The sequence below is a fragment of the Mixophyes fleayi genome, chromosome 1, assembly GCF_038048845.1.
Source record: "Mixophyes fleayi isolate aMixFle1 chromosome 1, aMixFle1.hap1, whole genome shotgun sequence".
NCBI classification, from domain to species: domain Eukaryota; kingdom Metazoa; phylum Chordata; class Amphibia; order Anura; family Limnodynastidae; genus Mixophyes; species Mixophyes fleayi.
In genome coordinates this window covers 263,576,777-263,648,865 of record NC_134402.1, presented here as the reverse complement: position 1 = coordinate 263,648,865, position 72,089 = coordinate 263,576,777, and positions in this window count along the sequence as shown.

The following is a 72,089-nucleotide window of genomic DNA, read 5'->3' as shown; positions in this document are numbered from 1 at the left end:
ACCGATCTAAAAACCTCAGTCTCCAATATATTTGCTCTATAAAAAGCCATAAACCCTCATCCGTTAGGTGAACCCCATCTATCTTGAATAGTTGCACCCGCTCTATTGTTATTAAAGTGTGATCAATAACAACTCCCCCCAAGCAATCTGGTGACATGACCGATGGACCTATTGACCTTCTTAAGGACCAGGAGAGTCTGGTGATTAGGTACGACCAGCACAACTTTGCTGCTGACCACCGGAAACCCATATAAAAGTAAAAGCCCATAAAAACCCAGGAGGTTGGTAGCTAATCAGGCCTTGATTTGGGGGAAAAATTAGGAAAAAATCCCTTCATGCTCTTGCTAAAAGCAACAAACCATGAAGCCCTGGGTTACAGAGGGATGGGGGGCAGGCATTACCCCTAGCATCTCGGCCTAATGTAGGCTTTATATGCATCTGACTTCCATGGCCCTAGGGATTTAATTGGTGTGACGGAAGAGCCTTTCTCAACTGCAGCAGTAGCCACACCAAGCTGAAAGGAATGGCTGGTGTGGAGGGCCGGCTCTAGATCCACGAACTCCAAATAAATGCATAGACCAGAATTTTAGTGATGGGGGACCAATCGGCATTAACCAACCGGATTTCACATGTCTAGGAGGCATCAGACTTCCATCACCCTCAGTGCTGTAACGCCATGACGGAAGACCCGTCTAAAACTGCAGTAGTAGCTGGTCCAATCCTAAATGATTGGGTGTTATTATGGGCTAAAAATTTTATGGACCTTCTAAAAATTGCATTACATTAACATATTCTTTAGGGGTGAAGCATTCTTGTTTATCAATGACATCCCTCTGCGGTTTGCCCTCTAGGCACCATACATAGGCGGCCTGAGATGTGGTTGGTTCTGCCAGCCGAGGACCGGGATCCAATGTCGTCACGGACCTATGAACTTTCAATACTGTGTGCCTCCAAGCAAGCTGTGTGCAGCAAGACATCCATACTGTGCAGTGTGTTTAGACTGTGCTACGAGTTCCTGTAGCCATTGGACTTCCATCTTACTAGATGCTTTATCATTGCAATAGAAGACCCTATAAAAGCCGCAGTGGTAGCTGCCCCAGAACTAATCGAAGTAGTGCCCGATTTCTAAGCCAATACAATCAATGCTTTAAAATTGTTTCAAAATTAATTAAAGTCAGGGGACAAAATGCTTTTCCGATAGTGAAATAGCCGACTCTGTTTTGCGCAACTAAAATAGTCTGAAGGCTAGCAGAGCCACATGGGATAAATACTGACTTGCCATCACACAGGCACACCACATTTCCGAGCTGGCTGCAATAAATTGTGACTCCACCAAAGGCCGACAGTTGACATTGACATCAGTTTAAAAATGTGACTGTGAAATTTCTGCTTTTGTAGCGGCAATGCAGGGACCTGGCGCACTATAATCTAATGTAAGGGTTAAGTTAATGGTTAGGGTTAGGAATAGGGTTAGGGTTAAGGTTAGGGGTAAGGTTAGGGGTAATGTTAACGTTAGGATCAAGCGCCGGGTCCGTGCATTGCCACTTTAAAGCTGGAAATATCACAGTTGAGTCTTGAACTGACATCAATTTCAACTGTCTGCCTTTGGTATAGTCGGAATTTATTACAGCCGGCTCGGAAATGTGATGTGTCTGTGTGTTAGTAAGTCAGTATTTATCACACGTCGCTCTGCTTGCCTTCAGACTTTTTATGTCAAGTAAAACAGAGTCGGCTATTTTACTATCGGAAAATCCTACCTTCCTGTGTTCATGGGGTCCCTTTGCTTCCTTAAATCTCATTGAATGGCGTTGTTCATTGGTTACTTCTCCTTGCGGTCTGCTGTGAAGATCCAGTGTGCAGCCTTCAAATCTGCCTTACCCCGTAACATCTGTGGTACTAAAATGGGAAACATGTTAGAACCCAGCAATAAGTGAGAGGGGGGGGGGCAATAGAGGGAGGGGTTGGCAGGGGTGCTTGGAAACTGCGGGGCTGGGGTGCCCCTGAATGCATGCAATGGAAATGGTGGGGAATGGATGGAGGGGAAAGGTGGCTAGATATATATGGAAGTGGAGATATATATGGAAGTGAAGCTGGGCAGGGAGGATGGAGACTGGGGGAAAAATGGAGAAGGGAGGGAGGGATAAGCACAAAAGAGAAAAAGGAGGAAAGGAGAGAGGGGGGAAGCAAGAAACTGATAAAAAGGTAGGCTAAGGGAACAGGAGAGGAGAAAGGTAAGAATGAGAAAACATGAATAAAATGGGGGTAACAATTAGATACTAAGCAACTGATGCTGTGCCTGTCTTGTGTTACAGGTCCCTCATATTCGGTGAAGCAATCAGCATCCACTGGGAGAATATATAGAGAAACCTAAGACCCTCCCTGTGGCAATTATTGGCTGGGGAATGCAGGAAACTTGCACAAACACATGAGTTTATGTGCATTTGGCTTATGGCCTCTCTTCACATATCTTCTGCATCTGTGAAACAGAAAAAAATGACTGGTTTCATATGAACTAGAATTGCCACTAAAAACAGAAAAATGGAAATAGTTTCAAATTGTTTCATTGTCGTTTTTACCAGTTTAGAATTTGGGCTTACTGTGAAACAGCAGGGCTGCAAGTATAGACTATTTTGGCATGTGTTCTTGAAAAGAGAAACATTAAACAGTCCCTGGAAGCTGAGACATCTGCTGACATCATGGTTGTGCTAGTTGGCTGAGGTGATTGAGAGCTGAATTAGCTGTGGTTGTGTTTTTTAAGTATAGTCATTTAAAATAATGATATTTTGCCATTCTTTCATGATAGCTGTGAACATTGTGGCTCATGCTGCTTTGTATGCATATACATCCAAAAGGTAAGCTTTAAAAAGCCACTCATAAAAATAGTATATTTACATATACATGCTGAGTCATATGCATCTCAAGATGCATCCAGATTTACACCAGATACACCAAGCAAGTTTTAAGCACAAGACAAGTTAATATTTGTTTTAATAATGAAAAACACATTAGCTATAAGGTTTGATTTAAATGAATAAAAAACCTATAATGCAGCAGAAATAATCTTCCTTATTAAGTATGAAAGTAGCAAATACTAAATGATAAAATACACCTAAAGAATCATATAATATTTGCACTATATGCTTTGTAGGCAAATGCACAATCTAGTGCTGGCGACTGTCATCATCATCAGCCCTCAAGCATCTGCATGGTTACTGCGTCTCCATGCAGGTATGGCTCTTTGTACAATTATGTGAACATGACCTTACTATATTCATGCCCCTTCCCTTATTGCGTGTCTCCAAGCTTATGGAGCAACAGGTACAAATCTGCATACAAACGTAAACCGCAAAAGTGCAATCCCACTACAAAAATGCTCTTTTGTGACGTTACTTGCCTACTTTTACACAAATGTACCTAGTGTTATGGGAAGATGAATACATTTGCCAGGTAAGACAGCAACGTCTTGAAGCTGGGTATACCCTCCTTTGTGTGAATGCCTCTGTCTACCCATATGTGTCCCTCTGACCCCACCTTTCTATGTGTGCCCAGTGTTCTCCTCAGAAAATTTTGCCAGCTGGGTGGCATTAAGTAGTAGGCGGGTGGGGGGCAATGTAATACTTTGAGATAATATTGAAAAAGTCTGTAGGTTATTGCCCACACCTGCCAAGACTGGTGGTCAGTGGTCAAACACACACTGCTAACTGTAGTGCTCCCATAATGCCTGTAAAAAAAAGGAGAAACAATGGTTTATTCTATTATAATAGGACTCTGTTGTACACAAAGAGTCGGGTGGCAAGAAAAAACACTCGGAAAATAGGTACTGGGGAGAACACTGGTGCCTATGCCCCCTTTGTTTCTGTGCCTCTGTGCCCACTTTGTGTGTGCATCTCTGTCTCCCAATTTGTGTGTATGCATCTCTGTCACAGCCGTAACTAATATATAGTCTGGGTGAAGAAGGCATTGTGACGCCCACCCCAAAACCTTAATTTTAACCAAATTCATCTAGAATTTTAATTCCAAGCGCCCCTCCCCCCTCTTCATGTTTACGCCGTGGGTGGCCGCCCCTCTAGAACAGACCTAGTTATGGCCCTGATCTCTGTCCCTTCGTTTGTGTGTCTATTTCCCTCTATGTCTCCCCATGTGTGATTCATTCTGCCCACGCAATTGTTTGTGTGTTTCTGACTCCACATTATGGGTGCCTGTCCCTTTCTTTCTCCCCACATCCCACCCGTTCTCCCTCTATCTAAAGTGATGTGTACAAATAGACTCACAACCGTTTCCAATGCAAAATAATTAAATCTAAACACAATTTTCTGGTTTTAATAACGTTTGTGGAGGTCTCAATATTAAACTTTTCTTACACTATTGAGTTCACGCGCTAATGGGGTTTTGAGACACTGCTGGTCAGGGATTCCTCATTGAAGATTGTGCAAGTAGTAAGGGAACAATTTAATAAAGGGCAAAATTCCCTTTAATAAATAAATAGGGCTTTTCTCGCTTCAGAGGGTTACCTCCGGTGACAAAAGGAATGTTTTTGCATGGAGAAGCCTATTTTACAAGTATCACAGAGGTACTTGTACCACCACAATACCTATCCTGTTATCGCAAGCATTAGCCCCACTTAACACAGATGTTACTAGGGCTAACAGTGTGTTGACCCCCAACTACTATGTGTTGGTCCTGCCTTCAGTTGTTTTGGTCCCATGTACATGTGGTTACATTCAGAATTGCTTCCAGGGCCACAGTAAAACAAGCTAAATGTTTGTGCAACCAGAGAACAAGAATAGACTAGAGCAAGTGAAAGTCATGTACCACATTAATAGACAGTGTTTATTGCCCAAAAAAATATCTAAAATAGTATCTTAATGATCAAGTAAGACATTGTGGGAAATGTAAATATGTAACATCAGAGACCTAAAGGTGTACACATATGTCATGATAGATATGAATATTGTCATGAAATTCCGATACGGTGGCCCCTCTGTTCCTTCTGCTGTGTGTCCTGACTGTTGCCATGACAGCCAATACATCACTTAGGCCTCCTCGTCCCGGCTGTAGCCAGGGCCACAACCTGGACACTTTTCTCCTCACCGCCGCATCCCGACACAGCTGTCAGTTGGGTGCAGGTGCAACAGGTCCCCTAAGTATAAATAGCCTCCTGTGTTCAATTAGTAAGGCTGCTGGAGTGGAAAAGCTGATTGGCTATTGGCTTAATTTAAGTTATAGCTTCAGAACCTCTGATTGCTGACCTGCTTGTGTTTGTCCTGAGACTCTCAACTCCTATTTGATTGCCTTCTATTGTGACCCTTGACTGTTTACCGGATGCTGCTATTTCACTTGTGACCCTGACGTCTGCCTGACTACAGGATTCTGCTTGAATGCCTGTCGCCTTGACCTCTGCCAGCTTACTGGATTCTGCTTGTCCACGTTTGCCTTGTTCCACCCCGGATACAGTCTGGTCTCCAGGTATCCTCCTACCACCCGCACTGTGTTCGCCAAATATAGGCTCCTACTACTTAGAGTTAAAGACCTGGGAGCATCTGAGTACCTGTGAGCTATACTCGCTCTACAGAAAAGTTGGCTGCTAAAGATGAAGACCTCTACTACCTGTTCTAGGAGTTTATGTTTGGGACGCTGGTCTAACACATATGGCTTGTGGTCCAAAGCAACAAAGATGGGGGGAAATTAGGGCCAGTATGTATGTGCATTTGGTTAACAAGCTAATTCTTATGTAAATCATCACAGAGGACTGTATGATTTTCGAAGTATTTCATTGCTTAATTTATTTCTGCATGTATAAAGTGAAGGCATTGCTTTATTTCAAAACATATGTGTTCAGTTTCTGATGTTTATTGCATTCTTTGCTACATTTTTAAGTCAAAATTTACAGCATTTGAAACAACACTTAAGGGAAAAAATAAGTTGTTAGCTTGCCAGGATTACAGATGCAGCTGAGAGGTCAGAATCGACATATGACCATGCTATTGACGAGAAAGGAATAGGACAAGTTCACGCAGGCAAGAATGACAATAGATAATAGAGGCAGCGGAAAAGGAATGACAGATTTTGAAAATGTAGAATTACAGCAGGATAGAGAATATGATTTATTTGATTAGTGCTCAGACTTCCAGGCACAAAAACTAAGAAAGTGAGTTTTGAAATTAGGGCAGGGTTGATGCTTTTGAATGGTGAAAAACATTGTAGAGTGAAAGGCGCTACAGAAGTTCATGTGATATATGAACTGTTGCCAGATGAAACATATAAGTTAATTTCTATTAAACTGTTGAGGCCTTTGAGATCTAGAGGTAAATTTACCAAGCTGCGGGTTTGAAAAAGTGGAGATGTTGCCTATAGCAACCAATCAGATTCTAGTTATTTATTTAGTACATTCTACAAAATGACTGCTAGAATCTGATCTACCAAATAAGTGAAAGGGTTGAAATGGGGCGGGGAGGAAATATAAATATTTGGAGAGAGGTTACATTTTATTTTCAATAATAAATCCCCATGGCCCATCACACATTATTATCCTCAGTACCAACCAGACTTACATTTCCAGTTACAACTATCCTGTATTGCAAGATTGGATATGGTACCCTCTGGAATGTTAGTGGAAACCAGCTAATCCTGTAAATGACTAGGAATATGGAAGTCACTTCACCCCAACTGCATAATACTCCCAAAGATAATAAGTAAAAAACTGAAGTGTGGAAAGTTTTTTGTGCTGCAACTTTGAGTGAGGACATGCGAGTGGCAACATGAGGAGAGGTTTCTGGGAGAAAAGCAAGAAGTCTAGATAAGCTGCATGTGTGTAATGTAGGTTATGCTTGATAAAGAACAGCAATTGACTTGATCAATGTCCCACATAAGCTGTCGCTTCAGGGCGGTATCCTTGTGCACAAATTTCACTATTTTTTTTTGTAATAGTGTGTAAAGTGTAATAATTTAAAATTGAAATTTAGGTAACCTTCAAATGTTACAGACATTCAAATCGGAACATAACTTTCACATAAGATGCAAAAAAGCACGGAACTTGAGCAGAGTTACGACCATATTCAAATCAAGCTTATGCGCAATATAAAGTCTGTGAGGACCATGCATCCTGATGGGTTCTTTGAAAACCACCTAGGCGAATTGTTGCATCCAAAAGTGTAGTTTATTCAGCAGATGGCAAAATAGGTGAGTTGATGTACAGATACCAGGCAGAAGACTTCCTTACAAGCACATTGTATACACGTGATGGAAGCAGAGCTCCTAGTCACCACAAAGATCACACGTACAGACCAAAAACACAGGTTATATAACCCTCATTATTCCCACGGCGATTGAGCTGAAAGGGGGTGTATTAGGGCTGTAATTACCTTGTGACAGGGCTAACCCTGCAGTGTGATTTCCCCCTGCTGGCTGGGGACCGATGGTTCCCTGGAGAGAGGGTGCTTAGGAGTCTGGGCCAGGGTACTATTATGCAATATCCTTGTTGGCCAGATGGCAAGTGGATGATATGAGGTTTGTTCACACGTATTGTTGAGCCTGTCGAAGTCAGCAAATTGGATGAAGTCATATCAATTAAAGTCTAGCAAACTTGGTTGTCTTTGTCTGAAAAGATGCGTACGATACGCTACGGCGTACAAGGGCACGCTACGGCGTGAAAGGGCGTGCGCATCCACTACACGTGGCGGCAACAGTAATCGGTCTTTTACCATACATTCCCACAGACACGCATACTTATAAAATAGTACACATTAATGGTAGTTGTAACACATAGTCAGTTATGTCGAAATATAGTAGTATTTATATGTTATATCAGAGTTACATGCATATTAGTGAAATACACGGAATGGGTTGAAGGAATAACATCATGAGTGGTATCATAATGAACCTCGTTACATATCCTACTGTTTGGTTCACTCTGCGAGGGAATCGCAGATTGCATACACAAGTTATGAATGATAGGGAATTATGAACTACTTAAGACTAAGGAATCTTGGCGGGAAGAGCAGAGCATACCCCCTGCAGAGATGACCGCCTCCTTTGGATTCCTTTGTATGAACTGGCCAATGATGACGACCCCTTGGACCTTCCTGAGACCTGGACCAATAGATGCAAGCTATTCCATCTTCATTGTATTACTGTATTTGATTGTGTATATAAGCAGCAGCTTGTGATCCAGCATGCAGACATCTTGTCCCCAGACTTGAATGACTGCATTGGATCCAGAGCGCCTGCGATAAGTAACGGCTGTATTTACTATTACTTCGCTTGAGCATATTTATTCTACTATTTGCGAATAAATCTTTGTGCTTTGGAAACACAAATCGAGGTTCGACAATCGTTATTGGTTAGCGACAATACGCACATAACAATTTGGGGGCTCGTGAGCTTTGGAGGGTTCATTGCCGATGATACGCAAGACCAACGGATTTCGGTTCCTCAACAAAGGGTGGAGACGCGTCATAAACGGGTAAGAACGCATGGTGTTCAAAACCTGAATTTTACTCTGTGTTGCAAAACTGAATGTCCGTTTTGCATTATCTAGGGCACGCTATCTAGAACCTAGGGACAAAAGAGAAAACTGTTTCTTTTTACTGTCATTGTGCGTTTTAACTGTATTGCATTGCATAGCGTATGTGTACTTCCTGCTGTGCGTACGCAAACTTCCGGTAAACTTGCCACGTGGTTAAACAATCGTTTTGATAGTTATTGTACATGCATAGTATAATTACTTGTGAAAGCCTCTGAGACATTATTACTATTGTTGGGAACTTTTGATTTTCTGCGCAGAAAAGGTGTATAGTGTGTGATGTTGTAACGTAGATACACTGTTTTATTGTGGATTGTGCTCAGTTGCTGTCTGACGAGGCGGATTGCTCAACTGAAGGACGGTATACAGGGCAGGTATACCGAATGCGAAAACGTGTTTTTCGCAAAGCGCTACCAATAGATTGCAAGGTTTGCTAATAATTAGTATTGGTAGGCAGTGCGATCCGATCTCACCGTTAGTGCAAATTGGTGAAGCAGCTAGGAGGAATTATACTGGAAAGAAAGGTTGATTGTATCGACTTTGCGCTCCCAGCGATAATAAACTCAGCAGATTTTTGTGGTTAAGCCAGGGTATCGAGGAGCTGATAGCCCTTGGGGCCCACAGTGATATTTCTGTATTAGGGATCCTCGCCTGGTGCGAGAAAAGCGAGTGAACGTGGCTAAAGGAAATACGTTCACCGAGCATTATAGATCTCTAGCGGTGAGTATAGCAACAGAGTTGAAATTATTAGGTGGAAAGAACAGAGCATTGCGGTGTGTCTGTGTTTCACATTTGGCCGGAAGGAACAGAGCATTGCGGTGTGTCTGTGTTCCGGGTAGAAGGTATATTGTTCAACATGGGTGCTAAGCATACGCTAGAGATGGTCAGTGTACTGCCTAAGGAAGGCCCTATTGGTTCAGCGAGGTTTCTCATGTGTAAGAAATATGGTGCATATGCAACTGTGTATTGTGACACGTGGGTCGGGATGACCAAAGCTTGTGATATGCCTTTCCCAACAATAGGGAGTTTTAATGCAGAGGTACTAAATACTGTAAAAGATAAAGTATGGTTGATCAAGTCAACGAAAAAGAGAAATAGACATAATGATTGTTTAAAATTGTGGCAAATGGAAGGTAACACGTGGCAGAGCAGCGAATGCAAACCGGAAGTAGGCGTGACGAAAAGCGCACGCGAGGCGGATGTAACCATTGAGAAGCGTGGCGAACTCAGTGCAAGCGCGCCCCTGCCACCTTATGTGGCGGGAGGGGTAAGTACAGCCGTTGTTAAAACTGAAAATAGAAAAATTACTAAGTTGTACCCTGTTTTAAGCCAGTTTCAATCAAGTGTATCTGAAAATGAAGATGAACCCACTGTGATTTCAGCCATTGCCCATGCTGTTAGTGTACTAGAAGCTCAGCGCAAGTATGAGAAAATGGCTGAGATAGGTGAGAGTAGCGTGATCACTAGGAGTGAAAGCGTCCTAAATCTAGGATCAGTAAATCCTGTAGTGTCCCCTGAAGTCAGTGTACCAGAGGGTGTGTTCCCGGTCCGCACAATATCGGTTCCCAATGGGAAACCGGATAAGGATGGTGTAGTTCCTTTAAGAAATGTTACAATGCATTGTCCCTGGACTAGATCAGAATAACGTTCCGTTATGACTGAATTCCCAGACCCTAGAAAGGAGTTAGCTAAATGTCAGAAATTTGTTAAAGACTTAGGGAATGCTCACGAACCAACCAGTAAGGATTGGCGGGTAGTGTTGAGGGCGTGTCTTCCTCCCAATACTAACATACAAAAATTTATTGAAGATTGTTTGTTGGAGGAAGATGACACCTTGACTGATGAGATTAACCAACGGAATATAGAACAAATTGTCAAACACTTAGCCATCTGTTTTCCAGTAGTAGTAAATTGGAGTAAGATTTTCACCATTAAACAAAAGAATAGTGAAACTGCCTCAGATTACTTTTCTAGAGCTATAACAGCGATTGCACGATTTACTGGGATATCCAACATAAGTGAGGATCCACATCACAGAGAGGTAGCTGTAGGAGTACTGATGGACGGCCTTAGAGAAAATTTAAAGACGAGAGTACAAACCACATTACCTAATTGGAGAGGCGTCACGGTAGACTCTCTTAGGGAGTCTGCTGTGGAGCATGACAAGAATCTTTTTAGAAAAAGGGAAGAGAAAAGTGATAAGTTAATGACGGTAAGTATACAGGCTCTAGAAGGGGTGCATACACGACCACCAGCATACAACCCATATAACAGGAAACCTGAAGTGATCAGGTGTTTCAACTGTAACGAGGAAGGACATTACAGGAGAGATTGTAATAAGGAAAGACTCAATACACATAGGGGTGGGTCACATAGATATCCTCCAAGGAAGGATTCACATAGACTAGAAGACTCACATCTACCCGCGCATATTACGGCAGCAAATGCTACGCGTGAAATCAATAGTCAGCGCTAGGGGTCAGGTCATACCTGTAGTCTACAGCCAGTGAGGTTAACTGAGAGTCAGAGTGAAGAACCAACAATGATAGTTGACATAGCTGGTAGGAAACAAACTTTTCTTGTAGATACAGGGGCGGCCCGATCTGTGATAACCTCTCCTTTCAATCTACAGGTGACCAGTAAAACCATTCCAGCTATGGGGGTGACGGGAAAAGTGTTACATTATCCTCTAACTAAACCCGCTGAAGTTACTATCGGCCCTCTGCATACTAAGCATTCGTTTCTCTTAGCTGCAGCGGCTCCTACTAACTTGCTAGGGAGAGACTTGTTATGTAAAATGGGATGTGTCATATACTGTACTTCAGATGGTGTGTTCCTAGATATACCCGAGAAGGTTGCACATGAGGTACAGGACATATTGGACACCCCTCAAAGGTTAATGTTACACTCTCCTGTTATAGAACAAAGTCCATCTCAAGTAAAGGGGATGTTGCTGGAAATACCAGGTTCCCTATGGACCAGAGATGGACAGGACACTGGACTGATGGCAAACGTAGCCCCTGTCATGGTCAATCTAAAAAGTGGTAGGATAGCTCCAAAAATCCCACAGTATCCATTAAAACCGGAGGTGGAACTAGGGGTATATCCTGTTATTGAGAGGCTGATACAACAAGGGATTTTAATCCGTACGGCCAGTACAGCAAATAGTCCCATTTACCCTGTGAAGAAGAGTGGGGGGAGGGGCTATAGATTAGTCCAGGACTTAAGGGGAATTAACAAAGTTGTTGAGAGCCAATTCCCCGTAGTGCCGAATCCAGCTGTCATCCTCATGCAGATTCCACCGTCTGCCAGCCATTTTACTGTCATTGATCTATGTTCTGCTTTCTTTTCAGTCCCTCTTCACCCTGACTGCCAATACCTTTTTGCATTCTCCTACAGGGGAGTGCAATACACATGGACCAGACTACCCCGGGGTTCATTGACAGCCCCAGTATTTTCTCCCAAGCCTTACATGACTGTTTGCAATCCTTTCAACCCCACAATGGGTCTGTTCTAATTCAATATGTGGACGATTTGTTGTTGTGCTCTGATTCTTTTATGTCATGTTTACATGATACTAAATTGTTGTTGCTTCATCTTTCACAAACAGGGCACAAGGTGGCAAAGGATAAATTACAGCCATGTCAGACTAAGGTCAAATACTTAGGACACTGCCTCACTAAGGGGCTAAGACACCTGACAACCGACAGAATTGAGGCCATACAACACATGACCCTGCCACAGAGCCAGAAGCCGATTCGTACTTTCTTGGGGATGTGTGGATACTGTAGGTCCTGGATCCCAGGTTTTTCTATTCTGGCATTACCATTGCAGGAGCTAGTCTCTTCCTCAAAACCAGAACATGTTGTACACACAGAAGAGTCAGAGCAAGCGTTCTTTAATCTTAAAGATAGTCTGACATGAGCACCTGCATTGGGAATACCTGATTATGAAAAGCCTTTTGAGCTATTTTGTACAGAAGCTGATGGTTGTGCAGCAGGTGTCCTCGCACAGAAACATGGTGACGCTAGCAGACCGGTAGCATACTACAGTGCACAATTAGACAATGTGGCAAGATCACTCCCAACATGTCTCAGAAGTGTAGCAGCAACGGCCCTTCTAGTAAGTAAGAGCAAGGATGTAGTATTAGGACATAATTCAACCATCTATACACCCCATGCTGTATCAGCTCTGTTAAATTCAGCCCAAACCAGACATGTTTCTTCAGCTAGATTCACAAAATGGGAACTAGCCCTGATGGCACCCTCAAACATCACCATCAAACTATGTAGCACCTTAAATCCAGCTACATACCTTCCGTATGTGTCTCTAGAGACACAAAGGGTGGGAGGTGAGGAGACCCTGGTTGATGATGAGTTAGGCAAGAATACTGACACGCATGACTGTATGGAACACCTGAATCAGACCTTTACTGCAAGGCCCAACATACGTGACACCCCCTTAGAAAATGTAGATTTTACGTTTTATACAGAGGGAAGTTGCCATAGACAGACAGAGACAGGAAAGCTATGTACTGGTTACGCTGTTGTAGACGATCAGGATGTGGTAGAAGCTGAACCCCTTGGCCCACCTCACTCAGCCCAGGTGGCGGAACTAGTAGCACTAAGGAGAGCGTGTGAATTGGCAGAGGGTAAATCAGCCAATATATATACTGACTCTAGGTACGCCTTCGGGGTAGTGCACGATTTTGGGGCCCTTTGGCGTCTTAGAAACTTTACGACAGCAGCAAGTACACCAGTAGCACATTCACAACACATAAAAAGACTTCTGACAGCGATACAGTTACCCAGAACAGTAGCCGTCATAAAGTGCAAAGCCCATACCTTTGAAGAAGACCCAGTGTCACTGGGCAACAACAGGGCAGACGAAGCTGCTAAATGGGCAGCAGGGCAACCTATGACTGTATCGACCGAGACTATGATGGTTTTTCAGACATTAGACATGCAGAAATTAATTGAAATGCAAGATTTGTGTTCCCTGCAGGAAAAGGCGGTCTGGAAGGCGAAGGGATGTGGTCAAGAGTCCTCAGGACTCTGGAGGGATGGACAAGGTAAGCCTGTAGCTCCCCGAACATACTATCCAAGCCTGGCTGAAGCAGCACACGGCCTGACTCACCTGGGCAAAGAAGGTATGCGCAAACTGGTGAGAGCATACTGGTATGCTCCCGGATTTTCCTCTCAAGCTGGTAAGAAAGCAATGTCATGTCTTACTTGTTTGAGGAAAAATGTTGGGAAAACTATTCCAACTGAGCCATCCCACATCCCTCCTACAGACGGACCTTTTCAGGTAATACAAATTGACTATATCCAATTACCACCGTGCAGGAATCTAAAGTATGTGTTAGTGTGTATTGATGTGTTTTCCGGTTGGGTAGAAGCATATCCGGCAGCCACTAATACTGCTGTGTTCACTGCAAAGAAAATTGTACAAGATTTTGTGTGTAGGTTCGGTATCCCTAGAATCATTGAAAGTGATAGGGGCACACATTTTACTGGTGATATCTTCCAAAATATGTGTAAACTCACGGGAATCAGTAGCAGACTTCACACCCCTTACCGACCACAAGCCAGTGGTAAGGTGGAGAGAGTAAACGGTACTATCAAGAAGAAACTGGGTAAGATAATGGCTGAAACTGGGTTGGCATAGCCTGAGGCTTTGCCGTTGGTCCTGCATAGCATTTGAACCACTCCTAGACCTCCTCTTAATCTGTCCCCCTTTGAGATACTGTTCGGACGACAACCTCATTTGATCGTGAGTCCACAAGTGTAATAATGAAGTGACTGTACAATATCTTATAAGAATGAGTAGACAGCTGAAACAACAACAACAAAAACTAAAAATGCTGTCACCTGGTATGCCAGAGACGAACTGTCATGATGTTGAACCTGGAGACTATGTTATGATCCGCAATTTCTTACGTTCAGGTTGTTTAACAGACCGTTGGGAAGGCCCGTACCAAGTGCTGCTGACCAGTACCACAACACTGAAGGTTGCAGAGAGAGACACTTGGGTCCATTCCACCCACTGCAGGAGAGTCCATAATCCGGAGAAAGTGCAAGACAAAACTCAGACCGACGACATAGAGCTGTCACTCGTGAGCCTGTTCCGGGAGACCTAAAGCTTGCAGTTGAGACACCTGAACCAGAGACGTTGCCTCATTACTATCTTTCCAGCGATGGAGTGGCGGTTTTTGTTTTTCTTTTGTTCCAGGATTTTCCTTGTTTTTACTTTTTCTAGGACATTCTATTTTTGTGAAGGAGGATGGAGGACGGAGGAGAGTTCTGGGAGTGATACGGATGAAATGGAGGCCGAAGAAAAGTTAATAGGATACTTTGAACAGCCCATTATCAAACTTGGTCCAGGGGTTATGAAAAGGTCTGCTAGCTCAGGAACTCGGAGGCAGTGTGAGGGGCTATTGTCTGATGAGTATTGTATCTGCAAGTTCTGCGACTCCCTAGTTGAAGAGAGATGCATCCAACAAAGCCAGTCCCCCAGTACTCTGAATATAGGCGGGCATCCTTGGAGGATTATCACTCCCTGGTGGGTAAGGTGCTAAACCAAACCGAGTGTTGGGTGTGCTCTCACGTGCCTCAAGGGCAGCATAACATAGGACTAGTGCCATTCCCTCTAAACATATCCGAAGTACTCGAATTAAGGGGTGGGAGGCCCATAGAAGGGAGGTACAATAACACTAAGTCCCCTAGTCTGACGCTTCGACAATACTCCATAGGCAGATCTTTGCTGTGCCTAAACATATCTCATGCAAAGCGCCTGGAGAATTGGGTGGCTGACCTATCAGATCAGACAATGGCTCGCCACACTCATTTTAGAGGGAGACTCACAAGGTCACTACTAGGCAGGAATGTTGATGGAAGTCACAAGTTAGGGCGTATAACCAAACATAAGAAGGTATCCATTGGAAAAGTCTCTACAGATAAATGTGAAAATGTCATTAATGCCGACACGTGTCTAGAGCAGATGGAGACACTAGGCATGGGTAGTTTTATCAAAACTCTGTGTGATATAATTCATGGGCATACTGTTCCTTATGTTCTCCCTGAGGATGTGTATTTTGTTTGTGGAAGAAAAGCTTATTCCTGGGTGACTCCGAGTTCCAAGGGCTTGTGTTTCCTAGCTAAACTGGTTCCTGAAATCATGACTATTACTCATGAAGAAATGGTTGATATTCACAAGACTACATCACCACCATACATACACACACAGTATGAACACCGTGGAAAGAGAAATATGATTCCTGGTGAGGAACCCATAGCTACAAAATTGATTAGTGAAACTGCTGGTTTCCAAGTTATGGTTGCTCTAGATCTCACCAGGACCGCTCGGGGAACATTAAACTTTAAATATATCCAAGACCTAGCCAAATTAATAGATAATATCACCGAGATGTATGATGACACTTTCAGGTATACTGGAAGGGAGCTACAAGCGTACAAGAAAGAGTTGGTGCAACATAGACTGATACTAAATTATCTCACCTCTATTACTGGTGGGTACTGTGTGACACTGGCCACCCAGTTCGGTGTCAAATGTTGCACGTACATTACTAATAATACGGATGACCCTAAAGAGGTTATAGACCGGAAGATGGATGAAATTTTGCAGCTGAAATGGGAATTTCGAAAGAGCCATAATTCTTCGTTATATGAGGTCGGGGAAAAGGTGGCGGGTTGGTTCTCATGGTTAAACCCAGCAAAATGGTTCTCCGGTCTGGGGGAGTGGGTACAGGAAATGATTGCGAGTGTAGGTAAGCTCCTTCTCCTTATACTGGGTGTCATCTTAGCAATTGGTTTAGTTGTCAAATGTGTTCCTACTGTGTTGAAGTGTGGAAAATGGTCTCATAGGAGTAACACTGAGAAAGAGACTGAAAGGGTAGTACCAGATACCGAGATCATGGTCTGTGAAGAAGTATTGTATAATCCTGAACTTGAAACGGTGATTGGGTGATAGTTTATTACACTATCAAAGGGTGGAACTGTCGAAGTCAGCAAATTGGATAAAGTCATTTCAATTAAAGTCTAGCAAACTTGGTTGTCTTTGTCTGAAAAGATGCGTACGATACGCTACGGCGTACAAGGGCACGCTACGGTGTGAAAGGGCATGCGCATCCACTACACGTGGCGGCAACAGTAATCGGTCTTTTACCATACATTCGCACAGACACGCATACTTATAAAATAGTACACATTAATGGTAGTTGCAACACATAGTCAGTTATGTCGAAATATAGTAGTATTTATATGTTATATCAGAGTTACATGCATATTAGTGAAATACACGGAATGGGTTGAAGGAATAACATCATGAGTGGTATCATAATGAACCTCATTACATATCCTACTGTTTGGTTCACTCTGCGAGGGAATCGCAGAATGCATAAACAAGTTATGAATGATAGGGAATTATGAACTACTTAAGACTAAGGAATCTTGGCGGGAAGAGCAGAGCATACCCCCTGCAGAAATGACCCCCTCCTTTGGATTCCTTTGTATGAACTGGCCAATGATGACGACCCCTTGGACCTTCCTGAGACCTGGACCAATAGATGCAAGCTATTCCATCTTCATTGTATTACTGTATTTGATTGTGTATATAAGCAGCAGCTTGTGATCCAGCATGCAGACATCTTGTCCCCAGACTTCAGGATTGAATGACTGCACTGGATCCAAAGCGCCTGCGATAAGTAACGGCTGTATTTACTATTACTTCGCTTGAGCATATTTATTCTACTATTTGCGAATAAATCTTTGTGCTTTGGAAACACAAGTCGAGGTTCGACAATCGTTATTGGTTAGCGACAATACGCACATAACAAGCCCAATATGACTGGGCTCATATTGTTCTGTTTTATCCCTGATTAATTATTCGATCTTGCGACATTTAAGAAGAAATCTGTCTAACTTATAACCAATAGCCTAAAATATGCATGGAATACAATAGCGTATTTTAGCAAATGCATAAGAACACAAAATACAATAAAATGTAGCACAGCAAGATGAGGACAGTTCAGTATGCAGAAAGAGGCAATGGAACGCAAATGTTCTTGTGTCTTATTCGCTCGAGTTCAAACTCACTGCATGGTTTTCACATTCCTCACCCTTCTTAAATCTAGGACATGAGTCTGATTGTCCTACTGCCGGAAAAGCGATGGGTACCGGGCCAGGTGGATAGAATGAATAACATTTGGCTCCTCCTGACAGGATAGTCCATTGGCGTTCCCATGTTGGCTGTCCTTTTTGTGGGAAATGAAAAGTTATAGATTTGAAGAGCCAGGCTCCATCATTGTCTGCTGTTGAGCCAGCTGAGAGGATTATAGTGAGTAAAAACCAAGAACTCTTGGCCATGTAAATAGGGTTGTAACTTCTTTAGTGCCCATACTATGGCAAAACACTCTTTGGATATAGGCAATTTCCCTAGCCACCAGTTTCCAGGACACATATGCTACTGGGTGACCAGCTTTCCCAACCTGGCTCAACACTTTCCCCAATCCGCAGCCTGAGGTACCAGTTTGTACAAGGAATTGTCGGAATTCAGGGACATGTAGTACAGGGTGAGGACCATGCATCCTGATGGATTCTTTGAAAACCACCTAGGCAAATTGTTGCAACAAGAGATGTGGTTTATTCAGCAGATGGCAAAACAGGAGAGTCGATGTACAGACACCAGGCAGAAGAATTCCATACAAGCGCAGCATATGCACGTGATAGAAGCGAGGTTCCTAGTCACCACAAAGATCACACTTACAGACCAAAAACACAGGTTATATAACCCTCATTATTCCCACGATGATGGAGCTAAATGAGGGGCATAATATGGCGGTAGCTAGCTTGTGATAGGTGGTAAGATGATAAGGCTATCCCCAGAGTGTCCTCCCCCTGCTGGCTAGGGACTGTTGGTTCCCTGAGGAGAAAGTGCCTAGGAGTATGGGCCAGGGTATTATTATGCAATGTCCTTGTTGGCCAAATGAAGTGGATGATATTGTCAGGATTTCCAATATAAGACCACTGATAAAGCGTAGAGAACAAAGTGTTTTTTATTAAACGCCGGTACACAGGTTTCAGGATGCAATTCAGTAGGGTAAGGCAATAATAGCAAGAGAACTCAGTAACAACAAATGCAGATAATGGCAATAATATAGTTCAAGAATCAGTACTGAGAGGCCTGAACACAAGTCTGAAACTGAGGCCGGAGTGGCAGGTGAAATCACTTATCAGGATACCTGGATAAGTCAAGAGGCAAAAGGCACTAGAGGAGTCACGAGTGTCAGTACTCAGGAGACACAAAGCACAGGGAGAAGCAGGGTGAAGCAGGTACAGAGACACAATCAAAGCCGAGTCAGGGGTCACAGGAACAGGTGCCAAAATGGAGGGACGAGCAGAGGTCAGTACCAGGAGATCAATTAGGATAGCAAACAGGAAAAGTAGCGCAGGTAATGGCAACAGATAAACTGACAAGGACTGCTGGGGGAAGGCAGTCTTTATAGGCCAGAGACAGGTGCTAAGCATCCCAGAATAATGAGCTTAGCTCTGGCAGGTAGCAGAGCAGTCCAAGTACCGCAGTGGTCCCTTTGGTGGAACAGTGGTACTGCAGGCTGGATACACACAAAGACATAAGTCCAACATAGTACCTGGCAGACAGGAGCTGCAGAAGGCAGATCGTGACAGATATGGAGTTTATTTAAACTTATTATTTAGCCCATACCTCTTGTTATGTCTTATCCCTGAGTAACTATTACACCTGGCAACATTTAAGAATAAATCTGTTTAACATATAAGCAATAGCCTAAAATATGAAAAGGAACACAAATTACAATAACCTGTAACACTGCAAGATGAGGAAAGTTCAGTATGCAGAAAGAGGCTACGGAAGGCAAACGTTCTTGTGTCTTATTCGCTCAAGTCCAAGCTCACAGCATGATATTCACAAGGTCACATATGAATGCATAAAAAATTATATTATAAAATAAATGAACTCTTAACATTATAATCATTAATAGAAATATGGATTTAAAAGAAAAATATTTCGTTTTTTACGTTCAATAGATAAATATGCTTTTAGAGTGTACTGTATAAACAATGCCTTTTATAGTCTATCTTACTTGCTTACACATGTTCTGTGCTATCTAGCGGCACACATACGTGTAGATTTTAAAACATAGACTGTGACATTTCAGTCATCACTATCAGTTGGCACTTAGACCTGCTCTGTAGCTGGATCAAATAATACGGGTGAAACCACACGTTGAATCAGCTACATCTGGGACCAAACACCCATACTGTACATGGCCTACATTAGTCAATCCCTTCCCTGTTTGGCCTCAAGTCATAGACAGTTCTGTCATTTATGTTCAGACATGAATTGCATGCAATTGCAATCTTTGGCATAAGGTCTGATTTTGAACATGTGCAGATCTATTTCACACAAGATACTCTACACAAATAGATGTACATACAAATATGTATCAAGCCCTAACTGGGAACTGAATAATGCTCTGGTTTCAGCAGATGTAAGTCTGTTTTGCTGTATTATTGCTCACCATAAAGTCAGCGAGTTTTTATTATATCCTTTAATTGAAGATACGTATTGTGGCAGGAGCACACTTCTGGTGAAACACACGCAAACAAGTTCTTTCCTTTTACTTTGTTTTAATGTCAGGACTTTATCATACTTGACAGCATAATGCTTCCATACACTTTCTTGTGGCCAAATACAAAGAGACCAGCTCTCTAGACACAGGCCAGCTTCTCTAGCATTGGTCACATTGAACAGTGAAACAATCAGGTTTCTATACCTGACACTCCTCCCAAAGCCCTAGCTTGATGGACAGGTGACACTCCCAACTTTCCTTTAAAAAAGACTTCTCATCAGCTGCTCTCTTCGCTCTGACTACAGACACACCCTGTCAGCCTGCTCTGGGAAAAGACACTTCCAAACTATGTTAAATCAGACATTATACCATTTTTTATCACACATATGTCATCCACTTGTTTATCTTTAAAATAGGTCCACTGTTGCACAAATGTGTTACTCTGCTTGCATCCTTTCTATGCAGATTGCCAACTAAATGCCTCCCTTTATTCAGTACATAATAAGTATACAATATAGTATCTATAAATGCTTGGGGGCTAAATGTTTTCCAGAAAAGCATTTTATTGTACTTTGGAACACCATGACTAAAACTCATTTAAAAATTCCCCCTGTCAAGTTTGACCATGTATAAGCTAATTCAAGCTTACATGGCTACATTGTATTTTGTATAGTATTGTAATGTGTTTCATGCAAGCTACAAATTCGAACTTTGAACACCGTTATGTTCACTGTTTGAATAATAAAAGAACTTAAACTACTTAGAAATGTAGCAATTTAAGTTTGACAATGGTTCAAGCATGGTTGAAACCATATATTTATGGTTTAATTTAATCCATTTTAACTGCAAGCTGTGTTCAAGTTTGAATTTCAAACTCAAGTTAGCAGCTTAGCAATTAAAAAAAAAAACACCATGGTGGTTGAACCCAAAAATTTATAAGCTCCTCAAAGTAACTGTAGACAGAAACAAGTCTGATTTTTGTGTAGAATGCAAAAATAGGCCCCAAAAGTAGGTGCAAAAATATGGTCTGCAGTCTTGTGTTTTTGTGTCTGTGTTTTGAGTTCAACCTCTGAGCCAGTCAACACTGATGCATGTAATTAATATATTAAGGTTTCACAAGTAGTGCCCTGTTTCTTATCTGCTCCAACTTCATTATTGTATTATGCCTCTTGCATGTTCTTAGCTATGCTTTATCCTTGTTTTGTACTTTGCTTATTATGTCAAATACATTATGATATTGAATACATTTTCCTATATGGAGAGAAATTTGCTTGCAACCCTAACATGATTTGGAGGCAGCAAAGCTAACCACTGTGCATTGGCATCGATTCATGTTCATGTTTGTGACAATTTAGGGAGAGGAAGTGTTATCATAGTGTTGTAGAAGTATTCTTTCACTAGAGTTGCATGAAAAATGTGCACATTTCTTATATTTTGGAGCACCAAAATAATTTCGCAAATCTGGCCTTGTTCAGATGATGGATATAAAAACCACCTGTGGAATAAAACCAATCTCAGTCATGCAATCAAAATAAGACTATCAAGATGCAACGTTGACCATCTCATTAGTTACATCAGAAAAAGACAGATGACTCGGGGATGGAAAAGCCTATGTGGTTAGTTAATTTATTTAGGTAAAGCTCTTTCATCTGGCAGATTAAAAAAAGTGGATTTCTGAATTTTATAAATTGGTTGCAAATCAAATTTTGAAAGATTTGCTCAACTCTAAATGTTAAATCTTTATGCTCTGACTCTTGAGAAGTCCACATTAATAGTGAATCCTAACTACTGGCATTGCACAATAATAAAGCAATCATTGACGACTGGCATTTCTGTACAGCTACCAGTGATAGGTTACAGTTGGAATGAGGTGAGAAGCAAGACATGAAATATAAACCAGTCAAAAGTTTTAAAACAGTCATCTACAGGCAAACAAAACTATCCTTCCTCATTTATCTTAACCAAATCTCTTTTTTCTTCTTTTGGTTCCAGAGAAGGCTCCTGCCTTATCTGTCGGATTGGAGTAGCTGTGTGTAGGCCAGTCTTTTTCTTTAACACCCCTGGAAACATTTTATTTGAAATGTTTCTACAATATGCAAGATGTTCTACTAATCACGCCTCCACTGAGGCTACTGCCAAATTGTGGCCTCAATGTTATTGCAAACAATGTGCTTTATCTGGCCAAACAAAGCTCCATTTTCTCTATAGACACTGAGTTACATTGTTTTTAAAACCTACTCTATTACAAGAGCTGCTTCAAAGAAAAGTCTATTTGGAGAAATAGCACTCACATTTCAGTATGCCAGTGAGCTCCAATACTTATAATTCAGGTGGAAAGTGCAGTTCTGCAGTGGAATTAAGCTATCTTCTGCTGCTCCCAACATAATAATAATAAGGTCCTTGCAATGTCAGGGAGGTTGTGGTACAGATAATTTTCCTAGAAGAAATAACTGAAAATGTCCAGGCTAATATGGTAGATGACAACTCAATAATAAAAATGTCATTTATTTTAAATAGAAATTCGGGGTGCTGATGTGATATGATGTTTGATCCTTTTCCAATAGGAAAGTAGCAATGTGGATACTAAATTCCAAATCTTCCTACACTTGTTGTGCGCTGACATAGCACAACCTGGCCCCACATAGATACTTTGAAGCCTTTGAATCTCATAAAATATTTTGTATCGCACATGACATCAATAATCTTTTCTCTTCTCTCATGCTCTGGACTTTGTTCCACAGCAGATCACTGATTAAACCACAGAAGAACCATATATTTATGTTATACATTGGCTTGTTTACCTTAAATGATCAACAGGTTTCTGAGTAAACTCTAATGTGAATATTCACATAGCACTTTAATGGCTCACTATAATAAAAAGTCTGCATATTGTTTTACTATAGGGAAGAGGTCTTCTATGTATTATGTCCTGTGACCACTTACTACATTCCTATTATAACATTGATTTCGTATGGAGGAGCTCATTCATTTTTTCAATACATATGCTCCTGGGATCTAGATTGCTGCAAGCAGAGGCACAAAATGTTCAAATGAGTTGAGACATGGATTTTGTAGGGCACAGAGAAGGAAAAAAAACCCTTGAATTAGAACAAATGTTTTGCTGACTGTTGGTTCTATGACTCTGTGCAACTAAGTTGCAGTGATAGTGGACTTTTGAAAATATGTTCATGCTGAATCATCAGCAGATCAAGGTCCAAGGATTTCTCCTGTTACAGATAGTCAAAAACAAGTCAGCTGTTACATATGTGCATGCATGATAAACTTCACTAACACTTCTTGTTCTCAGTTATTTGCACAAACTAAAAATTTCTAGAAGTGGGTAAATATATAAAATGACAATGTTATAGTTAAATCTAAGTAAAGACAAGTCTAGAGCATAAATCCAATAATAGCCACTCTTGCTGTTTATATGCATTACATTTCATAATTTACCATTCATGCCATAATTTAGCTTTCATTTAAAAACGTTTAATGGATGAAAATATGAAAGACAATAGCTTGAACTATAAAGAAGATGCAGAGGTAAATTCGTTTGGTAAATTGTTTGAATACTCTGAGTATGCGTTATGACTATGAAATTGAAAAATGTATATAGCATGAGTTTAATATAAATTAAATGATAAGCGTATAAAAAAACCATAATAATCTATATTTTTCCACTGTCAATTGCTCTCCCCTCCTACCATTAAGAACTTCAGAAAATTAGGATCACATTTATTAGGTTTCTTGTACATGACAGCATGCTCCTGTCCAGCTTAGTCGCTGTACTCTTACAAGTGGATGCATGTGGGGTTCACAAATGCTGATGTCTGCAGTCAACATGTTAAAAAGTGTACTCAGTGCACAGTTTTGCCTGAGCCACTTAATTTTATCACTTACTGTGATTTTTTCATTGTAGCTTATTGATCAACTGATCAAGCCTATTTGCTGATTATCCCTGTCTCCTTCTGACTCTGACTTTAATCTTGATTTTTTGGTCTATTTTTGACTTAATCATTTTCTTTTCAGCAGCTGTCTGGGGTCTGCTATCTCTGGTTGTCTTACTGCAGTGTCCATTACATTCTTCCAGAGCTCCCTGGTTAAGACAAAATATTCATTTGACTCTGCACCTGAGGTTCAAATTCAAAGCCAGTGACCCACAGTCACACACAGCTTGAGACGCTCATACACATGTAGCTCCTGTCACTTAGCCTAATCACCAAATTAAATTATCTGTGGACAATTTGGCTAATAACGCAAATCTGATACTTTGAACATCAGTTCAAGTCACTTGGTCCTAAATGAAAGCAAGTGATTCCTAGTTGCAACCTGGCTAATGATCTCACACACTGAGGGGCTATTTAACCAGTCAGATTTTTCATTCTGAGAGATCAAATCTGATCCATTCAGATTTTGATGCAGTTTCATTTTGGAAGTCAATAATGGTATAAATTACTGCTTAATAGATTTATTGTACTGATATTTTTAGTTTCTTGAAGATGTTGTAGCAATTATGCCTCAATTCATTTCTGTAGCAAACAAAACATACTGAACCTGGCAAATTGTAACACACATATATACCAATCAGCCACAACATTAAAACCACCTGCCTAATATTGTGTACTATTGCCATGAAGGGGTGTACTTGGTCTGCAACAATGTTTAAGTAGGTGGTAAAGTAACATCCTTATGAATGCCAGGACCCAAGGTTTCCCAGCAGAATATTGCTCAGAGCATCACACTAATTTAAATTAAATCTTTTCATAAATTGATTGCTATTATAGTGCTTGCATGTTCTTCACAGTTTGGAATATTATTATTTCACTAAGATTTCAACTGTACTTGTCATGCACCAGACACTCTGATCGCTCAGTCGGGGCCCAGTGCTCTAACCCACTGGTCCCCTCTGGCATCTTCTGCGGTGCTGAATGCTGCGGCTCGGTCTGGGCAGCCCTATCTACGACTTGGGTCTGCTCATGCGCAGACGCAATCTCTATTAATTTCTATCTCCTACCATTGGCTAATGTCTTATTACTGGGAAATTATTTAAAGCACCTGTTCCATCATGCTAGTGCCAGATCTTTGAGTATCTCTGCCTGTGTAGACATGGCTTGCAGTGGCTCCTATTACTTCAGTGTCTGCAGACTATTGCACCTCCTGTGATCCAGTCCCAAAGCTCCCCAGTTTACCTGGCCCTCCTTGTACTTCTGTCCCAGCAGTCTATTACATCCCCTGTGCACCAACTTTGAGCCTCCCTATGTCCCTTGTCCTCCTGTTGGTTCAATATTTGTGGACTTTCTTTGCTACTGTCTGGTCTCCTTTTCAAAGGCCTCTCTGCCTTACCTGGATATCCTGACATAGTCGGTCTGAGGCCTACCACCGCTACTCAATATCTTCCTACTGTTTGTGCTCTCCACCTGGTCTCGCTTGGAAGCTACTCGGAGAACCGCAACCTGCGGGATGGAAGCCGCACAGTCCAAACTCCTTTGCGGGGGTCCCTGGCGAGCATCTTCTGCCTCTTTAGACTCCACGCCTCCCTGTGAGTTGTGTTAAGCCAAACAGATCACAAGGGTCCTATAGATTCTTGAAACCATGACAATAAGATCTCACCAATAAATGGAAACTTCTGAATAACAGTCCTCTAAAGACATGCTACAGCATCTAGTGGGAAGAGTGGAAAAGCAAGATGCTACTCAACTCCAGCTATTCCAGTACCTTCAAGCCTAGCTACTCTTTAGAACAACCTCCAGGCTCCTCTACCCTACGGCTGCCTGCACCCACCAAATTTGATGGCAACCCCAAGACATATCAGGGGTTCCTAAATCAATGCTCAATTCAATTCAAGCTATTACAACAACATTTTTATATCGACAGGTCAAAGGCAGCCTATATAATTTCACTGGTTTCCAGTCAAGCACTGGCCTGGGCCTCTCCTCTTTGGGAACGGGATGATCCCCTTTTATTTGATAGTGCAACTTTAATCTCTGCTTTTTACAAAATTTTGGATGAACCAGATTGAGCATTTTCCACAGCTTCCAGTATCCTAAGGCATCGCCAAAGTTTCTGTTCTGTTGCCCAGCATCTCATTTAGCTCCGCAGTCTGTCATCTGAACAATGAAGCCTTGGTGACAACCTTTTCCCAGGGCCTTTCCAATCACATTAAGGATGCTCTAGCTTCTCAGGAATGACCAGCTATGCTGGATGCCTTCATTTCTCTTTGCAATCGGATCTCAGTTTCCAGTCACTTCCTTATTTCCTTCCTGTTTCAACCTTCACATCACCTTAAAGCCTGGCCTCAAGAACAAGAAGGCAGATGCCCTTTCACGGGCCTTCACCCATGAGCAGGACACAAGGAGCCCACTACTCATCCTATTTTTGATCTTAAGTGTCTACTTTCCACTTCCATGACCCCTTTCTCCATGTCACCTTCGGGCAAGACTTTTGCTCCCCCAAACCTCTGAGAGAGACTCTTTCTGTGGTGCCATCTCTCTCATTTTGCTGGTCATGCCAGAGTACTGCTTTTAAAAGATGGCCCATTTCATCCCTCTCATTGGTCTCCCTTAAGAGTACAGCCAGAATTTTTGAGCACAATCAGACTTAACGGTTATCACAATTAATGATAATTCGCAGAGAGCAACATTGTTTTTTACAACTTAAATTTGCTCCTACATGCTGTCCATGCCCTCTCCCCAGGCACACTTCTGTAGCATGCAAGATCACTATACGGTTGAAATCAGTCTGCCATAATATCTCCTCAGACTTTATTTTACAAAAAACTGCAATTTCAATAAGTGTGTGTAAACTTTTCATATCCGCTGTAAGTATGGTTTTATATGAAAGCACTAGCTCTTAAATTAACTTTAAAAAAGTGTTTTCTAATTGTGCAAAGATCTTTATATTTCTCCTAATTATAACATATATATATAATATTGTTTGAGTGTTGACAGACTCACTGGATACAATGTTTTTCAGTTTTTTTGTCTATGTGTGTCCAATGAGTCACTGTTTGCTATCGTAAGGGATGAGGAGCTACCCATGGCCACACCCCCCAGCATGATGCTGCTTACAATAGGCTCTTCATAATTGTGAACTCTAGGCCATGTGGCCCTTAATCTAGCCCTGGCTTCGGAGCAACCAATACGAATGTGTTATGGAAATGGAAGAAAAATTGAAGAAAACAAACCATGAAATGAATGGTTACAAATCCAAGAAGTCCTACAAATAAGAAAAGTAGACTTAGAAACTAGAATTATTAATGTCAGGGGAGTTTTATCATATAGTGAACATAACATTTGCATGGCTATATGAGGCTCATAACTGGGCAATAAGGTTGAAAGCATATAGTATATTTAGGAAGGATTGAAAGAATAGAAAAGTGTGTGGTGTTTGTCTCTATGTTAAATTCTGTTTAATACCAGGATAACTTCTGTTATCCTGGTATTAAATTAGAAACATGAACTTGTCCCTATAGGTTGATATACATGGAGACAAATACCAATTTGTGTGCTAAATGAAAAACAGCCAGTATTTTCCTTGCAAAATAATAAACTAAATTGCATCCCTTGCAGTGTAACATGGTTTATCCTGGATCAAATGTACTCCTTTTTTTGCTTTGTTCTCCTTAACGGCTCAGGCTGAGCTTTATTATTTAGTTTTCAGGGATAAAAGAATTTACAAACAGACCATTTTTTATGCAAATGAAAAATACTAATTTTCTCAAACAGGGAAAGAGCCATCTAGAGAGATAGCCAGGTGTGGCATATTAACTAATAGATTTGATATATATGCATAATCAGAACTAGGTTTTTAAGCACAATATAACTTCATAAACATTTACAGTCATGGCCAAAAGTTTTGAGAATGACACAAGTATTGGTTTTCACAAAGTTTGCTGCTTCAGTGTTTTAGACATGTTTGTAAGATGTTGCTATTGTATACTGAAGTAAAACTACAAGCGTTTCATAAGTGCCAAAGGCTTTTATTGACAATTACATTAAGTTTATGCAAAGAGTCAATATTTGTAGTGTTGACCCTTCTTTTTTAAGACCTCTGCAATTCAAGAACATGCTGTCAATCAACTTCTGGACCACATACTGACTGTTGGCCACCAATTCTTGCCAAATAATGCTTGGAGATTGCCTGAATTTGTGTATTTTTGTTTTTCCATCTGCCTCTTGAGGATTGACCAAAAGTTCTCAATGGGAATAAGGCCTGGGGAGTTTCCTGGCCATTGACCCAAAATTTCAATGTTTTGATCCCCGAGCCACTTAATTCTCACTTTTGCGTTATGGCAAGTTGCTCTGTCATGCTGGAAAAGGCATTGTTCGTCACCAAACTGTTCTTGGATGGTTAGGAGAAGTTGCTCTTGGAGGATCTTTTGGTACCATTTTTTATGCATGGCTGTGTTTGTAGGCAAAATTGTGCGTGAGCCCACTCCCTTGGCTGAGAAGCAACCCCACACATGAATGGTCTCTGGATGTTTTACAGTTGGCATGACACAGGACTGATGGTAGGGCTCACCTTTCCTTCTTCGGACAAGCATTTTTCTAGATGCCCCAAGCAATCTGAGAGGGGATTCATCAGAGAAAATTACTTTACCCCAGTCCTCAGCAGTCCAATCCCTGTACCTTTTGCAGAATATCATTCTGTCCCTGATGTTATTTCTGTAGAGAAGTTACTTTTTTGCTGGTCTTCTTGACACCAGGCCATCCTCCAAAAGTCTTCACCTCACTGTGTGTGCAGGTGCACTCACACCTGCATGCTGCCCTCCTGAGCAAGCTCTGCACTGGTGGTGCCCCGATCCCGCAGCTGAAATAACTTTAGGAGACAGTCCTGGCGCTTGCTGGACGTTCTTGGGTGCCCTGAAGCCTTCTTTACAACTATTGAACCTCTTGAAGTTCTTAATAATCCGATAAATGGTTGATTTAGGTGCAATCTTACTAACAGCAATATCCTTGCCTGTGAATCCCTTTATGTGTAAAGCAATTACAGCTGCAGATGATTCCTTGCAGATAACCATGGTTAACAGAGGAATAACAATGATTTCATGCACTATACTCCTTTTAAAGCTTCCAGGCTGTTATTCTAACTCAATCAGCATGACAGAGTGATCTCCAGCCTTGTCTTCATCAACACTCTCACCTGTGTTACGAAGAGAATCACTGATCTGATGTCAGCTGGTCCTTTTGTGGCAGGGCTGAAATGCAGTAAAAATGTTGCTTTGGGGATAAAGATCATTGTCATGGCAAAGAGGGACTTTGAAATTAATTACAATTCATCTGTTCACTCTTCATGACATTCTGGAGTATATGAAAATTGGTATCATTAAAACTGGCAGCAGAATTTGTGAAAAATAATATTTATGTCATTCTCAAAACATGACTGTATTTTCATAGTGTAATACACATTCGCTATTAGGCTTCATATAATACAGCAAATACAACCTTATAACTCTAGTAAACATGAAAGTAGCAAAAACTTTTTTTAAAAAAATGCATACAAAATCCTAGAATATATGCTTGAGCAACAAAGAAAGCACCCTGCAGTTTCAGTGGTGAATTCACAATCAACCAATCCAAAGCGGCTGACAAGTGCTGGCAATCTTCATCATCATTGTGTAGATGCACCATCCCCTAAGATGGTGCAAACAATGTGCTGTAGAAGGCATATCTGTTTTTGCGTTCAGGTCTACATCTGCTCACAATTCCAACAACATGTCTTTACTGTACTCTGTAACGTTAGAACATTCCTTCCCTCCCCCGTCACGCCTCTTCAGGTACAAGCAAGTGTGGGTGCGTGCAACTCTGTTGTGTGGCATACGCATAGGAATTCATGCAATTTTTGCTATGTAAATGTGCAAACATTTCAATACATCAGGTCCACAGTGTCTTCACAAATAATACTATATAGTCCGTATGTTTAAAATATACTAAAACAGTACTTGTAGATAGATACTTTATGATAATTAAATTTCTAAAATTAGAAAAATTTGCAGTGTGATTATCAATTTAGCAAAGATATAAAAATGTTTCAAGTATATAAATAGCAAGAAAACTCAAACTGATAGTGTGGTTGATGGAATAAAGTCAAAGCTGATGTCTTAAATACATTATTTTCAAAAGAAAAATGTTAGGAAGAATGTTACCTAGTTGTAATTTAAGCACATCCTCCTAACTCAGGAGAAAGTGCATATACGCCTTAACAATGAAATGTGAGTGGTCCACAGGGCATAGGCTCATGTGTTCTATGTGTAGATTGACCATTGTTTGTTTACTATATGTATTCTATGTGTAACCCCCCCCCCCTTTCCTCAGCTAGGGTGTGTGTACTAATCTTTGTGTGTCCTGTCTGTAAATTGACTCTTTACCTTGTGTTTAGTTTTGCGCAGTGCCTCCACCTTGGTCTAAGTACTGTAGGCTCTTCGTGGGGTAGTGTTCTGGAGTTAGCAACACCAGAGAGAGACCCAGTAACCCTCTGCCCACCTACACTGGACCACAGGAACACACAAAGGAAATATTCTCACACCAAATTGGTCTTTATAATTTTATATAAAATTATACTATTATAGTGTGAACAATACAATAGCATAAGTATAACAAAATACTATAACATTTTGTGCATAGTGCCTAAAATAGATCTCTCTGGTATATTATAAACTTGAGGTACCTATATTACCACTTATATATTACTTCCTATACTAAAATATTGATATAAATCTATATACGATATCTATCTAAATGACTTTAAACCTGTATAAACATTTAAAATAGCAATACAGTCCTCATTACCCAAATACATATCTATATGGATATGCAACTTTATCACAAGAAAGTTGGAATATAGGCACCTGAAGAAAATTAAAGCTCCCTTTTTGGAGAACTTGCAATTGGAGTTCCACTCTTATAAATTCTTGGGGGGATTGTTTTTCCATATATATTTATTTATATATGATACCATTTGAAGAATCTTTGATTCTCTAACTTTTATGGAGGGCCCCAGAAGAGGATTTATTGGACTCTAGATATATTGTACAGCTTAATTGGCGCTCCTGAGCTAGGGAGCTCTTTACAGTAGCCACACCATTAGATAATTGTTTTGAGTTTAACAAATTTATATATATTTTGTGTGCTTATTTTATATTGGTATGTATTAAATTGTATTTGTGATTGAACCAATCTCTTTACCTTTTGTTTATTATACACATTTCTATGTATGTGCTTGGCTACTTTCCTCAGCCCCATTTTTCTTCAGGTGTTCTTGTATTCTTTAGGGTTTCAATAGGTCCTCAATGAACTGCAGGGGGAATTAGCCAATCTTAAGGATACTGATTTATATAGCTGCCTTTATTTATCTGCTTTTTCCTGTGAGTGCCGAATTCTACCCTTTGGTGGGTTATTGGTTGCAGTTGGAATATAGGCCCCTTCTTCTTTCAGTTCCAATATAAAGCAGCTTGGAGTGCAAGACAATGTCCTCTCTGTAAATATTACTTGTATAACAGAACACTTTTGTTGCTTTCTCTTGATTTGATTAGTCCAATCACTCTAACTAACCATCCCTATCTAGCTAACGAATATGACTCAGTCCAATCACTTGAATCATATAAGAAACATGGGTACTTATCAGCCTCTCTCTTTCTCTCTTTGCTCGCCTGTTCACAGCAGTCCAGCTTATAATGTTATGGCACTCTCTCTTTCTATACAGCGATGGTCTCTCTCATCGCTGCTGTATCCCTTGTTCGATACCGTTTCCTGTCCTCTCCTCCATACTACTTCTCCTCTACCAACTGCTACACATCAACTGCCAATTTCCAGTCATTCCTCTCACACCTAACTGACACTTTTTTCTCGCTCCCTTGGTCTCAGTGATGTCACTGTGAGCACAGCTTTATCAATCCCTGACATTAGTGCATATGAGTGGACCATCATGTCCACCGGCACTACATATGTAAGGAAGGTCTCCTTTATACTATATGATTGCTGTAAACATTACATGACAAAATATGGTGAAATAGGAACCAGGAATTTATAGACTAGTGACCTACCAGTACTTGTGTATAAAATATTGGAAGCAATTTAAATGTATGTCAATCAGAAGTATATGTAAAGTAATCTCATAACACAGTGTCAGCATGAGTCCATGAATGACCATTTGTCCAAGATCAATCTGATTAAGGGTATATTTATGAAAGGGCAAAAAGCCCTATTATTTTGCCAGCAATAGAGCTTGTCCTATACATCAAGTGGGTATTGCCAGATCACGCATATGCAGGTTCCCGGAGAATGGCATGGCAAAGAGGTAAGCTCATCCTTACCTCTCCAGGCAGCTAAGTATTGCTTACCTGTCTTGGAGACATTATTTTGATAAATAGTAGGGCAACAACAGAATTTTTTTTTCTCTTTTATAAGAACAAAATAATTGTTCGCACCTCTTGTTAAAAAATAGGCCCCTTGGTTTTACGAGGAACTGAATTGCAAATTGTACTTTGATGATGATGATGACTGGCGAGGAAAGTAAATTTAAATATAATAAAAAAAATAATGTTCCCTCCCCGACAAACTGAACGAAGCACCAGCCATAACGGTGGGGGAGGGGGGGGGGACTGGGGGGGGGGGGGGAGCAGACATCTCAATTGCCTACATTACAATACACTACAAGTATCCTCTACCTTTAATCTATGAACCCGTTGATGTCTTGCAGTATTGATAAAGTCAGACAACCTCCAAATTAAACCTTTTAATAACTAAAACATGACCAGAATCCAAGTTTTAATGCATGGAGGATTGCACGTAATACTTAATTTTATTTTTTATTACAAAGATAATGTAATGGTTTTTGTGGACCTTGGGGGGAAAGACCCTCAATGCCAAAGTAGAAAGTGTCTGTTTGAAGTATTTTCTGTGTCCTTTTTTCTTAAACTGATTTTTTATTTATAGGTAATTAATGTGCTGTTGTTAGAAACAGATCAATTCTTTCTGGCCTAATTTTTTTTTTTTTTTTATCACCAGAAATGTAGCGAAATATCTTGAAGATTAAAACATTTACAGTGGTAGCAAGAAAGTGCTATTTCCTAATATTGGCTGCTGGTGCTCAGAATGTATCTGAATGTGTCAATACAGAGTCAAATACATACATAGTTTTACCATAGAGGTGGATGTTACTTTCTTTGTGTAGAACCTATTGTATATCCTCTACTACTGAAGAGCTATAAGTTTATAGAGCTTCTTATTTTTATCCATTTTACGTAACACTTCAAATTTTTTTTTATCTAGCTGTAATGCATGTGTAACCCTCAGACCCTGAGTTCACTTGTCCTATGAGGCTGGGTCCTTAGGAGTGGAAGACAGGAAGTAATATCAGAGTGCATCAGTTGCAGATTGATTTGCTCTAGAGAAGGAGAAGAGTAATAGTGCAGCCAAAGAGAAGTGAGATCGACCATTACCGAGACGGCAGCCTTACTAAGCAGAGTCAATGGAGGTGGAGATGCACTGCAGCCAAGCTCATTAAACCTGCCAGAAAGAAGAAGAATCATTGAGAAAGTGAGTACTGTGAAAACCTGACATGTACCATAAGAGTCACTGGGAGTTTGAATAGTGCGGAAAAGTGTGCTGCACAGATAGGCAAAGTAAGAGAGGGCAATATCACCGGGAGACTGAAGACAATGAACGCTGTAGAGAGAGCTACCCGTCTAAACAGGGTAGGCTGTCAGACTTGCCGAAAGAGCTTACAATCTAACAGGGAGAGCTGCCAGGATACTAGAGAGGGCTGTCAGAATCACAGAGGGAACTTCCATTCCCATAAAATAAACAAGTCGCTGCCGTAGAGAAAGCTGACAGAGGGTAAGGGCAAGCTGCTAAATATCCAGAGGGAGTCCAGATGCAGTCCAAAGGTCCGGACGGATTCCAGGTCCAGTGCAGAGCTCCAAAGGGAGTTCATTGCAGAGTGTCCAGATTTTTTCAGTTGTTTCTGGTGCCTACTGTTACTACTCTTTCTACCTTATGTCCTATTGAGGAGAGCCACTGGACTCATCCAGGCCTTTGATCTATATTTAAAGAGCCTACCAGGTTTCCAGAACTGGTCAGTATCCACAGTAATTCACCAGCTATATACTGCACCACACCATACATCATCAGTACTGTGGGCCATCTGAGCTAGAGGGATGAGTGTGACATCCACCATGCAACTTATACAAGACAACAACCCTCTGACCAACATAATTGTGTGCCTGAGCATACAGCCCACTAAATACTTTGTAACCTTTACATTCTAGACAAATATTCAATATGATGGAGCACTTACCCTTGTGTATCAAACCTTTGTCCCATAGATTGTAAGCTTGCAAGCAGTGCCCTCTTACCTCTACACATGTATCTATTACCCAGTATTGTTTTATAACTGTTTGTTCACAATTGTAAAGCGCTACAGAATCTGCTGGTGCTATATAAATAAATGATGATGATGATGATGATGATGATGATGAAGTGTCCAAGCTAGTTATCACTGACATTGCTAATTATTGTCCATTGCCAGTATTGTCATTGCTGATGCTATCATTGTCACCAATATTGCTGTTGATTCTCCAATTGAACATTATTACCCAATGTCATTGTTGAATGTCATTACTGAATAATATATCAGTGTGTTATTGTTCAGCTAATCTTTTGCACCAAAATGATATAATTGTTTTATAATATGTAATTTACTCTCAGCCACTTTATCTCTGCTGAGGACAGCATACTTGCTATCACTCCCTATTTACTACATTGCTGGCCTTCCAGTTACAAGGCCATTTATTAAACCCGCCAAGTGCTTTTTTACTAGGTTAGTGTATGTCATCACAAGTTATTTAATATTGAGAAGATGTGAAACTAACCTAACTATGAAATTTGCAACCCGACCCCCTCGGGGTACACTGAAGTAACACATTTTAACACTGCTTAGTGTTAAAATAACTTGAGTTTATTTTGTAATACTTATTATAAAGAGTGTACTGCGCAGAACTGTTCTTAGGTACATACCACATTATTTTGTTTTACATTATATAATATATATTACTATATAAATATATATATTGTTAATAATTAATAATAATAATTAATAAAACGAATTATTATTAACTGTCCAGCACAGCAAATTCAAGGTTGATCAACAAGGAGTCACCTTAAGTCAGCAGAACACAACGCACCTAAAATAAACTGATCTGTTTAATTTAATATAATTTTCAATGTATAATTATATACATTTAAAATAATACAAATAATGTATTTACAAAGAGCTTACTTTGCAGGGGAGCTGATTTTGTATCATCTACCAGGAATTTAATTTTATTTGAATCACACAATGTATTACACAAGATAGACCCTTCATGTAGGTGACCAATAATGCGTGATCATACGTCATCACACTCGACATTCAGTGAGAATGGCGCAGGGAGGAGGGCACCTGACACCGGGCACTGGAAATGTAAGGTTTTTTATTTTGCCCAGCTAGTGGACAAACGGAGGGTGGCAGGCAGAGGGAAGCGCCCTGGCTGCGGCACCCGTTTGTGATTGCTGCGGCGCCCTAGGGAGCCAGGGCGCACAGTTTGGGAACCGCTGTTTTAATGTATTAAAAAATAATAAAAATGTTCACTTATCAGTGATAAGTTTACAGTAATACTGTAAGTAAAAATATGATATCATACTGATACCACAAAATTTATAACATTATTTACTTCACAAGTGACTCGGTCTCTAAGTAGATTTGTGAACCTGTGTCCCATTTCCCCCATACTGTTTCTTCAGCTCTCTGGGTTTTTTTTTAATGAAATCAGCAAATCAGAGAGGGTGTATTGACCAAATGGTTAAGATATCACTCCACAATCTAATCTAATCATATCTAATCTAATCATAATCTAATCTATTAGTAGTCAGTGACCTATATATGGCCCTGATTCATCAAGTCGCGCATACTGAGCACAACGTGCGTTTGTTTTAGAAGGCACGGAAATTGGTTCTATACGCTCTTAAATTCATCAAGAAACGGATCTGATGATACGTGCGCTGATTAATTTGTGTGTAGGTCTGCTGTGCTCTACTACACAAGACCTCAGGAGATGCCCAGAGGATGTCCAAAGGCTTTGTGGATTGGAAATTCACAAAAGACTGCTGCGTGTGCTTGAGTTTGGCACGCCCTTACTGTAAATTGACTACAGCAAAACGCCCCTTTTCCGCTCTGTTCACTTCCCAAAATATTAGGCAGTAGTAAGTGTCCTTTGCACTTGAAGATAGAGCAGACAATGCATTCAAAATCGTCAGATACATGCCTTGATGAATTAGGCCCTATATGTGTTTCAAACACTACAAAACAGTTAATGTAAAATCAATCAATAAAATCAATCTATTTAAATTCATATCCAAATACAAAAACATTCATGTTAACAACAGTTCTGAAGATGTTTTGATTTTGGTTAAAGAACCACTAGACTTCAAAATGTAAATTTTCCGATATGAATCTTAAAGATAAAATACACTGTTTGATATGAACCTGTCATTTCAATGTAGCTCCCTTCAAAAACAAACTATATTACCTTCTTATTCTATTGCAGAAAGCAGGAGCTATTTCCCCATCTTTTTAAACGACACCAGATTCTTTAAAAAGAATATTAAACATTTTTTTGTAAATGGCAAAATACCAAAATCACAAATAAAGTGCATCAAGAATAAACTATTTCAGGAGGATTACATCCCTTTATCAAGTTAATGCGCCTCTAACTCACTAATCATTATCATCATCATCAGTTATTTATATAGTGCCACTAATTCCGCAGCGCTGTACAGAGAACTCATTCACATCAGTCCCTGCCCCATTGGAGCTTACAGTCTAACTTCCCTAACATAGACACAGAGAGAGAGAGAGAGAGAGAGAGAGAGAGAGACTAGGATCAATTTGATAGCAGCCAATTAACCTACCAGTATGTTTTTGAAGTGTGGGAGTAAACCGGAGCACCCGGAGGAAACCCACACAAACACAGGGAGAACATACAACTCCACACAGATAAGGCCATGGTTGGGAATCGAACTCATGACCCCAGTGCTGTGAGGCACTAATAAATATAAATATACAAGAATAAAGGAAACATCCCAAAAATTTACCAAAGAAAGCCTGCCTCTGTACCACAAATAAGCGGATCTGGAAAAAATCCAAACTGCAGAATTATGCTACTTACATCAATCAATGGACGCACATCTTTAGGACATAGTTATAATGAATTCTGATACAGCTTAGAAAACTTAGACTGCAGTCATTTAAGCTACAGCAACATCAGCAGGACTGCCCCATACATCAATTCACCAAAACACACAGTGCATTTCTACAGAGCAGATCTGCAAGTATGTTAAAGCACCTCGCTTCTAACATAGCAAGTATGCTGCAAAAGGTTGAAAGGACATGGTACACATACACATGCAACATATTTATTTTAGAGGAACAGCAGCAGTGTCTTTTGCACCATTCATACTTAATCCCCATCCTTATCTAGGCCAATAAAATGTACATTTTTAAAGTAAATTTTTCTAAACATAATACAACCAATGTAATAATACCAATGTAATACCAATAATACCAATGTAATGAATGTAGACATGACTTTACGATTTGAGATCAGTAACTAGGGCCCAATTAGTATATGGAGATCTTCTACACTCTTAACTTCCACTAACATGGGCGGATTGGGAACTTAAAGTGGCCCTAGAAAGAATTCTGGAAGTGGCCTCACATTGACGGGACCAACACAAAAGTAGGCAGGATTTACTCAGTTATCTATAACCACATCGGTTATCAAGGGAGGGTGAGGCTAATGCAACACGCATTGGTAGGCAGAGTCATAACAAGAAAAGGCAGAGCTTATGACACTAAATAGACACAAAAAAAGGCTATAAAGTATTGTGCTCTACCCCAAGTATTTAATGATTGTAAAGAACTGAAAAATGGAGTGCAGGAGAAGTGTGACCACATTGTGCAAACAAAAGAAAATGTAATCCTCTGAACTCATGAAGGAATGTCACTAGTCCTCGGTCTGACAGCAGCACACTGCACAGGCAGGCCCAGCAAACATCCCACATGTAAGAATATTATTTATTTCTCCCATTCCCATTGTCCCACCCATCAAGCACCACGTCATGTCACTCATATTACACATCACTCACGTCATCTGAATCTGTTGGCGTGCCAAACCGATATCGGTCACAACTGGAGGAGTAGACAAAGACAGGTCCTACAGCAACCGCTCCACCCTGTGACCCAAGCATGGGCCACAGATAGCTTGAAGAATTGGCTTTTGATTATTTTTTTTTTAATCATCAATAAATTTTTGTATATGGCAAAAATTGTCACTCTTTCCTGAAGAGTGACGTTATTCCCTGGAAACCAAAAAAAATACTGGTGTGGAAACATTGACTTTAGTATCCACTTCCTGAAGCAATATCACCTATATAAAGTACTTTGTGCAGAAACTCCCACTGTACAGATGGTCACTTCTGTGGTAAAAGATCTCCCATTCTATATTTACATTATAAACTTCTAAGGCAGAGTTATACACCATACAACTAAACTGAATGTTTAAAGGGAAATGGGTTCCTGATCACCCACTTACAGAGGAAGGTAATTCCACCACAATAAACTGTAAGCCACTTGCATAAATGTCACAATTAATACAATTACATCGTAACCTTATGTGATACTGCATTAATAATTCACCATGGCACAGGGTCAACAATTTCCCAAAAAAGATTACTATTTTTAGGAAATAATCTTTAGGAATACTATTACATTGAATGCACCTTGAGCGGGAACGTATTATTTAGTCACTGTAAGCAGCATTTACACTCCTATCACTAACATGTGAGCCAGACTTACGCAACATGTGGCTCCACAGCTTTTATACAACCACAAGTCAATCCCCAGTTCATATTATGCCAAACAATAGGGCCCCCAGATCATATTATGCTGTGAAGATATGTGGTTCCCAAATCACTCAGACACGGTATTAGAGGAAAAATAGAAGGATGATTTATTCTGCAGAACAGGATTAAATACAGCACGGCCCCTTAACGATAGCAGGACCAACAAGTGAGGAAATCAGTTCAAATAAATCCAGTGGATAGGTACAACACAGTCCCCTTAACAATAGCATGTCCAACAAGTGAGGAAATCAGTTCAAATAAATCCAGTGGGATAGGTTCCATAGCACATAGAGATGTGCTATGGAACCTATAGCAGAGCATCACCTCTTGGCCAAAATCAGTCACATCTCCAGCTCCAAGGGTAGCCTCTTTTATCACCTCATAATCCTACCTTGGGAACTGCCTGCCCAGGGGAGTTGCAAAAGGTCTCGATTGGTGGGCTTCTCACGCTATCCAGCCCCCTCCCCTACCTCCCCAGGTGTCTTCCCTCAGATGACCCCTGCTGGGTCTGGCTCCTGGCTGCCTGTAGAGCTCACAAGTGGACAATAGGGAGCAAACAGAAGGAACAACAGTAGCTTAATTCACTCAACTCCTGAGTGTTCCCTGTGGAGGGGTAATTTAATCCCTGAAGTCCTTTTCCATGGAGATGTTACATTTCGATACAATACCCTTTATATTGAGACAATGTTCTGATTACAAACCAAATCTACGCCACATCTCATAACAATGAACATTTGAGACAAATGGTAATCACCTTAGCTAACACAAGCATAATGACTTCTGCTGTCCTGTTATTTTCACACAATATGGCAATATTCTTTATATTTCTAATACATACAATATTGCAAGTAATAGCAAGGCCAAAATGTACCTGATAACATGAAATAATAATACACATAATATACCGATGCTCTGGTGTATATACTTAAACTGGGCCAAGGATTAAAAAGTACATTAAACTGTAAGAAACGGGTGATAAATTAAAAGTCCTCAGTCCAGTAGCACCCCGTTTCGTGACATATGCCAAAAAGTGCCCCAATTCAAATTGTGGAACACACACACACACAAACTAAACACAGCTCTGTTGTCCTATGTGTGAGTCAACTCACCTCTGGAGTCCGCACACATATGTTGTCCATTCCACATTGGATGATGGAAGGTGTTTGTGCATGCCTATGCATTTACCCATTCTAATCCTTCTTGTCTGAATGCTAGGACGCTATGCCCTTATATATCCCCTCCTGTGTGTGGTGCAGAGACTCTGCAGCCCGCTGCGAAGATACCGGGTTTTCAAGCCCAATTCTACCAACTTCATGCTAGCTGGCCACCCAGGGGTGCCTTACTATCCCAGGGAAGCCTACTTAGTACCTTCTAGGGTTCATATAGTCATTTAGGCAAATGCAATTAGAAAAGTACAACAGTACATTTATTGTAATAAAAACAACAGTAGAATATTATATACAAGCAGTAAATAAATAACCGGCAGGTTTCCCACATCATCTGTGGGAAACCTGCTTACGTGGATAAGCTACAATGTCCCCTCATCCACATGTAATAAGATACTGCAGTTGTACTCTGGTGAGCTGGGGAACTAAACCAGAGCTATAAAATGTAAATGTTATAATCCACATTTGTGAGAAACGAGGGACAGGCTGCTTAAGGTATTATCAATCTCATGTCATCACACCTGCGCTCAGTAAAAGGCAGCCTGGTGATTCACTTCCAAGACTGTTTCACTGCAGGGACCACCCCTTTAGGTTGTAGAAGACCCAGTGAGTTCAGACAGGACTGAGATGTCAAAGACATGGGATGAAAAAGATAAAATAAAAAGAAACGGAATGAAAAGAATAAATATCAAGTGTCCTCAGAAGGCCACTGGCCTACCAGCAATATTCCCGGTAAGACCTATGGCCAATCCACCCCTGACCACTCAGAAGTAACTCCTGTCCCGATCCGCTAACTTACCCTTGCCTAGCCATAAACCAGTTGAGTAAATATTGGACAGCAGCTGTGGGAACAGGAATTATTTTTGCATTTTAGTGAAGAGCGAAGAGAGCCTCCTTATGTTAGTTAATCAAAGCAGTAGATACAGATCATGCAAAGTATGATACTCACAACAAGGGGTATTTATTAAAGCTCCTAAAAAAGAAAAGTGGAGGAGTTGCCCATTGCAACCAATCAGATTCTAGTTATCATATGTCTGGTACATTCTAGAAAATGATAGCTAAAATCTAGTTGGTTGCTATGGGCAACAGTTTGACTTCTCTTTTTAGAAACTTTAGTAAATCTACCCCCTAGTGTCGAATTCTACCATACCACCTAAAAAAACACCACACAATATCTGAAAGAGACATTGTTCCAAGCAATTGTGTGCCACCGCCATTCATGATTTGGCCTTTCTCCCGGGCACATATGTACATAAACCTATATATTTTATCTATGCACCTAGTGAAAATGATGGTATTATGCTTTATCATATTGTTTGACATATTCAATCACAAACAATGTATTTTGTCAAAAATATAAATTTATCCCTAACTTTGAGCAGCATATTATGAAATATAAAAACGTTCAAATTCTTTAGATTATATTTTAAGTTTAAGGCGTAATTACACTATTTTGAATTAACATTTTCTGATTTTCTGTTTTATATGACTATTGCACTTTTACCGTATGCACTCTTGTGTTTTATGGCTCTGGCAATAATGTTTAATTGTAGCTACACGTTATCAGTTTATTCAGGAAAGCTTGTTTAAATTTTGGCTTGTGATAAACATTTTATTTTTTTGTTGCATATATTGAACATAAAAGTGGCTCTTTTATTTCTTTTTTATTTAATATTTTATTGATCTTTATCAGCTTATATTGTAAAACATGAGAATAAAGACAAGAGGAGGGGAGTGTATTAGGGTCAGTTTTCAAATATACCCATACAAAACATATAGTTCTACAGGTGTACAGTAGCATTTAACATAGAAGCCAAAAGTTTAGCCCATAGGTACCCTGTTTTTGTCTATAAGCTTGTGATGGGGGAAGAATGACAGTGGGTTTCCATGCTTACTGGATTGCTGATTGCAACAAAATTAGCAATCAGCAAATTAACTCTTTGTAGTACATGTCCTGCTATGCTTCTGCTTGGCTTGTCCCATGTTGGGCAGTATATAAGTAAAAGAGATATTATTCGCTCTGGGTTCACACTTTGAATCAATGTGATGTGAGTGAGTTCTCTGTACAGCGCTGCGGAATTAGTGGCGCTATATAAATAAATGATGATGATGATGATGATGAATGTGGACAATATTTTGACTTCCACAGAGGGATTGCTAAGGAGCAAGACCAGAAGATATGAAGACAATCTGCCCAAGAGCTGCATTCTCTCCAGAACTTAGAGGAGGTTTTGGGATAGAATTTATGCAATCTGGCTGGTTTAAGGTAGCTCCAGTAAAGTAATTTATAAAGGTAGGAGGGAGGCTGTATTTGAAAAAGCCCAGACTTTTCAAAATGGGTTAAACCAGACCCGTTGGCTAAAGTTACAATTTAAGTCTACTTTCCACAACCAGCTAAAGTACATTTATGCAAGGGAGGGAGGATTATGCAGAATATGAAGAAAAACATTCTGAATGCAATATCTACAGACCATTACAAAGTCCTTAGTGTCTTTGCACATTTCTAGACACCAGATATGAGTGGTTAGGTAAGAAATATCAGTAATACCTGAGGACCACTCAATTTAGTTGAACGGTATCAGAACAGAAGTTTTGCACAAGGAGGATAGTATAAACATTGTGCCTTGGGGCTATGGAGCACGCCTTTGCACAGAATTAAGCAGGGAGGACAGGAAGTCAGATTCTTTTGGCTCTGGGCCACAGATCAAAATGAATCTGGGAATGGATTGCCAGTGGGCTTGTTCTAGAATACAGATGTTTTTATTATCTGTGCAAATGTTGTCAGTAAGCTTTGCCCCCTCTAAAAAATGTCACAACTCCATTTCCAGAAAGTCTTAACTCCTAGTAACTTACAGGATTCCTATATCATAACTTTGAGAAATATGTGCAGGGATGACTGCCAGGGAATACTGGTGCTGTGGGAGGATGACTGCTGCAGCTATATCAGAAGTGTACTTCTGCTAAGACAATCAATTCTGTATTTGGATGCGGAGGGACAAGGGGAGGAAAATGCAAAATGTTTCTTGGCTTCCAGAGGCCACTCTTTAGGATTGGAAGTTTTTCAGGTCAGATAAATTATAGTTGCTGCTATGCTGTAGAAGTTTTAAATATATCATGTATAATATTTATACATATTAGGACCTTAAAAATATATGTTTCCACAAGCTAGAGACACATTTGCAAACATCATAAAGATGAAAGGTAAAAAATATTAGGATGTTGCCTGATATATAACCACATACTTGCCAACTCTCCCGAAATATCCGGGAGACTCCAGCATTTTGCGAGAGTCTCCCGGGCTCCCGGGCGAGTGTGGCAATCCCCCGCATCTGGATAATTCTGCCCACTTCCTAGTGAAGTGGGCAGAATTAAGTCCCAAACGCCACGATTCCCGGTGAATCGCGGCGTTTGGCCCCGCCCCCGCTGTCAAATGACGCATTTTGCGTCATCACGTCATGGGGGCGGGTCCAAAATGACGCCATTTGGAGCCCCGCCCGCCCGTTATGCCCACCTCCTCTGCAGGCTCCCGGATTTAACCAACAGAAAGTTGGTAAGTATGTATAACCATAAAACACTGCAGCAATTCACTAATCTAATTATCAAACATTTGAATATGTACAATCCACACAACACAACTATTTAAAAAACCCATCCTGGATATAAAATGCTGACTTACACCTTCTTGCAGGTCAAACTTGAAAACAGGATCTCCATTCATGCAGTTAAGCAATCCAGGAATGAGAGGAAATGGTGCAATCTTTTGAATACTATTTTGATTAGACTCCCATAGTCATTGTAACCATAAACCACATAGTTCTTCTCCATGGAGCTTGCTTTTGCAGGTGATGAATAGGGGTTTATAAACCCCTTAGCCACTTTCTCTTGATTATATTCCTCCAAGGATTGTGTTTGAGAACAGATAACGAATACACAGGACTACTGGATGGAATAACATCAGGTTGTAAATCAATGTTAAACTCCACAGAAATGCAATAAATTGATACAGACATTTGTGTTAAAAAAAACGGTACCAGAAGTTTTTGCAGCCACTAGTAGAGAAGAAACAATTTCATTTTTTTCTGTGTGCAGTGCATTCATTTTATATTGGCAAATGTGACTTATTGAGTGCTAGACACACACTTTGAGGCATGTGTAGAAGTTGTGAGGACTAGTTATAACTGATAGGAATGTGAAAGACAAAAATTCAAATGTCACCTCAAAATACTGCCTGCTATCACTTTCTGAGCAGTCCTTAATTAATTACTTACTCTTATAAAGAACTGCATGGATAATTATTTATGTCTTGCTTAAGTCTTGAGTAGGGGAAATGTCTTCTGCACTACAAATGCACATTTTTCGTGGGGTAAGAGTAAGTGACTCCAACTGGCAATTTATCTTAAAAAGTGTATTCTAAGTAATTCTGAGTGATTTTATTCTAAAAAGTTACATCAAACTTCTTGGCTCTACATTCATTGGACCATTTTGTTTAAAATTCCTTTTGAGCAATTTAATGCACCCTGTCTACAGCCTTCTTGTTGGAAGCATTAATACATAACAAATTTACATCTGATTCAGTTTATCAAGTCTATTTAATAATAGAAAGAATATAATTTGGGGAAATCTCAGGAAATTCATGTACCAGTACTTCTCAAGTTTCCCCCTAAATCTTACCTTACTTTTCCTATCATGTTCCGTTTCATTTTGGCATGGCATGGGTTGTAGCCATCCTCACACAGGGCCTAAATCATTAAGGAACGTAAATGCCGATATGTGCTGTATTTTGCATAAAATCACACAGTGCATACCCAGAACCAGAGCATGCGCCAGTGAACTCAGCAACCTTCAATTCATCTTCGAATGCAAAGGACACTTACTACAGCCTATGATTTCAGAGACGTAATGGGGAGGGGAAGGGGTGTATGCAAGTAGCCGAAGTACAGTAAAGACGTTCCTCGGTTGACATGAGCCTTTCATGTTTAGGCACAGGCAGAAGTATGCTCTTTTCCAGATGTAACTTTTGAATCTGCTACAGGTGTAAATGATGGATGATAGTATGATATTCGATATAGGATGATTAGGCACGACATACACACACATACACGCACATTTTTTTTGCTTTATTGTCAATTCACCTACACACCCGACACCACTCATCTTATTCAATAACATGATAATATCAAGGCAGGTGGCCGCTATTGTGTCATTTAGATTCCAAACAGAAGGCACAGGAAAAGACACTGCTAGCTGCTTACTGAAAAGAGGTAGTTGAAACTTTCACATTAACGTCTCAGTAGGAACAAAGCATTGCATGTGTTATATATGAACATATGTCACATAAATGTTATTATATACGAATGCTTATACATTATTAGTGTTGTAAAATGTTCACTGTGGCACAAATACAAATACACCCAATGAATTCTCATCTGGCATTGTTTCAAATGTTTAGACATAGTTGCATATATTGTACAATGTGGGTTTTTGTTTTACATTGTTTGAAGTGTTGGCTATGTTATGCAGTTTACATATAGTTCCTAGTTCCAAAAACACTTGGTATATTTATAAGGACCAAGCTTTGTTAGCTGGAAGTATATATTGTCTTTAATGTTTAGACCCCAAAGAAGACCCCAAAATCTTCAATATATAAGGTAATTTCTATACATTATTGCCATCCATGGGTGCAAGAGGCCAAGGTTGCTGGCCAGGAGGAAGATGTCATGGATCCTGTCTTCTAGATTCACATAATTATTAAGCATTCAAGGCTTATGTTATTTCAAGTTACTTTCTATGTAAGCACTTTTTGTCTTAATTTAAAATGTAATGATTACAATAAATGTGCAAAGAAACAAAGAAGCAAGTTTAGGTTTCAAAACATTTTAATGTTCAAAAAAGGAAATTATGTGACACAAAAAAAAACCCAGAAGTGCAAAACATAACATTTCACCCTTATTTGCCCCATGGCCTAATATTGCCTGTGCTACTTAATCTTAGCTGCCTCCGGGTCACTCGAGCAGCAGGTGGGGCAACAGGAACAGGAAGGGCAAAAGGACAGTAGGAAAAAACATGACATGGGGAAGTAGGGGCATATGCTGCCACTGGGAAAGGAGGGGGAAAATGTGACACAGGGTCAGAAGGGGAAAATGTGGCTCACAAGCAGGCAAGGCAAAATGTGGCAAAGGGGCAGGAAGTAAATTTCAGGGTTTTATTTATTTCCTGCATGTGTCCCTCCAAAACTCTGTTGCTTTCATATATTTTGAGACAGAAGCCGGCAAAATTTGTCTCCTTCCCGCTACTGTCTGCTTCTTCCTCCTGGGGCTTCTCTTCATCTGCCCCATCACGGGTGTTGTCCTCTTTCAGGTTGCTCTCTGTCTAAGCATCTCCAGCATAGTGAAAGAAAAAAATTATATCATAAGCATGTATGTTCATGTCCATAACATCCATGAGCATTTGGGCATCATATCATTAAATTTCATTACACACATTCGTCTATTCTCATGTGTTTTTTTTAGTTTCGGGGTGTTATGTGGGATTATATACAGAAAATATTACTCCCAATGATTGCACAATATGGTTAACGTGTAACCTGCATATCTTTGTCTCTTTGCATCCATATATAGCTTTGTTATTCTCCAAGGGATCATCACAGAAGATACATAACAATCTTGACTAGTACTACTCACTCTGTAAGTACTTTGATATCTCCACTGACACCAGGATTATGGTACAACACAAATTTATTATGAAGTCAACAGATCAGAGCTATACAACATGAGATTCCAGATTATCCAATAGGCTGACTAGGTTTAGGTAAAGATTGCTATTCTACAGGTGTCTGATTTCATGGGCCTAAAAAGTGTTTGTTGGCAAGCAATCTCCTGTCCCCTCAATATATCTGCATGTGCCTCCAAAATCCAGTCCTCTGGCTACTACTGTGCTGAAAAGTAAGATGAACCTTTGCAGAGAATTTATCTTAATGTAGCACCTGTGTACTCTGCAGATCTAGAAAAATGTTTGAACAATCTACACCCATAGAGCTAAGATATATTTTAAAAATGTCATAATATTGTGATTGTAAAATATTTTTTCTCTTTTTTCCAGGTGGCGAAAATATACCAATTGCCCACCTTTTGGTTAGAAAAATAAAAACTAGTAAAAATGTTAAAAAAAAAATATTTTTTAAGGTTTACATTTAATTTTCTGTTCTCAAAGTTTATTATCCTATTTTGTGTGTGTTTTATCATTTTAAAGCAAATGTGTACTAATGTACATTTGTACACTTGAGGTATATTCTATATAGTTTTTTGTTATCATGCAATATCATGCAATTACACCTTGCAACTGTAGAGGTTGATGTGGTAATGCATCATAAAAAGGGTTAATAGGCAGGGTTAGTATGATAATTATGTAATAAAACCTGAGTGCAAGGCAGCAATTGCACGCCTGTGCTTTCCTCTGTCAATCAGCAACACAAATGCATGTCGTGCAAAAAGGTACGCCTGCTGGTGAATTAGACGGAGGAGCAAATACATATTTATTTAGGAACCTATTATCTGCACACACTCAACCTTGAATGCGTATGTGCGTTTGTCCTATGTATGAACGTTTTTTTAAAAAAAATGCACATTACGCTCGTTTTGCGTTCCTTGATGAGGCCCACCATCTATATTATATCCCACCCAATTTTCCCTAATTCACTTATCATGTTTCTTAGTATTTGTCCTAGTATTTGTCTGTAACCCTTACCTTTAAAAATAATTATTGCTAATCCTGGGACAATAGTAGGTGCTCCTTATTGGTCAATATATCTCACAAAAATAGAAAAATAAGTAGCACTCCTAAACATACCATTATAAAAGCTCTAGAAAAGGCTGGTGGCCGACCTAAAGCAGTGACTGAAGCAGCTGAAACGGGATCGGATTCAGAAGATAATTCATCACCTGAAAATCCACTCACCCCCAAGGATGTGATTGCTATAGTCACAAAAACAATTCAGTCAGAAATGAGAACAATTGTCCCTGAGCTTTGGTCGGAAATATCTGAATTCGGATCTCGCACTGATGTTGTTGAAAATCAGCTAGATGTAGTCTCCAAGCACCAACAAACGACAGACACGGAGATAGCTGACCTACGTGCGGAATTCACCACTTTCAAGGACCAACTGGAAGATCTAGAGAACCGTAACAGACGTAACAACATCCGGATAAAAAATGTCTCGGAATCCATTTCTGCAGAAGCATTGCCTGATTACTTAGAGGGCCTATTCTTTCAGATGATTCCTGACCTTTCAAAAGAGTTACTTAATTTAGATAGGGCCCATAGAGCCCTTCGCCCGAAACCAAATTCAGATCAACCTCCCAGAGACATAATTATACGTTTCCACTACTTCAAAACTAAAGAGCGAATAATGGCTTCAGCTAGAAACGTACAATCGATCTCCTACTCTGGATCGCACCTACAGTTATATCAGGACTTGGCTCCATCTACTTTGAAAAAACGTAGGGACCTTATTAATGTCACAAAAGTACTACGTAACCACTCAATAAAATATAAGTGGGGCTTCCCATTCCAGCTAATTGTCTCAAAAGACGGCCGGAACCACTCGGTGAGAACCCCGGAACAGGGTCTTGACCTGCTTAGGAGTCTTCACCTTATCCAGGACTCTGATCCTTCCACTTCAGCATCTCCTTCGCAGCAGAAGACTTTGGCTCCGGCTCCATCTTGGCAGAAAGTGTGATTCTTGTACATAAACTGACTCCAGTCTATTCGCTATCTTAAGATCTCCTTTTCATGAGGTTGGAGTAATTATACTATCTTAACTATGGCTACGGTTGTTAATACGTAATTAGCTTAATATTTCATTTACGTTTATTGTGTCCACTATAATACTCAATGTTTACATATAAATGGATTATAGGACTTCGCTAATTTCTCAGAATAAGTAACTTTTTTATATAGGTATTGGTAGCCAGTTGAAAGCCTTCTCCCCCCTCCTCCTCTTCCATCCCTTCCCCCACTCCTCCCCTCTTCCCTCCCTACCCCTTCTCCTTAAAGGGCTTTAACCAATTCATAACCGGTTGATCTAAAAATAGTCATGGAGTCTTAATTTGTATATTAGTACTTACTCCGTTTTTTTCCGGAGCCTATATAGAATATGTTTACAGTTCTTGTTTATAATGTTGAAATGTTTATTTGTTTGAACTGCTCTGACATCTTTTTACTTGATGTTTATATTATGCTATTTATGTCACTTTGTTTTGGTAATTACCTGTGAGATCCCCTCCACCCATGCTTATCTCACCCGCACCCATCAATCATTCCACTACCAAAGAGATGGTGTCATGCAACCCGCCACATCTCTTTCATCTAGGTCCTGGATCTCGTCCCGAGACCAGGACCGCCTTACATTCCCATCCCCTTTTTCCTTATGTGTCTCCCATTCCCCACATCCAACTATTAGGCTTAAACAAAGGCTTCAATCTCATTATTAAAATAGAGCTTCTCTTACATTATTATCCCCATGAGCCTTAAAATAATATCTCTAAATGTCAACGGCCTTAATTCGCTGAATAAGCGTACAATGGCTTTGCAATATTTTAAGAGGAAAAACCCAGACCTGATTTTCTTACAAGAAACGCATCTTAGAGACCCCCATCCCTCATTGGCTTCTAAATCTTATCCACGTGCCTTTTATTCTTCTACAAACGCAAAACGCAGAGGTACAGCAATACTGATACATAGTAGAGTTCCACTGACTGTTGAATCACAGATATCTGACCCTCATGGTAGATATATTATTTTGAAGGGTACTTTGAACCAGAATCCGATAACCTTAGCCTCAGTATATGCCCCAAACGTGCAGCAGGGAGCTTTTTACGCAGATTTCTTTCAGCAACTGTCCTCTCATGCAGGTGGTATGACTATTGTAGGAGGGGACTTTAATACGATCTTGGACCCATCTCTAGATAGATTTAGTCAAACTCATATCTCCTCAGGACACTCTAAGGAGTCTAGCAGGCTGAAGGACCAATTGAAGCTATTCAATTTGTATGATGCCTTGCGAGTTCTATACCCTTATTCCAGAGAATACACTCATTATTCTGCCCCTCATGACCTGTATTCAAGAATAGATTATTTCTTTGTTGATCATCGGACAACCCAGAAATTGGGAGATGTCCGGGTCTTTCCGGTGTCCTGGTCAGACCATGAGGCAGTTGAGCTCTCTTTGCTTTTACCACGGCTCTTGCAATCACGTCCTAAATGGCGTCTGGATGAGTCATTACTTCTTAGAGAAGAGAACATCAGTCAGATATCTCAGGCTATTACTGATTATGTTTCACAAAACGCGACCCCGGAGATATCACAACCTATACTCTGGGAAGCCCATAAGGCTACTATAATGGGTATCTTTATTAGAATGGCAGCGCAACAGAGGCAAAAAGAAAAAGAGCGCATACGCGAACTTGAGCAACAGATACAGCAAGTTGCATCTCGCCATCAAACAAACCCTAAAAAGAAGCTATATTTAAAACTTCTCTCTCTTAGAGGGCAGTTGAATCAAATACTATCAAAACAGGTGGCTAAGACTCTGTTGTGGGTACAGCAAAAGTATTTTGAAAAAAGCGACAAAGCGGACACTATCTTGGCATGCAAACTTCGCGCCCGCCGTTACCGCAACAGAATAATATCAGTAAAAGATTCTACGGGTTCTCCTCTCTTTGACCCTCAAAAAATTGCGCAACGGTTTAGGGATTATTACGCTTCCCTATATAATTTGAGTCCAACAATAGAAGATCCAGTCCTCCTCAAAGCAAATATTAGGAGCTACCTCCGCTCCTGCCACTTACCCAAACTCAGTAGAAGTCAGTTGGCAACTTTTAACGCAGAGCTTACCCCAGAAGAAATTACTGAGGCCATTAAAGCACTGAAACGTCTATCAGCCCCGGGTCCGGATGCATTTTCTTCTATATATTACAAAAATTTTGTTCGCCAACTGGTCCCCATGCTTTCAGGGTTATTTAGCTCGATATTTGAAGGGGGCAAATTTGATGGAGCCACCACCGGAGCGGGGATTGTCGTAATACCTAAACCAGACAGAGATCCGACGGAAGTGAGTAGCTATAGACCCATCTTCCTGCTTAACATTGATCTAAAACTTTTTTCTAAGATACTAGCAAATAGATTAGGGACTGTTCTCCCTTCACTGGTCCACCCTGACCAAGTCGGATTTGTTCCAGGAAGGCAAGCTTCGGATAACACAAGAAGAATAATAGATTTAATCCATATAGCTAATAGTGCGTCTCTCCCTGCCTTGGTGGTTGCTTTAGACGCTGAGAAAGCTTTTGACAGAGTGGCTTAGCAGACTTTAGGAAGCATGGGGATCCAAGGTTCCTTTTGTAAGGGGATCTCGACGTTGTATCATAATCCAACGGCTACAGTATTGGCGAACGGTCTCACATCCACACCCTTTAGAATAAGTAATGGCACTCGCCAGGGCTGCCCCTTATCACCCTTACTCTTTGCCCTCATTATGGAACCATTAGCTGCTAGAATTAGAAACAATACGGAAATTATGGTTATTCCCACGAGTTCTAGAGATAATAAGATAAGAGATATTCTCTCTCCCCTTCTTCCTCCCTTCCAGTCGGGATCCCTCAGGGTTCTGTCCTTGGACCCTTACTATTCTCACTATACACCTCTTCTCTGGGTGCACTCATCAGCTCCTTCGGCCTCAAGTACCACCTTTATGCTGTTGACACTCAACTCTACCTTTCCTCTCCTGATCTCTCTTCATCCCTTCTTTCCAGGGTATCCGCATGCCTCTCTGCCATCTCCTCCTGGATGTCCTCTAGATTTCTTAAACTCAATCTTGCTAAAACTGAACTCATTGTCTTTCCTCCCTCTCGTACCTCCTTCCCCTCTAACCTCTCCATCACTGTTGACAACTCATCTATCTCCCCTGTTCCCCAACTCCGCTGCCTAGGTGTCATCCTCGACTCCTCTCTCTCCTTTGCCCCTCACATTCACTCTCTCGCCAAATCCTGCCGTTTCCAGCTTCGCAACATTGCCTGCATTCGGCCTTTCCTCTCCCAGGATGCCACCAAATCTCTCGTCCACTCTCTGATTATCTCCCGCTTGGACTACTGCAACCTTCTCCTTATCGGCCTCCCCCTCTCTCATCTCGCTCCCCTTAGATCTGTACTTAATGCCGCTGCTAGGCTTATTTTCCTCTCTCGCCGTTCCACCTCTATATCCCCACTCTACCAAGCCCTTCACTGGCTCCCCTTCCCCTACAGAATCCTTTTCAAGCTCCTCACTCTGACTTACAAGGCCCTCGCCAACTCCACTGCTCCCTACATCTCTAACCTTATCTCTCATCACACTCCCTCCCGCTCACTGCGATCGTCCAACGATCGTCGCCTCTCTTCCCCTCTGATTACCTCCTCTCACGCACGTATCCAAGACTTCTCCCGCGCCGCTCCCCTCCATTGGAACAAGCTTCCCCGCTCCATCAGAACTTCCCCTAATCTGTCCTCTTTCAAACGAACATTAAAAACCCACCTTTTCCGTAAAGCCTTCCAGTCTCATGCCTAAACTCCCACCGGTCGGCTACCTCTCTTTCTCATCCCTTCTTCCCTTCTCCCCCTTCCTCCCGTCTCTCCGTCTCATCCATGTGTCTGACTGTCTTCCCCTCCCTTTAGATTGTTTGCTCCTTTGAGCAGGGCTCTCCTACCTTCTGTTTCCATCACTTTTAACTGCGCTCTCCAGCTGCTCATCTCACCTCCTCTCAGTCCCTCTGCCCTCTGTCTCCTCTCGCTTCTCTCCGCTCCCCTCAGTGACTGTCAACCTGTCATCCGTGCCCACCCTCTTGGGCCATAGTTACCTGCCTGTACTCACTTTTCCCCTCCCTTCCTCTCTTTCATGCTGTGCCTGAGCCCCCAGAGTTATAGTGCTTACTGTTACTTGTACTGTGCTGTTTCACCTTGTACTGTGCCATTGTTTGTCCTTGTACGGCGCTACGGATACTTTGTGGCGCCCTATAAATAAAAATTAATAATAATAATAATAATATATGCTGATGATGTTATACTTACATTAACTAGCTCGCACACATCACTGCCCAAACTTTTTGAAGAAATTTCGCTCTATAGTTCCCTATCGAACTACAAAATTAATGCGGACAAGTCTGAAATCTTAGATCTTAATATTCCTCAGCATATCACCCAACCACTTAAAACCACTTATAATTTTCGATGGCAGCATAATAAGATCAAATATTTGGGAATATATATAACCAAGAATTACTCCTCTTTATAGGCAGATAATTTCCCTAGACTAATTAATGCGATTCGGGGCGACCTAACTCAATGGAATAAATTTCATATTTCCTGGATTGGCAGGATGGCTTCAATTAAAATGAATGTTTTACCTAGATTACTTTATCTGTGGCAAACACTCCCAATACAGGTTCACTTGCATGTCCTCCAGCACCTTCAGCAAATGGTATCTAAATTTGTATGGGCAGGGCGTAAGCCTAGAGTGCGTATGCGAATACTCTCTAAACATCAAACCTCTGGAGGACTGGGCCTCCCAAATATAATAAAATACTATAGAGCTACGCATATGTCACAGTGTATCTTATGGCACTCACCCCCTCAGTATAGAGTGTGGACGCAGATTGAGGCAGATATATTACAATTAAACTCTTCATATTCCCTTCTCTGGATACCATTCCAGTATTGGACTAGACGTTTAGCTCAGCTTCCAACTGCTCGTTTTTCTGTTTCATTGTGGGATCAAGTGACCAGATTCTATAAGTTGCGATCCGACTACCCATTGCTGGTCCCACTTTGGACCAATAAAAACTTTGAGCCAGGGTTAGATCATAAAATGTTTCACTACTGGTCCGCACATAACTTGCTCTTCATTTGGGATGTAGTTCCGGCTGGGGTTTTTCCTACATTCTCAGACTTACAGAGAAGATTTAATTTACTTTAAAAAATCTTTTATCAATATCTTCAACTTATTGGATCTTTAAAAGTGCCCCCCCCCCCACCCCCTCGGTTCGATGTTCTACTTTAGAATCTTTATGTCGCCGTTCCCCAACTACTAAATCCTTAATTTCCACTTTGTATCAATTGATTAATAGCTTTGGCCAGCCCGACAAAGATCCTCATGAGCTTGCCTGGGAGAGGGACACCGGGGAGACCCTGACACCTAAAGAATGGTCAAAGGTGAGAGCTCATATAGCTAAGTCATCTATATCAGTTAGCGTAAAGGAAAACTCTTACAAAATTTTCTACAGGTGGTATTTGGTCCCCTCTCGTCTCCACTCTATCTTTCAGGCTACTAGTGACAGATGTTGGAGAGAATGCGGTTTGCGGGGTACCCTGTTGCACGTTTGGTGGTGTTGTCCTAAATTACGATCTTATTGGCAACAAATTCATAATCTCATCAAGGATATTACACTGGTTAAAATGCCCGAGTCCCCCCTATATTCGCTTCTTCCTAGACGGCTCCCGGGCACTAGTCGCTCCACGCAAAAACTTATCAATCGTATATTAAATGCCTCTAAATGTTTAATTGCCACTCTATGGAAAAACACCTCTCCCCCCTCACTCTCAGCCACTATCAATAAAGTTTGGTCAGTTTATAGGATGGAAAGCATTACAGGTCTCCTCAAAGACAAACCAGTGAATTTCAAGAAAACTTGGTCTTCCTGGACGAATTACTATGATGCTGAACCTCCCTTGACAACCGTTTGACAAATCTCCCTTGTTTTGATAGGTACCCCCGTCAGGCTTATGTAGGATCACTAAGCATATAAGTTTTTTAAAATCCCAAATTAAGTTGATCTCTATATAGCCTCCCTTCCCTATAGTCTGATGCATAAAAGGATGAGTAAAATATTCTCCTGTTCCCCTCCCCATCCCTAAAGCCTTTCCTTCCTCTTTTGTTCGTCTCTCCCCTCCCTTTGAAAAATGAAAACAAACAACATTTTTCTTTTCCATGTACAACATACCGGATTTTAGATAATTAATCTAAGTCTTACTATTCTGTGTAAACTTTATTGAATTTCATATGTATGCAGTATGTTTATACATTCTTTTGGTATGTTTCAAACTCATTGTTTTGTTTTGAAAAAACCCTAATAAAGATTACTTTAAAAAAAAAAAAAAAAATTATTGCTGACCCTTGCCTGTCATTTGTATATGCTTTTTGCATACCTGCTAATATTTTACAATTTAACTAAGTGACATCCATTACCACCACTAAGAGCCTCATGACCACAATGCCATTCCTGGAAGCTACGCCCACTTTATAATAGGCTGAACCGAGGGCCTGATTAAGGGTCACAGCCACCCTAGGCTACTACACTGGTTACCGCCCCCCCCCCCCCCCCCCCGCACCAATGTGTGGGTAAATTAAAAAAATATATATATATATAAACCTCCCCATTTTCACTCCATTTATCCCCCCTATCCAATCCATACTAGCCAGTTCATTAATCCCCCATATCCAATTTATAAGACCCAGTCATCTCCCCCCCTCCACATCCGATGTGTCTCCCCCCCCCCCCTGATATTTAACAAGCTGCACTTACCTTGCTGTCTTCTGTTCCTCCTCTCACCAGCCGGCGCTTCTGTCATCTTCACACGCAGCTAACAGCATCCGACGCTGTTAGCTGCACTGTCACTGCGGACACGCTCTCTGTGATTAGTGTGGTCACGTGAGATGTGAGATCTCACATGACCACACTAAGCAATACACTGACTAACAGCAGCAGCTAACAGCTACCAGCATCAGATGCTGTTAGCTGCGTGATTGGGTATAGGAACATGCGGGACCGCCCCCTTGTGGACAGGGGCGGCACCATCAGAGGAGAAAGAAGCCGATCGCCGGCATTTGAATAAAAAAAAACAAAAAAAACAGCTTGATAGTGTGCCGCGCTGCGCCCCCCAGGACTCAGCGCCCAAGGCTGCAGCCTGGTCAGCCTAGTGGTTGATCAGGCCCTGGCTGGGCCCCTTTACAGTCTGCAAATCCAACAGCCCTGCTAAAATCAGCACTTTTGCAAAGAGTGCTTTTGCTGACTGCCCTAACACTTGCTGTGCTACCATGATGTAGCTCTTAAATCCAATCTATCTTGGGGCCTCTAGCCATACCCATACCATATTGAAATGTAAACAATGAATTGATAGTCATAAACACAAACATATGTGCACAGATGGATTAGATAATCAACCTGCATAGCTTAGTGCCATCAGAAAATATGAACACTTTACATTTAAAAAAAACAGATACAATTCCCATTACTACAAGAAAATAGCATTGGATGCAAATGAAACAGACTAGCCAAGCAGCAGAAGGTTTTCCCTTAACATTTAAGTGCTGTTGCTTTTGAAGAGTTCATCAAATGTGTTTTTTGGAGGGCCCCAACTTAAATTACTACCTTAATATCACGAGTGACAGTGCCACTCTTTAAAGTGACATCATTTTTCACTGATGGGATGTTCATTGGTCGCAGTTCTCGAAGGTCTGTTTTTCAACGTGTCACAATTACAACACTGTCGGGGAGTTTACATTCGCTGTCTTTATGTCGGTGTGTATGTTGTCGGTGTTTTCATCATCGTTGTAAGGTACAACACCCAGTTTTTATGCTCTCTAATTAATTTTCTTAAGCTGGGTACACACTACAGAAATTTCGACCAACTTTTTATGCCGATTTTACATGCGACCGATGGTCCGATCGCTCGGTCCATGGACTGCATACACACTACCCTTGTTTAGGACGAGAAAGGGAAGAGCGGATGTCCAGTTAGCGACTTTTTACAGCCATGTTGTCGTGAACAATGATTTAAATTCTGTACACACTGCAGCGACATTTGCGGGGAAATGTACGAGATACCGAAGACATTAGCATAAAGGGGCAGACCCTGCACTATAGTTAACTCCCAAAACAGCTTAAAAACAGAAGGCTACACTGTCCCTTCATTCATTCTCATTTGTAAACGTACAATGGCTACAAAACAAGAACAAGCAGCTGCACTTCTCATGCTTACTGTGGCAAGAAGACTGCTGGTACGGAACCAAAGAGAAAAAAGGAGAAAGAAAAGATCTTGTTGGAGCAAAGATTGATTCAAGAGGAGAGACACGTTCTCTCATATGTCCCTGCTACAGGAGATACGGGACAACAACCCAGATGATTTCAAGAATTTTCTTCGTATGAGTGATTCAACTTTTCAGGAACTGCTCCAACTAGTAACCCCTCTCAGCCAGAGGGAGAACACCCATTTAAGGAGACCCATACCGCCAGAGCAAAGACTGGTGGCAACACTACGATTTTTGGCAACAGGAAGAACACTGGCAGACCTTAAATACAGCACGGCTATTTCACCTCAAGCTCTTGGCATGATAATACTTGACACCTGTGATGCTATCATTGAAGTTCTCAGTGACCAGTATATGAAGATTGGTGAAAATAAATAGTATTTATTGTAAAAATATCGTTTTACATATTAACATATATAACATTATAAAAATACATTTAACTTGGAATGTGCAAATCAGAAATTGTTAGGACAAGAGCAATAGTTTATAAATGTTGGTAGTGCAAAATTTCGATTGTGTCCATACCAAGTGTGTCCCCAACGTAATGTGGCATCCTTACTGATGGTAATGGCGTGGATGTCATACAAGGTTGAGACATGCCTCTTTGTCCACCCATGGTTTGAAATGCTTGTTTGTGTCTATGGTTAGTTGAGGAAAGACATGTGTTCGGCCACAAATCTTCAGCGGTAGCCCTACACATGACGTTGCACAGCAGTCGCTCCATTTCAGTTTGTATGCGCTTGCTACTACTTCTCATTTTGCTAGGTAGTGTTGCTGCGAGTAAATCAAATGTGTCCTGTTCCTTTCTTGGTGTTAGCAGATTGTTAGCGCAATCAAGCATCCTTTCTGCTAGTGCATCACTTTCTGGTATTTCATGTATTCTGCGTCTCTTTCGCTTCTGATTTATTTTTGCTGGTGTATCACCTTGGGTCGCATCTTGCCTGTCTGCAGTTAGCTGGCTTTCACGTGGAGTGGGATTAATTGTTGTAGCATCCGGGTCTTCAACTTCCAGCAAGAGCCCATCAGACAGTAGTGCAGGCTGAAAAAGAGCAAACGAATGAGGGAATGCAATTGCATGCATGTTCAAATGTAAACTATGTACACATCTTTATGTTTCAGTTTCCATCGATCGAAGCAGACTGGAAAGTGATAGCGGAAGACTTTGAGAGACTATGGAATTTCCCAAATTGCGGTGGTGCTATTGATGGCAAACATGTCCGGATCATGCCACCATCAAACAGTGGATCTTTCTACTACAACTACAAAGGGTTTTTCAGCATTATTTTAATGGCCATTGTGGAAGCGAACTATGAATTCCTATTTGTGGACAACAGGTTCCGAGTTTTTCATTCGACAATAAACCTGCGTTTGGACAAAGTCGACAAAGTTGTGATGGCCTATTGTAATCTGCATAACTTTCTGCGGCGTAAAAGCAACAGTGGACGTACCACTCAGGTCAATGTGGAAAGTAATGCCAAAGACATGGAGGTAGTGGGCTTAACACCAGTAGAGTGTGGACACTCTAAAAACAGTAGTTCAGTGGCAAAATTAAATTGTGAGGCCTACCTTTCGTATTTCAACGGTGATGGTGCCGTGCCATGGCAAAATGATTGTATATGACTATTTATATACATGTTATGCATTGTTATTGTGTTGTTGATTGTTTGAACATTAATAAATCTGTTACATTACAACATCATAATGTACTTTATTTAATTATTTTTTATACTCAGTCCTAAGGTTCTGGATCTTGCTTTTTGCCCATTCAACAGTTGCTCCAGGGTGATATGGCAGACATGCTTTTATAAGCTCTTGCATCGCCATGTTTCGCATCATTCTGTTAGAATACTCCTTGGATTTGGCTTTCCACAAACATGGGTGAGCCCTGTAGGTCTCAATAAAATCCTTTATTAGGTCAGCATTATTATTATTATTATTATTATTATTATTATCATTTATTTGTTAGGCGCCACAAGATTTCCGCAGCACCGTACACAGTACAAACAGTAGACTATACAGGGTGAAACAGTACAGAACAATAAACAAAAATACCAATACTTCAGAAACTCCAGGCAGGCTGCTGCAATTAGCATGGAGCAGAAGAACAGGTGAGGAGACAGGAGGGAAGAGGGCCCTGCTCATTCGAGCTTACATCCTAAGGGAGGGTTGACAGACCAGGCACAAGAGGAGCCGGTTGAGGCAATGGGAGAGAGGGGAGAATGAGCGGAGGAAATAGGGGTTAAGTGGATGGGTGGTAGGCTTTGAGAAAGAGGTGAGTTTTGAGTGCACGTTTGAAGGAGCACAGAGTGGGAGAGAGGCGGATGGAGCGAGGGAGGTCATTCCAGTGAAGGGGGGCTGCACGGGAAAAGTCCTGGATTCTGGAATGGGAAGAGGTGATCAGAGTGGAGGAGAGGCGACGGTCATTGGCCGAGTGCAGGGAGCGGGCGGGAGTGTGAATGGAGAGGAGGTTGGAGATATAAGGGGCAGTAGAGTGGGAGAGAGCCTTGTAAGTGGTGGTGAGGAGTTTGAAAAGAATTCTGTAGGGGAAGGGGAGCCAGTGAAGGGCAAGGCAGAGAGGGGAGGCAGAGGAGGAGCGGCGTGAGAGGTAGATGAGTCTTGCGGCCGCGTTGAGAATAGAGCGGAGGGGGGAGAGACGAGAGTGGGGGAGGCCGGTGAGGAGGAGGTTGCAGTAATCCAAGCGGGAGATGATGAGTACGTGTATGATGGTTTTGGTGGCCTCCTGAGAGAGAAAGGGACGGATGCGGGCGATGTTGCGTAGTTGGAAGCGACAGGCTTGTGCAAGGGAATGAATGTGGGGGGCAAAAGAGAGAGAGGAGTCAAGGGTGACACCCAAGCAGTGGAGTTGGGTGACAGAGGAGATGGTAGTGTTGTTAACGACAATGGAGAGGTCATGGTGGGATGGGTGGTTGGGAGGAGGAAAGACAATGAGTTCAGTTTTGGAAATGTTGATTTTGAGAAAGCGCTCCGACATCCAGGAGGAGATGGCGGAGAGCCAGTCAGATACCTGAGCGAGGAGGGTGGGGGAAAGATCAGGTGAAGAGATGTAGAGTTGGATGTCGTCAGCATAGAGGTGATACTGAAGACCAAAGGAGGAGATGAGAGCGCCAAGTGAGGAAGTATAGAACGAGAAGAGTAAAGGACCGAGAACAGAGCCCTGTGGGACTCCAACAGGGAGAGGGTGGGGGGAGGAGGAGGAGCCAGACGTTGATACAGAGAAGGAGCGGTTAGCAAGGTATGAGGTGAACCAGGCAAGAACAGATCCAGAGAGGCCAAGAGAGAGAAGGGTTTGCAGCAGGAGGGGGTGGTCCACTGTGTCAAAGGCTGCAGAGAGGTCGAGGAAAATAAGTATAGAGAAGTGACCCTTGGACTTGGCCGTTAGGATATCATTAGTAACCTTGGCCAGGGCAGTTTCGGTGGAGTGGAGGGGACGGTAGCTGGATTGGAGAGGATCAAGGAGGGAATAGTCAGAGAGATGTTTGGCGAGGCGGCTGCAGACAATCTGCTCGAGAAGTTTGGAGGCGAAGGGGAGTAGTGAGACAGGGCGATAGTTAGCAAGAGAGGTGGGGTCAAGATTGGGTTTTTTGAGGATAGGGGAGATAAGAGCGTGTTTAAAAGAGGAGGGGACTATACCAGAGGAGAGTGATAAGTTAAAGAGGTGAGCGAGGTAAGAACATGCAGTGGGAGAGAGAGCGAAGGAGGTGAGATGGGATGGGGTCGAGAGGACAGGTAGAGGGTAGGGAGGAGAGAATAAGGGAGCGGACTTCTTCACCTGTAGTGGGGCAAAAGGAGCACCAGAGTTGGTTGTTGGGGGGAGGTGAAGCAATGAGGGTGGCGGGGGAAGGGGAGGAGGAGGTGTTCAGTCTAATGGCCTCAATTTTGGACGAGAAAAAGGTGGCGAAGTCAGAAGCGGAGAGGGAGGGCGGGATATGGGGGGGGGATAGAGTAGGGAGATAAAGGTGGCAAAGAGGCGGCGGGGATGGGAGGACTGAGAAGAAATGAGGGACTTAAAGAAGGTTTGTTTAGCGAGGGAGAGGGCAGAGCAGAAAGAGGAGAGGATGAATTTGAAGTGAAGGAAGTCAGCCAGGGAACGAGATTTTCTCCAGAGTCGTTCGGCAGTGCGAGAGCACTTTTGGAGGAAGCGGGTGAGTTTGGAGTGCCATGGTTGGGGGATAAGGTGGCGTCGGCAGATAGAGGAGGCCGGGGCGACCGCGTCAAGGGCAGGAGTGAGAGAGAGGTTATAGAGAGAGGACGCCTGGTCAGGACAGGCCAGAGAGGGAAGGGGTGATAGGAGAGTTTCAATGGAGGAGGAGAAAGAGGTAGGGTCGATAGCATCCAGGTTGCGCCTAGTGAGGGTGGCCTTAGCTGGGGTGGGAGAAGGGGAGGAGGAGAGAGTGAAGGAGAGGAGATGGTGGTCAGAGAGTGGGAAGGGAGAGTTGGAGAAGTCAGAGAGATCACAGAGGTGAGAGAAGACAGTCGAGGGAGTGACCAAGACAGTGGGTGGGTGAGGAGGTCCACTGAGTAAGGCCAAGAGAGGAGGAAAGAGCGAGAAGTTTGATGGTGGCGGGGTCAGAACAGTTGTCGATGGGGATATTAAAGTCACCAAGTATGATGGAGGGGAGGTCAGAGGAAAGGTAGTGGGGGAGCCAGGCGGCGAAGTTGTCAAGGAAAAGGGAGGTGGGGCCAGGGGGACGGTAGATGACGGAGACACGGAGGTGAATAGGGGAGAAGAGACGGATGGAGTGAACTTCAAAGGAGGAGAAGGAGAGGGAAGGTAAGGTGGGAAGGACCCGAAAAGTGCAGTTAGGAGACAGGAGGAGGCCCACTCCACCTCCTGGACGCTCATCCGGTCTGGTGGAGTGGGTGAAGGAGAGGCCCCCGTAGGAGAGAGCTGCAGGTGAGGCAGTGTCAGAAGATGTAAGCCAGGTTTCGGTGATGGCAAGAAGATTAAGTTGGAGATGAAGAGGTCGTGGATGGAGGATAGTTTGTTTCGGATGGACCTGGAGTTCCAGAGGGCACATGAAAAAGGGAGGGAGAGAGCTGGGGGGATGTGGATGAGATTATCTTTGTTGATGGAGCGAGGGGGAGGGTGAGAGTTGGGCCAGAGAAGGGTGCTAGGGGAGAGGACAGTTATAGGAAAGGAGCGAGGCGGGATGGTACAGAGCAGGAACAAAGGCTGTGGCAAAACCAATATGAACAATATGAGATGCAGCCAAATTAGAAACGTAGTAATTAAATTAAATTAAATTACAGTGCGGATAAAAGGCTGTGGCAAGATAAAAGGCTGTGGCATTTCTTTCATATGCCATTATGATTATTTGGGTATAATAAAAAGAAACATAAGTCCCATCCGTGCTGTAAATTACACCAATGCAAGTACACATGTATGTATCAATCAGAAATAACTTACCGTATATGTGAACGAATGTACAGCTCCGAAGAATCGTAAAATCCCTTCGTATGTAATGGTCATGAACGGGTTACAGTTATAGAAAAAATAAACTGATACACGAGGTTATTATACACGAATAGGCTTCACCCACAATGCTCCATTCTCTAAACAAACGCCCACGTCAGAGTGTATAAAATTATAGAGGAGCCTGTCTGGCGCCGAGGAACGTGAGAAGATGGAGAATAAAGAGAAGGTGTTAGTGGGGGTTGAAGCAATGGAGACAGAGACGCAGGCCCAAATGGTGGCGGAAGGGCCAACAAATGTAGGAAAAGTTGCAGAGGGGGGTGGAGATGCCCAAGAGGAATGTACTGCAGATAAAAGAGCAAAGTCAATGAGCCCTAGAGAGATGGAGATGATGGTAAAAGTACTGGACCAGTAAGACTACGACTGTCAAAAGCGAAAGTACAGAAAAGTGAATAATAGAAAGGAATTGATAATGCAAAAACTACTGTGATTACTGAAGGAAAAACTTGGAAAGAAAAGAAATAAATTCCAAGTCCAGAAGAGGTGGTCGGACCTTAAAAATAAAGAGGCTAGGAGACTGGAACGAATCCATAAAAACATAAAAAAAAGTGAGTAGCACGTGTAGTCGTGTAGTGTACCTGTTTGAAGGACTTTATGTATTTCATTCTACTGTCACATGAACCAATGCAAACGTATGATTATTGTTTTGTCAGAAGCAAGAATTAATGGTGACAAGGCCACTGTAGATACCACTGATGTAATAACACCTGTTATAAAGCAAGAAAAAATAAATGTGCCTGAGGGACCACAACACAAAGTGATCTCGAGCAGTGTGCAAGGTGAGCACATTTCTGGTGTTGGAATAAAACTTGTATTAACTTTATTACAGAGATAGAAACGAAATGGTAAAACCTTTATAATTTTTTGCTTCATAGATACCATCGTCATATCAGACGAAAGTTCGGAAGAGGAAAAAAATGTCGCCGAGCTCTACGATCATTTTAAAAAAATGAAAGACAACATTGCGAACATTAAGAGAAAAATCAAAACCTTGATAATACTTTTGATGATATGTATATGCTGTTTGCAACTGTTGTGCCACAAACCAGTAGCACCCTTTCATTGTAATACTAATTTTTTTGTACTAGAGAAGTTTGACATTGCTATTTTTGTTACCAGCAATAAAAGTGTTGCGTTAACACTGTGTGGTTTATTCAGAGTATTTCAGACATATTGGGGCATATTCATTATGTAATAAAGGTTAATATGGCGTTATAACTTTTATAGTTTTGAAACTTTATAAAGGTTAAATGAGAAATGATTGCCAACATAGATGCAAAGGGTAATAACCCACGTGCTTTATACACGTGTAACGGTCTACAGCCAGACAGGTGCAATACACATCTATACACAACACAAGCATGTGATGTGCGGATTCCACACCACGAGGGACTGGGATTGACATAAAAATTTACATGCTCACGCCCCCCAGGTCGAGGAAGTATCGGAGGATTGTCGTGAATCTGTCGGAAGTTTATACACACTGCACAGCGGAAACGAGATTGGAACGAAAATATTAAACGGTACGACCAACCAAATGAGGCGAGAATCGTCCATTTGGGCAGACTTTCGACCATCGTGTCACTGCACACACTAACCCGACTTTTGAACGAGCAGTTGTATGTCGGCTGTTTGAGCCGATTATTGGACGAAAACAGTGTAGTGTGTACCCAGCTTAAGAGTATCATACATTTATTTTAGATAGTGTTTTGCTTAACTAATGTTTTACTACTGCATTAACTATGCTCTATACATTTAATGAATAAAGTTAAACAATATATGTTGTGGGGAAAAGAATAAAGGATTGAAAGACAAAGTATATTTATTTTTTTAAGCCAATGACAGTTTTCAACCAAACTGGCTCTCAGTTTTCACGAATTTTACAAACCCATACCCTTATTTCATTGTATGGTTATATCTTGTATATATTAATAGTATCTTGTGGCTGCTAACTCTTAAAACCACCAGACAAATATATTAACAGCAGAAGAAAAAAGTTGTGGTTATTTTGTTGGCTGCACTTGGATATTTCTAAAACATAAATACTTTCTGGTATATCTTATACAATTTTATTGTGAGAATATTCTTATCAAAAAAACATAAATTAAAATTATAGTAAGAGAGTGTTAAAGATAGAAAAATGTGAATACAATACAGCATTACAACTGTAATTGTCTCCTATTGTTGTTTCAATCTCCTATAATTACAATTAATATATATCTATATTACCCTATGAAAATATTTTAGCTACAAGTATTTTATTTATCCTAACCATTGTTGTTATACCACAATGATTTCTAGGAATTTTATGTATACATTTTATGAGATCTTTTTATCCCTAGCAACATTTATCTGGTGGATGAATAGTATTATGGACCAACAAACCAATGATAAATCTATAATTTTGCCATATGGTACATCACACTGTTCAGTAGTTTCATTCCATGACTCTACTGTCTGTGAGTATACTTCTTTGGAGCAACAACGGCTCAGCTGTGAAGTGATAAGATGCACAAGCTCATAGAATGAAGCCACTGAATGCTGAAGTGGTTGCAACACTCAGTACTGAGTTGTAAACTGTCTTTGGAAACAGCATCAGCACAATAAATTTGTCAGCAGCTTCATGGATTGGGCTCTCCAGGTGTTGTGAAACTACAACTTCCTGCATGCCCCTCTGGGGCTTGTAGTTTCACAACACCTGGAGAGTCACAGGTTAGCCAGATGTCACAAGCGAAGGAAATGTGTAAGGACCCCGGGGTCTGCTTGAACTGGCACTACCTACAGAACATCAAGAGAACTGGAGAGCTACTACACGGCAAAATCAAGTGTACCCAATATTACTGCATTCATGGAACGTGGAATAAGGGTCAGCATCAAAAGAAAGACATTATATATGTTTACTTGGTAAAAAGTCTAAATATATATGGTTCGAAGAATCAGATTGTTGCCAACAATTTGCATGAACCTACTGTATATATATGAATTTTATGACATGAACAATAATGCAAAAAAATGCAAAAATGCAAAAAAAGAAGAAACATGATTTATTTTGTGGCAATCCATGATTAGTAATGATCAAATTGATATTAAAACATACATTTTATTAGGTCAATTAAAATAATAATATAATGTTCCAAGAATTAACCTGGATGTTACTAGTAGCAAAATATTAAAATAGAGAGGAATAAAGTGTTGAGAAGAATAGACTAGTAAAATGATTTCATCATCATCCTCATTTATTTATATAGCGCCAGCAGATTCCGTAGCGCTTTACAATTGGGAACAAACATTAATAAGACAATACTGGGTAATACATACAGACAGAGAGGTAAGAGAACCCTGCTCGCAAGCTTACAATCTATAGGACAATGGGAGTTTGAAACACAAGGGCATGTGCTACATCATATTGCACAATGGACCAGCTAGAACACAAAGGTAAAAGTATTGAGTGGGCTGTGTGTGTGGCAATGTTGGTCAGAAGGTTGTTGTCTTGCGTTAGCAGTGTAGAGGATGGCAGGAATAGAGGAATATCATAACCTTGTATGAAGAGGTGGATTTTCAGTGAACGCTTGAAGGTTTGAAGACTAGAGGAAAGTCTTACTGTGCGAGGGAGGGAATTCCACAAAGTGGGTGCAGCCCGGAAAAAATCCTGTAACCAAGAATGAGAGGATGTGATGAGAGCGGAAGAGAGACGTAGATCTTGTGCAGAACGGAGGTGTCGAGTGGGGAGATATTTTGAGACAAGTGAGGAAATGTATGTTGGTGCAATTTTATTGATGGCCTTATATGTTAATAGAAGAATTTTATATTGGATTCGTTGAAATACAGGCAGCCAATGTAAAGACTGACAGAGTGGCTCAGCAGAGGAATAACGGTTTGCAAGGAAAATCAATCTAGCCGCTGCGTGCAAAATAGATTGTAGGGGTTCAAGTCTGACTTTGGGAAGACCAGTAAGGAGGGAATTTCAATAGTCGATGCGGGAGATGATGAGTGCATGAATTAATGTTTTTGCGGTGTCTTGTGTCAGATATGTGCATATTCTGGAAATGTTCTTTAGGTGTATGTAACATGATTTAGATATAGAGTTGAGGTGGGGAATAAACAACAGTTGTGAGTCAAGGATTACACCTAGGCAACGAGCTTGTGGGGTGGGATTTATGGTCATGTTATCAACAGAAATAGAAATGTGTCACTCACCGGACTGTGAGTGCCGCTTCTTGTGTGTTTAGGAACCGTGGCCGTCCGCCATCCTGAGGGTCTGCGCATGTGCAGCCCTTTCAGACCTTCAGTACCTGTTGCTTTTAGTTAATTGGCTGATCAGGCAACACTCCCTATTTAAAGCACCTGTGGTCAATACCTCGTGGCCTGATCTTGGAGTCTCATTCCCCATGAGCCTCTGAAGGTGTTCCTGTGTTTCCTCGTGTATTCAGCTCCTGCTGATTCCTGTTGTTCGTTTGTGGTTTCCAGACCACTTCAACTCTCCTGTGTTCATTGTGACTGCACCAGCTGATTCCTATCCGCTGCCTCCGTGCTTCTACAGTATCCTGCTCACCTCAACTCTCCAGTGTTCATCGTGTCTGCAGCCAGCTGATTCCTATCCGCTGTCTCTGTGCTTCTACAGTGTTCCTGCTCATTTCAACTCGCCTATCTTCATCGGGTCAGCGCTCCGCTGCTTTCATCTCAGCTACTGGTTATCAGACCGCCTCAACTCTCCCGTGTTCTCCAGGTGTCCAGTTCCATATACTACTGCTTCCTGAGTATTGCCTTGTTCTTGCTGGTCTACCTACCGTGCGCTGCACCAACTTGGTTACCGCTTCCATCTTCCAGTGGTCTCTCCTCCTGCCGGCCTTCAGCCGCTCAGGTATCCCTACACGTCTCTCTGACAGCCTGCTCTCCTGAACCGCGGTATGCATCCTTCTCATTGACTGTGCTTATGTATTGCATATCTAGCTGGACTGAGTTTGTTCTCCTCCGGAGTTCCTATCCACTGAGACTATTGCTATCATTTGACTGTGTTTCCTATTTGCCTGGATAGTTATTGTGACTCTGTATATTTGTGCAGTGCTGCTCAGTTATTATTATATTGTGCATATCATTGTGGGATCAAGTTCTGTGTGCCCGTGTATACTCTGCATTGCATTCATCTCCTCGTGCTCCTCTTCACTTATATATTGCAGTGGTACAACTTGCTAGATGCAGACCACTGTCTCCTGTTCCCTGTGACACCAGTTTCAAGTATCCTCTCACATAGCAGTGGTACAACTTGCTAACGCAGACCACTGACTCCCCTGATACCTTCACCTGGATTCCATTCCTTCACCTAGACAGCGGTACAACTTGCTATACGCAGACCGCTGACTCTCACCACCTCCTCGTTACTCCTGGACATTCTTCCTCACTATAGCAGTGGTACAACTTGCTATCCGCAGACCACTGACTACCCTCACGTTTCCTTGTCCATCTAGTTCCTTGTGTACAGTTATCTACCTATTACCAGTGCTGCTAGTCATAGACTTTTCTCAAGCATTCTCTTACCATCTGCTGCCTCCTGTTCCGTGGTCACCCCGCTACCAGAGTACCATATTACCAACTATACTGCTCTGGTAAGTCCATCATCTGGTGATACCTGGGTAAAGACTCCTAGTGCCCGTGACAAAATGTCAGGCAGGAAGCTTCTGTTCTTGGGTGGGAATATTATTAATTCAGTTTTTGAAAGATTGAGTTTGAGTTGGCGAGAAGACATCCAAGATGAAATGGCAGAGAGACAGTCAGTAACGCGAGACAACATAGATGGTGAAAGATCAGGAGAGGATAGATAGATTTGTGTATCATCCGCATAGAGATGGTACTGAAATCCAAAGGAGCTTATTTCTTTAAAAGGAGCTTTATAGTTTTCCAAGAGAAGTGGTGTAGATAGAGAATAGCAGAGGACCTAGGACTGAGCCTTGCAGTAATCCAACTGATAAAGGAAGTGGAGCAGAGGTGGATCCAGAGAAATTAACACTGAAAGAGCAATTAGATAGGTAGGATGAGAACCAGGATAGGACAGTGCCTTGAAGACCTAGGGATTGTAGCATTTGTATGAGGAGAGAGTGGTCAACAGTGTCAAATGCAGCAGAGAGATCCAGGAGAATTAGAAGAGAGTAATGATTATTATTTTTTGCTGTGATCAAGTCTTTGACAACCTTGGTCAGCGCAGTCTCTGTGGAGTGTTGAAAGTGAAAGCCTGACTGAAGAGTATCTATTAGGTTGTTTGCTGTAAGAAAGTGTGTGAGGCGAGTGTAGGCAATTCTCTCGAGGAGCTTGGAGAGGCATGGGAGCTGGGAGATGGGGCTGTAATTTACGAGAGAGTTAGGGTCACAATTTTGTTTTTTTAAAATGGGAGTAATCACTGCATGCTTGAATAGTGATGGAAAAATACCAGTAGAAAGAGATAGATTACAGATTTTAGTTAGAGGGGGAATGAGCACAGGAGACAGGGACATTCCAATTTGTGAGGGAATGGGATCAAGAGGACAGGAGGTAGAGTAGGGAGATGAGAAGAGAGTAGAAACTTCCTCTTCATTTGTGGGATCAAATGAAGAGAGAGTGTCAGAGGGTGCTACAAAGAAATTGAGCTGATTTCTTGTCAAGGGAGATGATATCATTTCAAGTCTGATCTTATCAATTTTGTCCTTGAAAAAGGAAGCAAGATCCTGTGCACTGATGGTAGTTGGAGGATTTGCCGTTAAATGGCAGATAAACCGCCAAGCCACGCTGTGTTTGTTATTTGGTATATTCAATTACATAAACATTGATATATAAGCTCTTATAATAAGATTATTAAGGTCCTCACGCAGCAATCCACATATCCGCATATATAAGATTGTATAAACCACCTAAATAATCCATAGCAAAATAGTCCTGAGGGTATATTAGCTCAAAAAGGGAAAATGTTGATACAAAAAGCATGAGAAAAGTAGCTAATATCTTATTGTCACTGCTGGTTTAGACTCAAATTCACCTAGAGGAGTGTGTAGAACGGAATTGGTACTACCATAGCTCTGAAATGTATGCGATCACCTGTCTATAATAAGTGCAGGTTCTCTATCACACTGAGCTACTTAATATTGAGATAATATAAGATTGACTGAACAGAGCATACGTAACAGAGTAAAGCTCCGGTCCCCCTTAATTAATTCAATGAAGTATCACCGATCGATCACCTGTTTGGCAATCATCTGTCTATCTGTCTATAATAGTGGCAGATTCTCTGTCTCACTAAGCTACTTAGTAATAAAATAATCTATGATTGGTTTAACAGAGTATTATTGACAGGGTAGAACTTCTGTCCCCCTTAGGTATTGGTGATTTAGTCCCCCATATAGTAAAGTTAGTTAGTAATGGTTGCAACTAGAGATGGTCACTGACCCCCGTGTTTTGGTTTTGTTTTTGGTTTTGCATCTGGATTACCTTCGTGTTTTGGTTTTGCAAAACCGCCCTTGCGTGTTTTGGTTTTGGTTTTGGTTTTGTTTGGTTTTGTTTTGCAATTTTGTTTAAAAATCAATGTTTTTGTGCATAAAATAACCTAATTTAGTGCTCCACCTGTTTCTTGGATAAGTAATGTAATTCTAAAGCTAATAAATTAGGAAGAAAACAGTTTAATCCCTGGTAGGCCGTCCTTAATTCTCCACACAAACCTGGTTGTCTTCCTCTTCATCTTTGCCTATTGGCAATGCAGCCTTTGGGTGTATATTACACCCTCCACTTGTAGTTGAATAGAAAAAAAGCAGCCTGCATAGACTGTGGAATTAGAAAGTAAAAATAAATGGACCACGGTAGTTTGGTATCTGTCTGCATCAGACCCCCCTCTCCACTAGGAGTAAAATAGTAAACTATTCAGCCGTTATAGAGTCTAGAATATAATAGAAATTGAGGAAGGCAATTTGGTATCTGTCTGCATCATAATCATCAACATCATCATTAGTGCCCTCGTCGCCTACACAAATCTCCCCCTCATCTTCTTCTAATTCAAAAGTGGCATCCTCAATTGGTGTATCACCGACTACACTCAGGCTGTTAAGGCACACATCAGCAGAACTGCTGAAAGGAACCTTCTTTATGGGTACACTGTCACTAGCAGAATGCTCACGATTAGACATACCACTGGTGGATGGACTCTCCACAGGGATTGGTGTAATTTCTGATTCAGTGCATACATTATCCTCTAATGCCTTACTGTTTTCTTGCAGCTCGGCTTTCAAGCGTAACAGTACTTGTGCACCACTTGTAGGCTCGGTAACATTTTTTGATCTGCCACTAATAGACAAAGGTGAAGGCCTCATTCTCTATTTGCCACTGCATGTGTAGAATGGCATGTTGGCAATTTTTTTTTTATCGGCACTTAACTTTTCCTCAGTTACACTTCTTTTTCGCTTCAACACGGTAAAAAAAAATTTGGTGTGTGTTTTTTTGACTGATTTCAAAAGACTGTGTAGATTGACATCGCCTTTCCCAGATGACGTACTGGGAACACTACAATCAGGACTGGTGACAGAACCTGGTTGCTCATTTTGCTCATATGTGGACTGCTTAGAATCCATTATGAGCCCAACGCACTTGTAGTGCTACAAATTGTTTTAGACACTGCTGACAAATATGACTTTTGACAGCCAGAAATATTTATGCACAATTATGGGGGACACCCCAAAAGCACTGGGGAGTGCTAAAAATTATTTGGTAGATACTGCTGACAGATAGTAATTTTGACAGCCAGAAATATTTATGCACAATTATGGGGGACACCCCAAAAGCACTGGGGAGTGCTAAAAAATTATTTGGTAGATACTGCTGACAGATAGTAATTTTGACAGCCAGAAATATTTATGCACAATTATGGGGGACACCCCAAAAGCACTGGGGAGTGCTAAAAATTATTTGGTAGATACTGCTGACAGATAGTAATTTTGACAGCCAGAAATATTTAGGCAAAATGGGGGACACCCAAAAAGCACTTTGCCAAATATTGAAGAAAAAAAAACCCCTCTATCCTCCTCTCTTCTCTAGCGATTTTTGTTAGCACAATTGGAATCAGAATATTGTATTCTCTGTCTCTGCTCTAATCAGCCTGTGACTACACCCTGCTCTCTCCCTCTGTCAAATGGCGATGGATTGCTGTGGAGGCGTGTATTTATAATCTTCAAGTATCGCGAGAACCGAGCCCCGAGATCCGACAACGGCCTCGATTTGGATTCCGAGC